The sequence below is a fragment of the Engystomops pustulosus genome, chromosome 1 (genome assembly GCF_040894005.1).
Source record: "Engystomops pustulosus chromosome 1, aEngPut4.maternal, whole genome shotgun sequence".
NCBI lineage: Eukaryota > Metazoa > Chordata > Amphibia > Anura > Leptodactylidae > Engystomops > Engystomops pustulosus.
In genome coordinates, this window is record NC_092411.1 from 250,343,247 (window position 1) to 250,414,627 (window position 71,381).

Here is a 71,381-nt window from a genome sequence, read left to right on the forward strand (position 1 = left end):
TCTATATTAATTTTTCTTCAGTAAAATTGAAAAAATATATAAAAAAATATATAAATAAGATATCACCATAATCATAGTGTTCTATACAATGAAGATAACATTTTTTTTTATGGTATGGTGAACAACCCTATAAATAAAGCAAAATACAGATACCAGAATTTATTATTTTCTTTTCCTTCATAGAATCAAGAGTTAATAAAATCTCATCAATAAGCTAAAGACCAACTAAAATAAAGTATTTTAAAGTGCATGTAATCTTGCAGAAAATAAGCCCTTATATGTCCAAATTGCCAAAAAATAAAGAATTTATTTAATTTAGCCAAAATAATTAAAATTTCGAAATTGCAACCGATTAAAGGGTTAACAAACTTCATAAAAGTTCTTTTACATACATTGAGGGGTGTAGTTTCTATAATGGCGAAACTAATTTACTATTATTTAGGCACTGAAATTGACCTGAAACCTGAGCAGGTCCTTTAAAAAGTCTGATTCTGCGTTTTTTATGAAAATGTAAAAAATCGCACTTAAAGCCTTATAACGTCCTACAAAATCCAGAAAAGACGCATAAAAATCATGTCGACATGAAGAAGAAATGCAGTAATTGTTAATTATCAAGTAATTTTTCTGTTATGAATAATTTTCCAAATTTTCACTAAATATCAGTTTTTTTCATAAATAAACACAAAACATATCCCCAAATTTTTCAAGTAACATGAAGTAAAATGAGTCAGGCCCCTTCTCCACTGGCGTTTTTCACGCGCGAGTTCTGCGCGTGCATTTGACGCTCAGAACTCGCATTGCACTCTGTCCCATTGTATTCAATGGGTCTTTCTCCATTTGCGTGGTTTTCAACGCGCGTGCTTGCGTTCGTTTGCACGCGCGTCAAAATCGCAGCATGCTCTATTTTTGCGAGTCACGCGCAATTTTCACGCCCCATTCAAGTCTATGGAGATGCATCAAGAACGCATTGCACTCGCAATCATTGCAAGTGCAATGCGAGTGCAATGCGTTTTAAACGTAAGGGTTGCTAGGTGACCAGAATAACAGTATTTCCCCTGCTCGCGAACGATCATTTAATTAAAAAAACACAATGAAGAACAGTGAAGAATAGAATAAAACCAGTGAACACAGTGAAAACAGTGACCACAGGATCATTTAAGATAAAAACACAGTGCAGAACACAGTGCAGAATAGATTACAGATGTTCGGCACATCTGCTTACTTGTCTGGAGATACGCGCGGAGCGGTGCGAACAAAATAGCATGTGAAGAACAATATATATGTGTGTAAAGAACACATTGCAGATGTTTCCATACATCTGCAATGTCTTCTTCACACATATATATTGTTCTTCACATGCTATTTTGTTCGCACCGCTCCGCGCGTATCTCCCGACAAGTAAGCAGATGTGCCGAACATCTGTAATCTATTCTGCACTGTGTTCTGCACTGTGTTTTTATCTTAAATGATCCTGTGGTCACTGTTTTCACTGTGTTCACTGGTTTTATTCTATTCTTCACTGTTCTTCACATCTGCTAACTTGTCGGGAGATAATATACGCGCGCGGAACAGTGAAGAATAGATCGCAGATGTTTGCAACTTATCAGAAGACATTATTTTTCAATTAAATAAAACATTTTATTCCCGAACCTTGGTCCCTTTGAAAAAGTCCCATTAACTTAAAAAAACGCGCGTGAAAAACGCACCGAAAACGCAAAAAAACGCGAACAAAAATGAAACAAAAACGCAGCAAAAACGTCAGTTTTTCACGCATTGCACCCTGACGTGAAACGCAACGCTAGTGTGCAAGAGGCCTCAGGAGAAGACAATATCAAAATCACCTGGATATGTAAAAGTGTTTTAAAGTTACAACCACTTATAGTAACACATGTCAGATTTGAACAAATTGGCCGTGTCAGGAAGGTGAAAGTAAGGCCCCTTCCACACTAGCGTTGCATTTCACGTCAGGGTGCAATGCGTGAAAAACTGACATTTTTGGCTGCGTTTTTGTTCCATTTTTCCTTGGAGTAATTAGCGTTTTTGCGTTTTTCACGCGCATGTTGTTAGCGTTTTTTTTTGCGTTTTCGGCGTGTTTTTCACGCGCGAGTCAATGGGAGACTCGAGCATTTTTCAAAGGGACCATGGTTTGGGATTAAAATGTGTTATTTAATTGAAAAATAATGTCTTCTGATAAGTTGCAAACATCTGCGATCTATTCTTCACTGTTCCCCGTGTATATTATCTCCCGACAAGTTAGCAGATGTGAAGAACAGTGAAGAATAGAATAAAAACAGTGAACACAGTGAACACAGGATCATTTAAGAGAAAAACACAGTGCAGAACACAGTGCAGAATAGATTACAGATGTTCGGCACATCTGCTTACTTGTCGGGAGATACGCGCGGAACGGTGCGCCCAAAATAGCATGTGAAGAACAATATATATGTGTGTAAAGAACACATTGCAGATGTTTCCATACATCTGCAATGTCTTCTTCACACATATATATTGTTCTTCACATGCTATTTTGTTCGCACCGCTCCGCGCGTATCTCCCGACAAGTAAGCAGATGTGCCGAACATCTGTAATCTATTCTGCACTGTGTTCTGCACTGTGTTTTTATCTTAAATGATCCTGTGGTCACTGTTTTCACTGTGTTCACTGGTTTTATTCTATTCTTCACTGTTCTTCACATCTGCTAACTTGTCGGGAGATAATATACGCGCGCGGAACAGTGAAGAATAGATCGCAGATGTTTGCAACTTATCAGAAGACATTATTTTTCAATTAAATAAAACATTTTATTCCCGAACCTTGGTCCCTTTGAAAAAGTCCCATTAACTTAAAAAAACGCGCGTGAAAAACGCACCGAAAACGCAAAAAAACGCGAACAAAAATGAAACAAAAACGCAGCAAAAACGTCAGTTTTTCACGCATTGCACCCTGACGTGAAACGCAACGCTAGTGTGCAAGAGGCCTCAGGAGAAGACAATATCAAAATCACCTGGATATGTAAAAGTGTTTTAAAGTTACAACCACTTATAGTAACACATGTCAGATTTGAACAAATTGGCCGTGTCAGGAAGGTGAAAGTAAGGCCCCTTCCACACTAGCGTTGCATTTCACGTCAGGGTGCAATGCGTGAAAAACTGACATTTTTGGCTGCGTTTTTGTTCCATTTTTCCTTGGAGTAATTAGCGTTTTTGCGTTTTTCACGCGCATGTTGTTAGCGTTTTTTTTTGCGTTTTCGGCGTGTTCTTCACGCGCGAGTCAATGGGAGACTCGAGCATTTTTCAAAGGGACCATGGTTTGGGATTAAAATGTGTTATTTAATTGAAAAATAATGTCTTCTGATAAGTTGCAAACATCTGCGATCTATTCTTCACTGTTCCCCGTGTATATTATCTCCCGACAAGTTAGCAGATGTGAAGAACAGTGAAGAATAGAATAAAAACAGTGAACACAGTGAACACAGTGAACACAGGATCATTTAAGAGAAAAACACAGTGCAGAACACAGTGCAGAATAGATTACAGATGTTCGGCACATCTGCTTACTTGTCGGGAGATACGCGCGGAACGGTGCGCCCAAAATAGCATGTGAAGAACAATATATATGTGTGAAGAACACATTGCAGATGTTTAAATACATCTGCAATGTGTTCTTCACACATATATATTGGAAAATTATCATAAATGAACATTCAGAATCCTTCCTCCAAATTTCACCAAATTTGCAGCTAAGAATAAAATATTTCCAAAATATGAGGGTTGTACCCACATTTGTCAGAGACATTTGTACATTTTTGGGCCATCTATGAAATATTATAGGTTTATTCTATTAGAATTCTAGATCATGGGTTCCGGAACTTAATTTGCATATATCATATTATGATGTCATAATGACACTTCTCCTTCACCTAATTTGCATATCCATTATGACATCATCAGACATTTCCTATAAATTGAGAGCGCAGGCAGGGATCTGCATCAGTTCTGTTGTCTTCTCCGTAGGATACAGACCTGTCCTCTGCGACCTGAGCGTCTATTGACACAGGAAGCGATTTTACAAGAGATTTTCTAACTTCTCTGGTTCTTTGTGAATCATGATGTGGACTCTGCTGCTGATAACATCTGTCTTCATTGGCCGTTCCCTCTGCTGTATACCATGTGATCGCAGAGGGAAAGATCTAATGGATGATTATCATACCATCCTGAACAGCCAGGTGGACAATAATGCAGAGGCCTTCGCCACCATGAAGAGCGTTAGTAAAGGTTACGAGCGCGAAGTCCTGGACTACCTGGAAAATGAGGTCCAGCAGCTGGGTGAGTCTTTATTACTATTATTTACCATAACACAATTTCTATATATAGACAGATTATAATAATTGTATCTGTGTTTATATTCCAGATGAATACACCATATCGGAAATAGTATCCGAATATAAACTAGCTGTGGAAGTCATTGAAAAGATTAATGTAAAAGGTAAATACAACTTCAACATTTTGCTTCTAATAAAGGAAATTGCCGGGAACCTTCTGGGGGGCTCAGATTTCTACATGAGGGATTGTATTATCTGACAGTATTCCTTCTCTTTCTATATTCTAGATGCCAACCTTCTTTATACCATTGGACGTGTGTTCAACAAACTGAAAGAAAAGGTCAAAAATATTGTCCAGGATGGAAAACCAAGTAAGTGACATCTTTCTTCATGTTAGGAGAGAAGCGGCCTTGGATTTATATGTGACGGGTAGAAGCAGGTAGTGATAATGGGGAGGTCACCTCTATTACATGTCTACATGCACCTCCACCATTGTCCTGACTACTTCCAGGCATCATGGTTACAACCTCCTAAAGTGATGGATCTCATCTTTAGACCAGGGACCACCTTCTTTGAAATTCCCAAGTTTGATATAAAGGTTTAGCATTATCAATATAGTGGAGATAAATGTGTCATATAACTCTAATAATATTGTACAAGACTGATGATAATATGTATCAGAATGAATAACAAATGGAGCTACTTCACATGTCACTCCTTTACATTTATTGTGCTCCAAGTGTCTTTAAGATTGCCAGATTTAGTTTTTTCATTTCTTTTACTTATTATAGCATAGTAATTGGGAATCGCTTTTTTGCACTTTTTTGCACTTCTATTAGTGCAGGGTTATATATTTATTTTCAATATTGTCCACTAATCAGTCTTTCTGCTTCTATCTCTTTTATCAGGGAGGTGCCCAAATAAACAGGGTAAGTTCTTAAAGATCATTATTTCTTTATAACATGTACAAAACTTACATGTAAGGCTCCATGAACCCGAATATGTCCTATTTACAGGCATCAAACAAGGGGCCTTGGTATTTTGTTTGTGGCCCATCTGACATGTCAATAGAAAAAGATTGCCGGGGCCATAGACCAGGGCAGGAATAGGACCTGCTCTTTCTTTTGCAGCCCCGAGCAGTCGGGTCATACCTAGTAATATAAGGTAATACAAACTAGTAGTTTCTTTATAACCACCAATAGTATCAATACTTCTATATTTCCCTTGCTTTATACACAAGAAAGCCAGAATCAGATTGGCCGCCATGGATGGGTCTCTGTAGCAGAAGCTGCTATGGACTATACAGGCCCGGACCCTATAGGGGCAGCTCAGATAGCATTCGCTGAAATCTCCTACACATCGGCCGGCCACAGATTCTAACGTACACTAATAATAAGTAACATAGAGCTTAGACATTCACCATTTATGCGTCTCTTCTTTATTTCCCATTGTCCAGGTCCAAAGAGCTGTGGTAAGTACATTTTATAGGATATTTTATCTTATTATATCTATAATTTCCTATAACATTATTAGGATATAACACAAATGTTTTTCCTCAGGTTTAATGGTGCAAGAATTTATCAACTGCAAGACCTGCGCCAAGGAGAATGTTATTTGTGCTGGAGGCCCTCCACAAAATCAAGGTAGAGTATAAGATTTCTAGCAGTGTCCATAGGATATCGTATTGTATCATCCCCAGTATTATTATTCTGTGTCTCTGACTATATTCTCCTGACTGGATGAAATTATTTACTGATGTGTCCTCTTTTCACAGAATACTTTGACCGGTGTAGCTGCCTGTGCAATAAACAGAGATGTTTCGGTAAAGTACCACTTCTATTATTATATATAGAAATACAGATATAATATATACACAAATTTAAAAGTTTTGCAAATATAACAGAAATAATATTGCTGTATGTAGAGGCCTGACTGACCCTACTATTTGCCATGGGGGTCTGTCTGTCCTATCCATCACATGATGCATCTGGCACTAGTATTATGTTCTATCATATACTTTGCTCATATTTGATTCTATATTTTTAGACCTAATCACCGGAAAGCAATGCACTGCCTGTAAGGACCACAGGGAACATCTGTCAGAGACTCTGAAATGTGGAGGTGAGGAGATGGATCCAGTTATCATCTAGAAAATGCATAATACATCCAAAACTATGACTAACATTAAAGATATTTTCTGTCATTTTTGTTTTTATCTAGAGCAAAATATCAAAGTTATCGAATATGAGGATGTGTCCCTGGACTGTGCCCTTGACTGGCATGGCCGGCTGGAAGACTCCTCCTACAGAAACACCTTCACTAAGGTAAATACAAGACAAAAGGGGAGTCAGGATTGTTATCATTTAGACTCAGTTCACACCTGCTTCTGGGCTTTCTGTAACACTCTCTGTTTTAGGGTTAGTGTAAAGGCAACTAAAAGTGGGAGGTCTTCTATTCCCCATAGATCTTTATTAATAAGTGAAAGGGGAAACACAAGTGTGAACTCAGCGTTAGTTCTAAAACCTCTCCTATTTTACTCTCATAAAGCCCACGGATAAGATATTTCTTGCCCCTAGAGATAATGACTATGGTAGATTTAATGCTGAATTAGAAGGCTCTAATAATCCTTTATATGTTTTCTCCAGCGTCCGTACTTTAAAGCTAAAGTCACGGAAGAGGCCTATCTACACCTTAAAGCCGTACATCCGGACGACGCCGGCACGTACACTTGTACCACCACAGTGAAGTTTGATTTGCCGGTCAGCAGCATCGTCTATCACGTGACAGGTAAGGATGTCTTGTACTTTAAGTATTGGTAATACTAAAAGGGTTGGACAAGGATTTAAAGTTGGGCCTTTTTAACAGGACCCCCACCAATCACAGGGACAGGGGGTCCTGTTCTCTTGTCGGAATGGAGCAGCAGGCTGTGATGTACAGAGGCAGTTCTGTCACCTGCTTATTGTAGAAGTCCATGGTGGGAACCATGAGTGATATGATTCAGATATATCATATTGTTATTTGATATTTGAGATATATTATAATGCTGTTATTTCTGTCTTGATGATATGAAGTAATAATTATTCTTCTCTTTCTTCAGTTGAAAGCCCATCACTAGGGGAGGAAATCAAATTCACACCTCGCCCCACACTTCCTGATAGGCTTGACCTGGACGGTCCAGAACCTCCGAGCACAATGGCCATAGTAGCAATAACTATGGGTGTCGGTGCTGCCATCGTGATGGTTGCTGGTATAGGGTAAGTAATGCTAATAAAGCTGTTTTCATCCCATATTATGCATCAAGCAGTTCAGGAGCGATGTATACAGATTCTGTTCTCATGGGATCCAAATGAAATTTCACTTCCTAGTAGCTGTCCAGTCGCTATTCATATACTGATATATCTATTGGGATAACTGAGCCATTAGTAGGGTAAAGTCCATATGATATCAGGTCTTCATTGTCCCTTATGGATAGAATATCTCCACAGATATCAATGCCTTGTGCCTACCAGATATTGTACTGTAAGCGACTACCATATCATACCTCACAGGGTTGGGAATTAATGGATCAGCACACGTTCAGTTCAGTCAGTCCACGTTCAGTCTATTGTTGTAGAGCTTAGATCTCACATGTAAAAGGAAGCTAATCAGATAACTTGAACTCCTTTCTTTCAGCATCGCCATCTGGTTCGTCTTAAGGAAAATAAAAAAATCCAAAGAGCCTAAGGAAGAAGAGCCGGTGTAAAGGCGCAAGCCACAACTGTCAGGAGGAACACACCAACATATATATATATATAAAACATGTGACAGGTAAGCATATCTCTCACTAACTAATTAGTAATACTAAAAGAGCTGGACCATGATTTTAAGTTTGCCCTTTTTAACAGGACCCCAACCAATCAAGGGGACAGGGGGTCCTGTTTTCTCGTCTGAATGGAGCAGTAGTCTGCGCATTTACAGAGGCAGTTCTATCGCTGGCTTATTCCAGAAGTCCATGGTGAGAGTCCATGGTGCACAGTCTATTGTTATATTTATTTACTGTGCTCTAATGTGCACCTTGGAAGATCACCAGGTAACAGACATTTACTGTATAATATTGGGAAAGGGGGGGGGGTCTTACATAGGGAATTATTGGGAATATTTTCTTTGTATGACTTTTGAAGGCATTCCCTTCCCCTTTGTCAGCCATGATCAACATGTAATGCCCCATCTTTCTTAGGGAGAGGTTCTGTAGTAGCTTTAGTGTGTATTATATAGATCTGCTCCACAGTCGCTGCAGAGCTTCTTTATTTTACCCTATTTGTGAATTGTGTATTTCTTCTTTCTGCAGTGACCTGAAGCCACACAACTTCCTCCTAGATGACTTTGGACACATATAAATCGCTGACTACAGCTCTGCAGCCATCAATGTGTCTAGGGAGGACACAACAACAGGCTTGGTAGACAAGGCTGGTTATGGTGCCCCAGAGGTAAGGAACATAGAATCCCTATGGAGCCTGTTGTCTAAAGACCGATCCTCATGTAATTGTGTGTGATACCCTTACCAGAATAATCTCTTATCTCATGACTGATGTTCTTCCAGGTGCTTGACGGGAAGCAGTACAACCATCAGGTGGATTCATTTTCCTTTGGCGTCATCCTGTTCATGATGTGCGACCATTCTACAGCAAAGGCTCAGTGGTGGAATATCACCTGTCACTGATGAAGGACGTCCCTGTTTTCAATCCTGGGATGTGCCCTGACACCATGAGCTTCATAGAAGGGGTGAGTAGTAGGAGAAGATGGAGAAGGATAGTAGTGGGATTATGAGAACTGCTCATAGACATTGGATTATAACCTATTGCATTAGTCATATATTATATATCTTATTATCTCTCTTATTTTCCAGCTCCTGAGCAAATCTTCAAGTGAACGACTGCCAATAACATCTTCCACCTGATCCCACCCGTTCTTCATCTCTATTGACTGGGGTTATGTGGAGTCCGGCAAGGCCAAGCCACCATTCCCATGGTTCTCTGTAAGTATAATACACAGAAATATCATAGTGATATTATTACAGTTATAGACATACAGCCCTTACTCCCCCCCCATAGTATATACATTATATATGTGCAGAGATGATACTTAGACGTGTATATTTCTCTCCTTACAGGACTACAGGCACCAGTAACATCCAGGGCCGTTTATTCTGTACCGATTTATGACTTTCTCACCGATTTCCACCACATACCATCCATAATAGATTTGAGCACCTATTATCCAGGGATGTTATCCGATCGCCATATTTGGGGTCAGGAAGGAATTTTTTTCCCTAATATGAGGACAAAACAACTTATAGTCCTCATGGGTTTTTCACCTTCCTCTGGATAAACATAGCAAGTCATTACAAGGTTGACACTGAAGAACTTCTCTCAACCACACTTGCTATGTAACACCTAGAAAGCTCATCTACAACACGGTGACAAATAAAAATCTAAATCTGTATCTACATTTTAAACATACAATGATGTTATTATGTCTTTATTAATTCAATATACAGAACTTATTATGAACTAATATTATGATTAGTTGCAACCAGATATTTTACCTTGGAGGGATCTTGCTAGGGGCTCAGGATTGGGGAATTATAATCTCCATTTATATAGCACAAGATGAGTGGAGAGACCACTACCAAATCCCAGAAGGTCCGCACATCCCAAAATAATTGCCATAGGAAGCACAAAGTAGATGTGTATACAAGACCAAGTTATCATGCAATATCTATTAACAATAAAGTAAACAAAAAAAGCACATATAAGATAAAAACACTTAAAAATGCACAAATACTAATTGTGTGTGCTGTGTCAAGGCATACAAGTCTATGCCCCAAATCCCTCTTAAAATACCTCATAGAAACCAGAAGACAATACATGCACAGTACAGCCTCAATGGAAACTGCCATACAATACCCCAGTGCAAATCAATGCAAAGTATAGGCAGTGAAAATAACAGTGAAAGACGCAGACCCCGCCTTGGTGATTTCCTCAACGGTAAGTGAGCAACTAGGGGCGTGTGCCCTATATATATATGAAAATATAACCCTCATACACAAATACCTTAGATGGATGGAATAAAACCATATGGCGCATTGGCGGTGGTTACAAACGCAGAAGTAAAATTCTGTCTCCAGATCACTTCCGGTATAAACAGGGCGTTTCCATACACACATTGGGGCACATTTACTTACCCGGTCCAGAGGAGTTCCCGAAAGTGCATTGTCCAACGATTCAATAAGATTGTTCGCCTGATTTCCTGAATGTGTCGTTTCCACGCTCAGGTCCGCCGGAGTTCACCATCTTCCTCCCGATGTATGTAAGTGCATGTCTTGCGACACAATTTTAAAGTTAAATCCTACAGTTTGTCCGAATCAGTCGGATTGTCTGACAGCCCGCCCCCCCGATTTGAGGGGGATCATATAAAATAACCATGAGGGGTATCATAAACTTTGGAACAGGAGACTCTTTTAGTTTCTGAATTTTTAATCCCGCCACGTTAGTTCAATGAAAAGGGGCCCACTGAGGCTCTGTCGGCCAGGGACCTACTGAAACCTAGAGCCGACCCTGCTCGATGTTGTAGAAAATCTCTACTGTTATAGGAAATCCCTTTAGGTTCCCCAATAACTTAGCTAGGGAATTCTTGTTCTGACTATTGAAGGGAATTCCTCTGCTTCAATGTCAGCTACTGGGTATTCGCTAGAGGAACCCATCATCTGTCCCTTCAGCAAGGGATCCAGGGACCAAATTTTGTAATTGCCCAACTCCTTGCACAGGCACTGGAGGGAGGCGAGGCCACTTATCTCCTCCTGATTCCACGATCTGGTTTTACAGGAGAGCACTGCAGGTTCTCTTCTGTAGGTGCAGGGGCCTCTCCTCTGCTGCACTCTGACTCTCCTGCGCTTCTTAAAAGCAGAGCAAGGTTTGGCTACAACCACACTAATCCTCCTCCTCCCCGTTTCTTCAGAATTATATCCCCCCCCCCCATAGTAGAGCCTGCTGGGAGGAGGGAGAAGATGCTGTGTGTGGTTTTAACTGGCAGATATGTCAGAAATCATCTTTGTAGGTAGCAGTAGGAAGGTGTTGTCTTGCTATGTGTAGAGCATGTAGGTGTCACTTTGATTTGGAGCCAGCAACTATATAGGTTCACAACAGAGGAACTATTGTCCACATTGTAATAGAGAAGTATTGTTAGACTGAGAGGTAGGAACCTTTTACCCGTTTTACGAACCTTTAAGGCACTTTAGATAAATAACATAAAACCATAACCATATAAATTATTCAGATAATCTTATCGAAAATCAAAATGATGACAAGAGATTTCCTATTGGACAGAAAAATTCACAGCTATTTATTGCTGGTAACTTATCAATCATACAGTATTAAACACATTAAAACCACAGCTGCCCGAAGTGGTTTACTCAGCCAGACTCCCAAGTCAGCACTTCGACTTCCGGGCAAGATTCTCCTCGATCAGAATTTCCGCCACTAGGAGCACGGAGTACTCATACACAGAGCTCTGACCCCCACCCACATCCTTCCTCCGGAAACAGAAGCAGACGAGGGCAGTATCTCCCCAATCCTAAAAGCCCCAAAAAACACAAGTCTAAATGCAAGTGAGAACAATAGGGCCTTGTGGTCGAGCGCAAACCATTGGTCAAGCACTAACCAGGGAACCCAGCAAGGAAAAAGACACGGGTCGACAGGACTCAGCAGATGTCCCTTCATGCTTCCAGCCCTTCAAGATTTGGCAAATTACAAAACTCTTAGTAGCTTCCAGCCATCCCCAGAGCTGAAAATGAAAAGCTCCGGCCTCCCCTCCCCACTGCTTACCTTACCATATTGGCGCCAAAACGACGCGGCTAGAGTTGACCAGACCAAGGACATCAACTGCGAATCAGGTCCCACAGGAACATTGGGCACCGCAGCTCCACCAGGGCCACCAAAGAATGATGGTCCTTGAACTCCTGCCAACAAAAACGGGAGAGAATCAGCCACAACATACATGTAACACGCAACATGCTGGACCCGAAAACAAATGTTTTGCTCCACGCACCTCAAGACCAATTGGCGGAGCAGGGAAAGCATCGGTTAGCCTGTTGATACTGCAACATCCCCCACCGGGGCCTAGCCTTTTCTTGGGGCCTGGAGGCAGCCAGGGCCCAGAATACTAGAGTGGCTGGCGGTTGCTAGGCACGCTAGTGTCACGGTGCTTGGTATGGGGACCAGAGGGCTGTCCTACAGCCTGGCAGGTCTCTAGCAGGTGGTGTATGCAAGAAATGATATGGAGGGAGAGGCTGTTGTACTGATTCTCCCTGGGGCAGCCCTTAGAGTCTGTAGTATGTGCCCCTGGTAGATGGATGGGGCGCCATTGGTGTTACAGCAGGGACCAGCCGGAGGCCATGTTATGCAAAAACAACTTACAGTTCTTTATTTGAACCAACAGCAACAGCAGGCAATGTGCCCAACAATTCCTTACAGAGGTAGGATACAGAGAGTGCTCTTGGAGAGGGAACCACAGGAGTCTGTTCACCAGCCTGGATGCAGCGGCAGGCTGGGATGGAGCTGTGTTCAATGTAGGAAGCTTCAGCTTTTATCCTGGAATGGTTCAGTTTGAGCCCTGAAGGTGGTGTGACACTCTATAGAGCTGCTGAGGCCTAGGAGGCCTGTGGTCAGAGCATGTGATGCTTCTCTGTCAGAAGCTGTATCCTAAGAACGGTCTGCTCTCATCTGCCTCCTGGAACTTTCCTGATCAGGGGTTTTGTTACACCTCCTTGTCAGGTGGTGGCTCACTCTCCAATCACACTCCAGTTAACATTGTCATGTATCAGAACATGTTATTGGATGATCACATTAAATACATTTTAACCCTTACCTATCCAGACAGTATCTACCGCTGCACAATTACCTCTATATGTACTAGGCGCATTGGCAGGGACGTTGCAATACTATAAACAGCTGCCAAATTACCTGTGTAGAAACATATTTGCCGAAGGGGGCCTCATAACTCCACTGAAACTGCTATAGGAAATAACTCCAAAAGAATCAAATTCCTGCACAATCCCTCTTTGCGCAGCTACTAGGCCAATCTGCCGCACACCACACTGACCCCAGAATAGCTCCAAAACCAGAGGATCCTGCCGCATCAGTAAACAGCGACAATTTAGAACTGTAAACCTCAGGAAGAGGCCAACAAGTATGACCATTGTAAGAACTCAGAAAATGCTGGAAAATTTGGATAAAACGTCCAGCACTATCCACTGACCAGTTGGGAATGGAGATAAAATGTTTCTTTATCGAAATTTAAGTCCATCCATGGTAGCAGCAACACGTATCAATGCAGTTAGCAATACTCCTTTAAATGGGAAATAAGAAAATAGATACAATATTGTGTGCACCTTTACATTGTATGCATCATTCAAAATCACAAATTATTAGCAGAGTAACAAAAAAAGGCATTTTGCACAGGTTGATATGGTCCACATTTTAGACTCTACAGATGTCATATTGATAATGATTACATTGATGATATTGCTAAGACAACTTTATGTAATAACTAGCTGTAGCTCCTGGCATTGCACGGGATAGTAAATAACTGCTCTTTGCTGTAACAAAATAGAATGGGTTAACAAAAATTTTTTAAATGTATCTATAAACTGTCTCAGACTGTCTCTGTCACTGACACCGTCTGTCTCTGGCAGTCTATTTCAGTGACTGTCTCTGATATTCTCTTTCAGTGACTATGTCTCGGACACTCCCATACAGTGACTGTGTGTCTCGAGCACTCTCATTTGAGTGACTGTCTGTCTCGCGCACTATCATTCTAGTATCTGTTTGTCTCGGGCACAGTCATTCCACTGACTGCCTGTCTCGGGCACAGTCATTCCACTGACTGCCTGTCTCGGGCACAGTCATTCCAGTGACTGCCTGTCTCGGGCACAGTCATTTTAGTGAATGCCTGTCTCGGGCACAGTCATTCTAGTGACTGCCTGTCTCGGGCAATCTCAATCCAGTGGCTGTCTGTCTTGGACACTCTCATTCCAGTGACTGTCTGTCTCGGGCACTCTCATTCCAATTCCAGTGACTGTCTGTCTCGGGCACTCTCATTCCACTGACTGTCTGTCTCGGCAATCTCATTCTAGTGAGATTCCATTAAGTAGCATGTCTTGGATAGTCCACAATTGTCCTTACAGTAGTAACCAGTTGTGACGTCCTTGCTTCTGTGACTGCTGTTGGACACTGTTGTATCACAGTAGCAATGCAACCACTTACAACGCATCAATCTAACACGTTTTAAGTCACAAAGGACTCTTAATTACAGATCCCTTGTTTTAGTGGGTTGGGGAAATGTCTGTCTCGGGCGCTGTCATTCCTGTGACTGTCTGTCTCGGGCGCTCTCATTCCAGTTACTGTCTATGTCTTGGACACTCTCATTCCAGTGACTGTCTGTCTCAGGCACTCTCGTTCCAGTGACTGTCTGTCTCAGGCCCTCTCATTCCAGTTACTGTCAGTCTCAGGTACTTTCATTCCCTTGACTGGGGGTCTCGAGCACTCTCATTCTAGTGACTGTTGGTCTCGGGCACTCTCATTCCAGTGACTGTCTGTGTCTCTGACACTCTCATTCCAGTGAATGTCTCTGACTGACACTTTGTCTATGGAGAGATTTATCAGAAGTGACTGAGAGCAGAACTGCTCTAGTTGCCCATGGCAACCAAACAGAGCTCAAGTTTCATTTTTGCACAGCTGTTTATAAAATTAAAGTTGAGCTCTGATTGGTTTCCATGGGAAACTGGAACAGTTTTACCTCAGACACTGTGGCATATTATCAGGACCTCTGCACAACGTCCATGCCCTGAAATAATCGCAAATGCTAGCCTATTGCTAGCACTTGCGACTATTTAGCCCTCTCCTCCACCGTCATGCCAGTGGGGTATGAAGGAAGGAGAGGGGGGGAGTGACCAGCCATGCGGAGGATGCGGGTGGCGACGGTTGCGGTTACTTCTACACCAGGCCATGTCTGGCGTAGAATAAATGCTGCACAGCCTCCCTCTCCGAAACATCAAGATACATCAAGCCTCTTGATGTATGCCCCCCATTGTCTATAGTAACAAATCAAATCTCAGAACTCATATTGGTGACATGTGGGAGAACAACAAACAATCACGGTTCAGCTTCCAACTGCCACAGCAGGAGCAGCAGCAGACAATGGCTTCTGTATATGGTGGGTAATAAGTGGAATTTGAAAATCGCAGGGTAAAAATTTCAGCTCAAAACATGGTAGAAGATGTTCCCTGAGTCAAAGGCAACAACTGTGCAAAATTTGGTGATTGTAAATGTGACGGTGCAGATTCCTTTAGCGGACATACCTACACACATATACACACACATACGCTCTGCTTTTTATATAAGATTTTGAGGATCAAAATTGTGCATGAGGTCCTTGATGGCCAATTGAAGTACATACAATGATTATGTTAGCAAAGAGTTTCATACTAGTAATCCTGATTTTTGCCCAGTCAAGCCCTGTTGGGGGATGTTGCACATGTCCTATGTTTTGCTATGCACGGCCATGATGCGGTGAGATGTGTGCTCACCACACGGTAACCGGGTGCCATGGACGTCAATGGGGACCGATATGCAGCCGCAAAGGGTGTGTTCCCATATCAGTTCCCATAACTTTCGTGTAAATGTATCCTTATACATATCAAAGATATAAAATTAGTGCTCTACTCCGTATAATATTTGTCAAACGGCGAGAGCCTCTCACCACCTCTTCATGGACTGGAAATAAAAGATATCCCCAACTCCTTGCATCGCCAATAATCCTCCTGTACACTTGTATATATTGTTCAAAAGGGTTCGTATTGGAGTAAATAAACTCCTCCTCAAACATCTCCATATACAAATTCACGAAACTGGGTGCGAATTTCGCACCCATTGCCGTTCCGGTTGTTTGGTTAAAAAAATTTCCCCCATACCAAAAGTAATTTCTTTTCAAGCAGTAAACAATAGCTTTAATGATAAATTCCTTATGTTCCAATGTTAATTCCTTACCCTTTTCAAAACAATAAACAATAGCTTTAATGATAAATTCCTTATGTTCCAATGTTAATTCCTTATCCTTTTCAAAACAATAAGCAATAGCTTTAATGATAAATTCCTTATGCGCCAAATGTTTCCCGTAGTCAAGCTCCTGTGGCGAGGGCTAGATTTTCAGAAGTCTGGAGGTTCTTTAAAGAAACACCGGATGACCGACGGACTGTGGTGTGCAACCTGTGCCAAACCAGGATCAGCAGGGGTTCCACCACTACTAGCTTAACTACCACCAGTATGCGCAGGCATATGAATGCTAAACACCCCACTCAATGGCACCAAGCCCGTTCACCTCCGGCCGGGCACACCACTGCTCCTTCCCCTGTGTCATCTGCTAGTCAGCCCCCTGCCCAGGACCCCAGCCCAAACACCTCCCGTGCGAAAACCCCATCTTCGCCTCCACGATCCTCCACAGCATCCACCAGCATTCAGCTCTCCATACCCCAGACGCTGGAGCGCAAAAGGAAGTATAGTGCAACCCACCCACACGCCCAAGCCCTCAACATCCACATCTCCAAACTGCTTAGCCTGGAGATGCTGCCCTATAGGCTGGTAGAGACCGAGGCCTTTCGAAACCTCATGGCGGCGGCCGCCCCTTGGTATTCGGTCCCCAGCCGCCACTACTTTTCCCGATGTGCCCTCCCAGCCCTGCACAAGCACGTGTCAGAGAACATCATCCGTGCCCTGACCAACGCCGTTTCTGAAAAGGTCCACCTGACCACGGACACGTTGACGAGTACTGCCGAGCAGGGCCACTATATATCGCTGACGGCACATTGGGTTAACTTGGTGGAGGCTGGGACCGAGTCTGACCCTGGGGCTGGTCATATACTGCCGACGCCGAGGATTGCGGGGCCTACCTCGGCCCAGGTCTCAAAGGCCTACTATGCCTCCTCCTCCGAATTACCATCCGTGGGCATGGCGCCATCAGTTGGTAGCTCTAGGCACAGCAGCAGTGCCATCGCTAAGCGACAGCAGACGGTGCTCAAACTGCTGAGCCTAGGCGATAAAAGGCACACCGCCCCAAGAGCTATTACAGGGCATCACGGCGCAGACTGATCTGTGGCTGGCACCGCTGAACCTGAAGCCAGGGATGGTTGTGTGTGACAACGGCCGTAATCTGGTGGCGGCTCTGCAACTCGGCAGACGGACACATGTGCCATGCCTGCCATGTTAAATCTCATAGTTCAGCATTTCCTCAAGACATACCCCAATCTTTTTGATTTGCTCACAAAGGTGCGCCGCATCTGTGCGCATTTCAGGAAGTCCAGCACAGATGCTGCCACTCTCAGGGCAGCGCAGCGCCGCCTACAACTGCCCGCTCACCGACTGTTGTGCGACGTGCCCACGAGGTGGAATTCAACATTAACCATGTTATCCAGAGTTTACCAGCAGCGCAGAGCGATTGTAGACTGCCAGATGTCAACTTCCACCAGAACTGGTAGTCAGGTCAGTCAGCTTCCTCAAGTCTACAATGAGGAGTGGACGTGGATGTCTGATATCTGTCAGGTGCTGAGTAACTTTGAGGAGTCAACACAGATGGTCAGTGGCGATGCCCCCATCATCAGCCTCACCATCCCGCTGCTTGGCCTGTTGAAAAACTCTCTGGTCAGCATGAAGTCAGAAGATTTGCGCTCGTCACAAGAGACGGGGGAAGAAGATTCCCTTGTTGATAGCCAAAGCACCCTTAGGTCTGTTTCTCAGCGCATATCGGAGGAGGTGGAGGAGGATGAGGAGGAAGAGGAGGAGAATGTTGGCGAGACAGAAGAGGGGACCATTGTTCAGTCCTTCACTGTTCAGCGTGTATGGGCAGAGGAAGAGGAGTTGGAGGAGTTGGAGGAGGAGGAAATGGAGAGTCAGGCCAGTGAGGGGAGTGAATTCTTGTGCGTTTGGGACTCTGGCGCATATGGCAGATTTCATGCTAGGCTTCCTATCCCGTGACCCTCCAGCACCGATTACTGGGTATTCACTCTCCTGGACCCACGGTACAAGCAAAATATTTCCACTCTCATCCCTGGAGAGGAAAGGAGTGTGAGAATGCATGAATACCAGCAGGCCCTGGTGCACAAGCTGAAACAGTATTTCCCTTCTGACAGCGCTAGCGGCAGAGGGCGTACTTCTGCGGGACAAGTAGCGAGGGAGAGTAGGCGAGCAGGCAACTTGTCCAGCCCTGGCAGGGGTACGCTTTACAAGGCCTTTGCCAGTTTTATGTCACCCCAGCAAGACACTGTCACCTGTCCCCAGTCTCGGCAGAGTAGGGCTGATCTTTACAGAAAGATGGTGAGGGAGTACGTAGCTGACCATACCATCGTCCTAAATGATCACACAGCTCCCTACACCTACTGGGTTTCAAAGCTGGACATGTGGCACGAACTGGCGCTGTACGCCTTGGAGGTTCTTGCCTGCCCTGCCGCTAGCGCGTTGTCCGAGCGGGTTTTCAGTGCAGCTGGTGGCATCATCACCGATAAGCGTACACGCCTGTTGACTGACAGCGCTGACAGGCTGACGCTTATCAAGATGAATAAAACCTGGATTTCTCCGGATTTTCATTCTCCACTAGGTGAAAGAAGCTCAACCTGAATAATGTATGCACTCCTCCTCCTCATTGTCCTCCTTCTCCTCCTCTTTGTACACTAAAGCAGAGGAAACTGGCTATTTTTTGCCAGGGCCAACTGGCTCTAGCTATAGTACTCTATGTATTTAATTTTTCTGGAGGGCCACCTACCCGGTCCTCTGTTTTAAACAATTTTTGGGAGTGCCACATACAGGCACTCAATCTATTAAATTTTTCTGGAGGACCACCTACCCGCTCCTCTGGTTTGAAAACTTTTTTGGACTGCCACATACAGGCACTCAATTTATTTAATTTTTCTGGAGGACCACCTACCTGCTCCTCTGGTTTGAAAACTTTTTTGGACTGCCACATACAGGCACTATCCAAATTAAATTGTCTCCATAGCAGCCTCCACATGTCGTCTTTTTAGCTGCCTCCACACGTTGTCTCCATTGCTACCTCCACACGTCATCACCATAGCTGCATCCAAAAGTCGTCCATATAGCTGCCTCCATACATGGTCTCCTTATCAAACGAACTGTGTCAGGCATAATTTTGGGTTGTTTTCATGGCTTCCACATCAAACTTGTTAACTTTGTCGCCACCCTGCTGTGTAATCCACAAAATATACTGGCAAACTTTTATCATTTACCGATATTATTTCAGCGCTTCGTGCGCATCTGTTTACATTCCCCTCACCCGCCATAACCCAAACTTATAAGAACACTACTATACTTGATCTTATACAAAAGGTTCTTAGAAGTGCTGTTTGGGGAGTAGCCTAGAGACAGGGGCTTGGATTGGCGAAAGCTTGCTTGGCAGCGGAGCGCCAGCTCCATCCCAAGATCCAACTAACATAGTTTTAACTGCAGCACCTTTAATCTACTACTAGTTCACTGCTTCCATACATGGTCCCCTTATCAAACGAGCTGTGTCAGGCAGAATTTTGGGTTGTTTTCATGGCTTCCACATCAAACTTGTTAACTTTGTCGCCACCCTGCTGTGTAATCGACAAAATATACTGGCAAACTTTTATCATTTACCGATATTATTTCAGCGCTTCTTACGCATCTGTTTACATTCCCCTCACCCGCCATATCCCAAACTTATAAGAACGCTACTACACTTGATCTTATACAAGAGGCTCTTAGAAGTGCTGTTTGGGGAGTAGCCGAGAGACAGGGGCTTGGATAGGCGAAAGCTCACCTGGCAGCGGAGCGCCAGCTCCATCCCAAGATCCAACTAACATAGTTTTAACTGCAGCACCTTTAATCTACTACTAGTTCACTGCCTCCATACATCGTCCCCTTATCAAACGAGCTGTGTCAGGCAGAATTTTGGGTTGTTTTCATGGCTTCCACATCAAACTTGTTAACTTTGTCGCCACCCTGCTGTGTAATCCACAAAATATACTGGCAAACTTTTATCATTTACCGATATTATTTCAGCGCTTCTTGCGCATCTGTTTACATTCCCCTCAACCGCCATATCCCAAACTTATAAGAACACTACTACACTTGATCTTATACAAAAGGTTCTTAGAAGTGCTGTTTGGGGAGTAGCCGAGAGACAGGGGCTTGGATAGGCGAAAGTACGCCTGGCAGCTGAGCGCCAGCTCCATCCCAAGATCCAACTAACATAGTTTTAACTGCAGCACCTTTAATCTACTACTAGTTCACTGCCTCCATACATCATCCCCTTATCAAACGAGCTGTGTCAGGCAGAATTTTCAGGTGTTTCACCACATACATAGTGGAACTCGGCCCATCTGTCGCCGCCATGCTGGAGACCTGAAGTTGCAATCATAGCAGCGCAATATGGATGCCCCATACTGTCGCTCTTAATCATGGAACCATTTCCGTAAAAACAATTAAAAATAGAACCACTATGCTATTCCATTATTCCTAGGTGAAATATTCAAACGACCCGGCCTGCTCTGAAAATTATAATTTTTTCAAAGTAAACGCTTCTGAACCCCAGGTCCATTTTGGGTGGGGAGGAGCCGAGAGACAGGGGCTTGGACAGGTGAAAGCTCGCCTGGCAGTGGACCGCCAGCTCCATCCCAAGATTAGGCAGCCTCAGAGGCATCCACGCATGCTGCCCCTGCTGTTTCCTGTCCATTTTGCCTCCACGATCCTCCATGATCCTCCACCAATGTCTCATTTCAACTCTCTATACCCCAGACGCTGGAGCACGAGAGGATATGCAGCACATCATCCCCTTATCAAATGAGCTGTGTCAGGCAGAATTTTCAGGTGTTTCACCAGATACATAGTGGAACTCGGCCCATCTGTCGCCGCCATGCTGGAGACCTGAAGTTGCAATCATAGCAGCGCAATGCCCCATACTGTCGCTCTTAATCATGGAAGTCATCTCCATGGCTGCCTCCACATGTCGTCCCCTTATCAAAAGAGCTGTGTCAGGCTCATTTTTCAGGTGTTTCACCAGATACGTTATGGAACTTGGTCACTATGTCGCCACCATGCTGTGTTATCGACTAAATATACCGTCAACCTTTTGTTCACATAGGAGATCATTTCAGCGCTTCTTGCTCACCTCCTTTGGTTCCTCTCTGCCACCCATTGGTTTGAAGCCTGAGTCCATTTAGGGCATGACACTCTCTAGCCTGCCGCTGCTGCCGCTGCCTCTGCATGCCGTCCCCTATAGTGTCAGGGTCAATTATTGCATGTTTTAGATGCTATCTAGCCTCATTCGGTCACTCTGTCATGGCCATGCTGTTGCCCATAATTTTGGCATAATGGTACGATTAAGCAGCCTCAGAGGCATCCATGCATGCTGCCCCTGCTGCTTCCTGTCCATTTCCGTGGTGTTTCCATCCTTTTCTGAGGTTCCCAGGTGTTTGGCCAGCTTCCCTGTGCAGAGCCTTGGTCCCCTTGAAAAATGCTCGAGTCTCCCATTGACTTCAATGGGGCTCGTTATTCGAGACGAGCACTCGAGCATCGGGAAAAGCTTGTCTCGAATAACGAGTACCCGAGCATTTTAGTGCTTGCTCATCTCTAGTATCTAACAACAGACAAAGAATTTTTGAGGAAAAGAAAGATAAAAGTGAAAGCATCTCCTCTAACCCCATCTTTGTTACGAAATACTGCAGGGAGGCACTGGATGTCAAAAAAATAATAGAGAAACATTGGCATCTCATACCAAGTGATCCAGTGATAAGTGAAGTGGTCACCGCTAGACCTAAGACTGTCTTTAAAAGGGCACATAATATTAGGGATCTAGTCAACTCAAGCTTTGTGAGAGAGGGAACCACAAAGGGTCCAGGGATGCAAGGATTCTATAGTTGCAAAAAATGTCAGGGATGCAAGTATAGAAGTCGGGTGGACAAAGGGGTAGTAAAGGAATTCAATATAGACAGGAACTCACCCCCATACAAGATAAAAGATTTTATAAATTGCGATACTTGCACCATTATTTATTTGATCGTTTGCCCATGTGGACTCAAGTATGTTGGGAGGACGGGGAGAAAGCTGAAAATTAGAATCGGCTAGCATGTTAGAAATATAAAAAAGGGTTTAAAGACACACAGTTTGTCTGCCCACTTTCGGGAGAAGCATAACCAGAACCCTAAAGATTTAATTTTTTTTGGTCTGGAAAGGGTTGAGGCACACTGGAGGGGAGAAGACCTGAACAAGAAATTGAATGTCAGGGAAGGTTTTTGGATTTACCACCTGAACACCCTCCAACCATATGGCCTTAATATAGATTTTGAACTAAAAAGTTTTCTTGTATAATCATTTTAGTAATCACCCAAATAATAATACCTTCTATTATAAAAATATATCCCCCTCCTCCATCTACATACACCGGTTTTTTGCAATGATGTTTGTTATAATTTTTGCATCTGTGTTTCTGTTTATGTAGACTGAGGAGAGGTGGGTGAGGGGTGTGTATCGAGCTCAAAAGCTGATTGGACCATGCAGTCCCGGCTTGGTAATAGTTACTACTATCAACCAGTGAGACTGTATAATGATTCAATGCTGATATAGGAATAAAGGAGGCGATCTTAATATGTAAAGCACAAATATTGAACAAACATTTAGTTTTTTAAATTAGTTTTTTTAAATTTGTTTAAGTAAGTAAGCTTTTGTGTATTTTTGTATTTTTATATGCAAATTAACATCGGTTTGTATGGCATGACATCATGTTTATGCGGATGGAAGGTCTTTGTCTCCCTGAGTTAGAGGGGAAGTGGTTTTGTGTCGGTGTATGTGACACCAGAGATGATGCCAAACACAGTGCCCCGGAAGAAGCCTGAATAGGCAAAACCTGGGTCGGGCGAGGTGTTTTAGGCGTCTTATGCTTTTACTATATGCACGCTTTTAAATTGGAATGTGTGAGTATGTACAATAAATACTGTTTCCCCTTTGAACCTGGCAATCTGCACTATCCTTTCACATACCTCCTGATGTAGGATCGGGAACACACCGCGGACATGGTAACGAGACGAGGATTGTGTTTCAACCCACTAAAGGAGGACGATTGGCGATGCAAGGAGTCGGGGATATCTTTTATTTCCAGTCCATGAAGAGGTGGTGAGAGGCTCTCGCCATTTGACAAACAGTATATTAGAGCACTAATTTTATATCTTTGACTCTGTGACTTTGTGGCGTATACGGGAGTATGACGTATTAGTGGCTCCTCCATATTTTGTATGTTACATTTTCCATCTTTCCCGGATATTTTATTATTTATCTCTGTGTACCCTTATACATGTACCGTGACATTTAGTAGCATGCCTTGGATAGTCCACAATTGTCCTTACAGTAGTAACCAGTTGTGACGTCCTTGCTTCTGTGACTGCTGTTGGACACTATTGTATCACAGTAGCAATGCAACCACTTACAACATGTTTTAAGTCATAAAGGACTCTTAATTACAGATCCCTTGTTCTAGTGGGTTGGGGAAATGTTTTAGGATATTGTCAAAAGGGGTTTCATGGTGGGTATGAAGGGGGGGGGTTGTCTTTATCACAGGTCAGTGGGATGAGAAGGGGGTGGGGTGTCTTAGGCGTCATGCTAGGCCATTGAGAAAAAGGGGGACAGGGAGGTGATAAGACGGGTTTTGGGCTCCTGCTGGGTGGTGTCACTGGGAGTAAGGTGGATATAGGTTTATACACTCACCGGCCACTTTATTAGGTACACCTGTCCAACTGCTCATTAACACTTAATTTCTAATCAGCCAATCACATGGCGGCAACTGCATTTAGACATGTAGACAAGACAATCTCCTGCAGTTCAAACCGAGCATCAGTATGGGGAAGAAAGGTGATTTGAGGCCTTTGAACGTGGCATGGTTGTTGGTGCCAGAAGGGCTGGTCTGAGTATTTCAGAAACTGCTGATCTACTGGGATTTTCACGCACAACCATCTCTAGGGTTTACAGAGAATGGTCCGAAAAAGAAAAAACATCCAGTGAGCGGCAGTTCTGTGGGCGGAAATACCTTGTTGATGCCAGAGGTCAGAGGAGAATGGGCAGATTGTTTCGAGCTGATAGAAAGGCAACAGTGACTCAAATCGCCACCCGTTACAACCAAGGTAGGCAGAAGGGCATCTCTGAACGCACAGTACGTCGAACTTTGAGGCAGATGGGCTACAGCAGCAGAAGACCACAGTGGGTGCCACTCCTTTCAGCTAAGAACAGGAAACTGAGGCTACAATTTGCACAAGCTCATCGAAATTGGACAGTAGAAGATTGGAAAAACGTTGCCTGGTCTGATGAGTCTCGATTTCTGCTGCGACATTCGGATGGTAGGGTCAGAATTTGGCAACAACAACATGAAAGCATGGATCCATCCTGCCTTGTATCAACGGTTCAGGCTGGAGAACAAAATGTCCATGCTAGTGCTCATAAACCGCAAGTGGTTTGCCCCAGACGTTACTACCCCTAACACTAGACCAGTGAAAGACTATATAGTCTGTGCCTGCCACAACCTGGGTAAGGTGGGGTAAAAACCCCACAAAAGGTGACACCCTGACGCCCTGTCTCCCTTCCAAAGGGATCCCTTCCAAAGCTTCTAAAACGTAGTACGTAGGAATACGTGCTTGTGTGCATTGATCTCTTTCCAGGGTGGCCAGGAGCTTTTCTCATGACCAAGGCTACTGCAAGAGCTGCATCCAAGAAGTTGGTGAGTGAGATTTTTCTGCAGGTTTCGACTCCCAGAAACACAGAACCCACTTCACTGGACAGATAAAGACCTGAAACCTTGTCCCCCCTGGGTGTAGAACAGGCCCTGCACACCCCTTACCTTTCCCAAGCTAGTGGTGTGATTGAAAGACTAAACGGCACTCTTAAGTTAGAGATCCGAAAGGCCATGGAAGTAACAGGGAAACCAGGACCCGAGTGCCTTCCTGCTACCATCCATTTAGTTAGGACCTCCCTCAACAGAAATATGGGATTGTCCCCTTTGCAGTACTTTTTGGCTCTGCACCCAGACTAGGCCTCTACTTCCCACAGACCCTATAGCTGATGGTAGGAAACCAGGTGCAATATGCCACACAGTTGAGCCAGGCCTTGGAAAAGGTCTGCAAAAGTGTTTCTAAATCCTTTTCAGATACAGACAGAAACCTCAGGACGCATAACCTGAAGCCTGGAGACTATGTTGTGGTAAAGAGACACAAATCAGAGAGAGAGAGAGTCTGGAGCCTCGCTGCGACGGGCCTTTGCAAGTCCTGCTGACCAGCGCCACATCTGTGAAGCTAGAGGGAAGCCAGCATGCTTCCACGCTTTCTATTGCAAACGTACTTATTATTCTTGGTAGCTGGTCTCTTCTGACTGACTGTATGCTCAGGGACACCCCAACCATGAATATCACTGTTTCTATACATTGATTGGGTTAACTGTTTTTATTGTCATCAACAAAGATTTGTGAATTATATCCAAGATGCTTTCCAGAACCGCATGGCTTTGGTCATGATCCTTGCTGAGAAGGGAGTAGTCTGTAAGATGCTGGTAGCGGCTTGTTGCATGTACATCCTGGATGACATCGCCTCCAATGGATCCACCGAAAAGATTGAAGGACTGTCCAGTGAACTCAAGAGAAACCTAGGAGTGGACACTATATCCTTCACTTTGTGGTTGGGGTATTGGAAGGGTTTCCTTTAAGTGGGGGTGATATTGGGGATTGTGATTTTGCTCTTGTCATTTATTGCGTGTTATGTGGTCCCCCTTATCAAGTCCACCAAGTATCATGGGTATCAGTAGTTAGACAAGCCAACGACCCCTTACTCAAGTTACCTAAATTTGCATAATGAAGATATCCCTTTGAGATTTGATTCCCATATGTGAAAGTCCACTAAATGGGGGCACACCCAACAGGGGTATGCTGTCATCCAACTGGTGAAGAGAAGAACGATGCACATATGGGCAGATATGTAGGTCCTTCTAGACTAAGAGTAGCTCAGAGAAATTCCAGGATTTAAAGGGGATTGCTAAGGTAAACCTAGCTGATAGATCATATCCTATCATTTCTACTTTTTCCTGCAAAGAACTGTAATAGAAACAATGAACTCAAGATGGGGCCGAGATCGTAGAATGCACCCAAAACATACATGCTAAAGAATTTCAGGAATCCACTATGGTGAGGTCAATGTGTGACAGCAGGGAAGTTCTCCAATCATTAAACTGTCTGATATTGTTATGCTTTATACCAGTGATGGGCAACCTTTTGAGCTTGGTGTGTCAAAATTCGCCAAAAAACCGAGCATAACTCGGGTGGTGTGTCACCTTGACAAAAAAAACATATTTTTGTGATATTTATAGTTTAAATAACAAATATGTATACTATTTAACTTCTAGGGTACTTTAACCGTGGATTGTCTGATTGATACTGCCATACAATCAGACAGGTGTGAAATTTCTTAGTAACCTGCAAACTTTCAGTCATGAAAGTTCACAGGTTATAGCGAGGGCGCCGCTGTCCGCATTTCCTTCATGCCCTCTTGGCATGGAGAAGGTGTGCGAAGCTAAATAATCGCAATGTCTGGTGATTTGCAAGGCCTTGCGATTATTTCAGGGCTTGTACGTCACAAAACTGACACACAAGTCCTGATGACTGTCTTCTATCTTCTAGTGCACTGAACTTACTCACTGTATGATGGAAGTTGTTGTCCTCCCTCATCCCTGCTCTGGAGCTGGTCAGTGTAGAGGTGGCAGCTGCTGGGACATCACACAAGGCAGCAGCAGCAATGTGACCTCTGACTGTGTTGCCATCCTACCCCCACCACAACTATCAGGAGCTGCAGAGGAGCCTCCTGGGTGTATGGCCGGGTCACCTCTCCTGCTGTGCCCTGTGCTGACTGGAGACACTAGGCACAGCTCACACATGGGGAGTGGCTGGCCCGGGGGAGGAGGAGGAGGGGGGAGTGCTGGAAGCTCAGTGCAATCTCTCAGCCTCCTGGCTACTGCACCTGATCATGTAGGATGAAACGTAACTCTCAGGCAGCCGCGTGTCAGTGAAAATGGCTACGTGTGTCAGCACTGACACGCGTGTCATAGGTTAGCCATCACTGCTTTATACACTCATCCTTTTTCTGTCCCTATCCTATTTTTCTACATAGACTTGTGAAACCAAATAAAGCTTGCGCAGTGCTGATTTTTGCCCAGGGTGACAAGTAGCATTTGCAAGTCTTGCATCAGCAGTTGTCTGAGTCATTTTCTTGAGACAGTGCACAAATGCATTTAGAACTGATTTGAAACACAGCCAACACACACTAGAAGAGGATATCTTAAATCCTACCCAAACACACCTAATCATAATATTAATTCATAATAAGTTCTGTATATTGAAATAATAAAGACATAACATCATTGTATGTTTAAAATGTAGATAGAGATTTAGATTTTTATTTGTCACCGTGTTGTAGATGAGCTTTCTAGGTGTTACATAGCAAGTGTGGTTGAGAGAAGTTCTTCAGTGTCAACCTTGTAATGACTTGCTATGTTTATCCAGAGGAAGGCGAAAAACCCATGAGGACTATAAGTTGTTTTGTCCTCATATTAGGGAAAAAAATTCCTTCCTGACCCCAAATATGGCGATCGGATAACATCCCTGGATAATAGGTGCTCATATGGATGCTATGTGGTGGAAATCGGTGAGAAAGTCATAAATCGGTAGAGAATAAATGGTCCTGGATGTTACTGGTGCCTGTAGTCCTGTAAGGAGAGAAATATACACGTGTAAGTATCACATATATAATGTATAAACTATGGGGGGGGGGATTAAGGGCTGTATGTCTATAACTGCAATAATATCAGTATGATATTTGTGGGTGTTATACTTACAGAGAACCATTGGCCTTTCCGGACTCCACATCACTCCAGTCAATAGAGATGAAGAACGGGTAGGATCTGGTGGAAGATGTTATTATTGGCAGTCGTTCACTTGGAGATTTGCTCAGGAGCTGGAAAATAAGAGAGATAATAAGATATATAATATATGACTAATGCAATAGGTTATAATCAAATGTCTATGAGCAGTTCTCATAATCCCACTACTATCCTTCTCCATCTTCTCCTACTACTCACCCCTTCTATGAAGCTCATGGTGTCAGGGCACATCCCAGGATTGAAAACAGGGACGTCCCTCATCAGTGACAGGTGATATTCCTCCACTGAGCCTTTGCTGTAGAATGGTTGTTCTTCTATGCACATCATGAACAGGATGACGCCAAAGGAAAATGAATCCACCTGATGGTTGTACTGCTTCCCGTCAAGCACCTGGAAGAACATCAGTCATGAGATAAGAGATTATTCTGGTAAGGGTATCACACACAATTACATGAGGATCGGTCTTTAGACAACAGGCTCCATAGGGATTCTATGTTCCTTACCTCTGGGGCACCATAACTAGCCTTGTCTACCAAGCCTGTTGTTGTGTCCTCCCTAGACACATTGATGGCTGCAGAGCTGTAGTCAGCGATTTATATGTGTCCAAAGTCATCTAGGAGGAAGTTGTGTGGCTTCAGGTCACTGCAGAAAGAAGAAATACACAATTCACAAATAGTGTAAAATAAAGAAGCTCTGCAGCGTCTGTGGAACAGATCTATATAATACACACTAAAGCTACTACAGAACCTCTCCCTAAGAAAGATGGGGCATTATATGTTAATCAGTGGCTGACAAAGGAGAAGGAACTTTATGCAAAAGTCATATAAAGAAAATATTCCCAATAATTAACCCCTATGTAAAAGAACCCCCTCCAATGTTATACAGTAAATGTCCAATACCTGGTGATCTTCCAAGGTGCACATTAGAGCTCAGTAAATTAGTACAACAATAGACTGAACATGGACGGACTGTGCACCGATCCTTTCATTCCTAACCCTGTGTGGAATATGTTAGTCACATAAAGGACCTGCTGTCACGTGTACTTTACCCTACTGGGTGCATGGGTGTGTGATTTAAGTAGTGAAATTTTATATCAAATGAGAGCAGAATCTGAATACATCATTCCTGAACTGATTGATGCATAATAAGGGATCAAAACTATCTTATTAGCATTAATTACCATATACCAGCAAACAACATGATGGCGACACATATTGATACAATGGCCTTTGTGCTCAGTGGTGGATTTTCAAGTGCTGGTGTCCCAAGGTCAGGCACATCAGGAAGTGTGGGGCGAGGAGTGTATTAGATTTCTACACCTAGTGATTGGCTATCAACTGAAGAAAAAGAAGTAGAATTCTTACTTCAAGAAGGATCAAGAAGGATCAAGAAGGATGTAACAGCTTCATAATACATCCTAAATAACTAACAATAATATGATATATATGCGAATCATGTCTTTCAGACGAGAGAACAGGAGCCCCTGTCCCTGTGATTGGTTGGGGTCCTGTTCATAAGGCCAAACTTAAAATCATAGTCCAACTCTTTAAGTATTACCATTTAGTAAGGTGTAATATATGCTTACCTGTCACATGTTTTATATATATGTATATGTTGGTGTGTTCCTCCTGACAGTTGTGGCTTGCGCCTTTACACCGGCTCTTCTTCCTTAGGCTCTTTGGATTTTTTTATTTTCCTTAAGACGAACCAGATGGCGATGCTGAAAGAAAGGAGTTCAAGTTACCTGATTAGCTTCATTTTACATGTGAGATCTAAGCTCTACAACAATAGACTGAACGTGGACTGACTGTGTGCTGATCCATTAATTCCTAACCCTGTGAGGTATGATATGGTAGTCCCTTACAATACAATATCTGGTAGGCACAAGGCATTGATATCTGTGGAGATATTCTATCCATAAGGGACAATGAAAACCTGATATCATATGGACTTTACCCTACTAATGGCTCAGTTATCCCAATAGATATATCAGTATATGAATAGCGACTGGACAGCTACTAGGAAGTGAAATTTCATTTGGATCCCATGAGAACAGAATCTGTATACATCACTCCTGAACTGCTTGATGCATAATATGGGATGAAAACAGCTTTATTAGCGTTACTTACCCTATACCAGCAACCATCACGATGGCAGCACCGACACCCATAGTTATTGCTACTATGGCCATTGTGCTCGGAGGTTCTGGACCGTCAAGGTCAAGCCTATCAGGAAGTGTGGGGCGAGGTGTGAATTTGATTTCCTCCCCTAGTGATGGGCTTTCAACTGAAGAAAGAGAAGAAGAATTCTTACTTCATATAATCAAGACAGAAATAACAGCATTATAATATATCTCAAATATGAAATAACAATATGATATATCTGAATCATATCACTCATGGCTCCCACCATGGACTTCTACAATAAGCAGGTGACAGAACTGCCTCTGTACATCACAGCCTGCTGCTCCATTCAGACAAGAGAACAGGACCCCCTGTCCCTGTGATGGGTGGGGGTCCTGTTAAAAAGGGCAAACTTTAAATCTTGGTCCAACCCTTTTAGTATTACCAATACTTAAAGTATAAGACATCCTTACCTGTCACGTGATAGACGATGCTGCTGACCGGCAAATCAAACTTCACTGTGGTGGTACAAGTGTACGTGCCGGCGTCGTCCGGATGTACGGCTTTAAGGTGTAGATAGGCCTCTTCCGTGACTTTAGCTTTAAAGTACGGACGCTGGAGAAAACATATAGAGGATTATTAGAGCCTTGTAGTTCAGCATTATATCTACCATAGTCATTATCATTAAAGGTCTATGGGGAATAGAAGACCTCCCACTTTTAGTTGCCTTTACACTAACCCTAAAACAGAGAGTGTTACAGAAAGCCCAGAAGCAGGTGTGAATGATAACAATCCTGACTTCCCTTTTGTCTTGTACTTACCTTAGTGAAGGTGTTTCTGTAGGAGGAGTCTTCCAGCCGGCCATGCCAGTCAAGGGCACAGTCCAGGGACACATCCTCATATTCGATAACTTTGATATTTTGCTCTAGATAAAAACGAAAATGACAGAAAATATCTTTAATATTAGTCATAGTTTTGGATGTATTATGCATTTTCTAGATGATAACTGGATCCATCTCCTCACCTCCACATTTCAGAGTCTCTGACAGATGTTCCCTGTGGTCCTTACAGGCAGTGCATTGCTTTCCGGTGATTAGGTCTAAAAATATAGAATCAAATATGAGCAAAGTATATGATAGAACATAATACTAGTGTCAGGTGCAGCATGTGATGGATAGGACAGACAGACCCCCATGGCTAATAGTAGGGTCTGTCAGGGCTCTGCATACAGCAATATTATTTCTGTTATATTTACAAAACTTGGCCCAAAACCATGGCCTATAGAAAGTGTTGTGTATATTCAGTATAAAGTGATCATTGTGACTCCTGTGTGATCCTACACTAATATATATATATATATATATATATATATATATATATATATATATGTGTGTGTGTGTGTGTGTATATATTATATCTGTATTTCTATATATAATAATAGAAGTGGTACTTTACCGAAACATCTCTGTTTATTGCACAGGCAGCTACACCGGTCAAAGTATTCTGTGAAAAGAGGACACATCAGTAAATAATTTCATCCAGTTGGGAGAATATGGTCAGAGACACAGAATAATAATACTGGGGATGATACAATACGATATCCTATGGACACTGCTAGAAATCTTATACTCTACCTTGATTTTGTGGAGGGCCTCCAGCACAAATAACATTCTCCTTGGCGCAGGTCTTGCAGTTGATAAATTCTTGCACCATTAAACCTGAGGAAAGACATTTGTGTTATATCCTAATAATGTTATAGGAATTTATAGATATAATAAGATAAAATATCCTATAAAATGTACTTACCACAGCTCTTTGGACCTGGACAATGGGAAATAAAGAAGAGACGCATAAATGGTGAATGTCTAAGCTCTATGTTACTTATTATTATTGTATGTTAATGTCTGTCCCCGGTCAATGTGTAGGAGATTTCAGCAAATGCTATCTGAGCTGCCCCTGTAGGGTCCGGGCCTGTATAGTCCATAGCAGCTTCTGCTACAGAGACACATCCATGGCGGCCAATGTGATTCTGGCTTTCTTGTGTATAAAGCAAGGGAAATATAGAAGTATTGATACTATTGGTGCTTATAAAGAAACTACTAGTTTGTATTACCTTATATTACTAGGTATGACCCGACTGCCCGGGCTGCAAAAGAAAGAGCAGGTCCTATTCCTGCCCTGGTCTATGGCCCCGGAAATCTTTTTCTATTGACATGTCAGATGGGCCACAAACAAAATACCATGGCCCCTTGTTTGATGCCTGTAAATAGGACATGTTCGGGTGCATGGGGCTTACATGTAAGTTTTGTACATGTTATAAAGAAATAATGATCTTTAAGAACTTACCCTGTTTATTTGGGCACCTCCCTGATAAAAGAGAGAGAAGCAGAAAGACTGATTAGTGGACAATATTTCATTGAAAATATATATTTAACCCTGCGCTAATAGAAAAGTGCAGGAAAAGCGATTCCCAATTACTATGCTATAATTAGTAAAAGAAATGAAAAAACTAAATCTGCCAATCTTAAAGACACTTGGAGCACAATAAATGTAAAGGAGTGACATGTGAAGTAGCTCCATTTGTTATTCATTCTGATACATGTTATCATCAGTCTTGTACAATATTATTAGAGTTACATGACACATTTATCTCCACTATATTGATAATGCTAAACCTTTATATCAAACTTGGGAATTGCAAAGAAGGTGGTCCCTGGTCTAAAGATGAGATCCATCACTTTAGGAGGTTGTAACTATTGAAGTGCGGTTAATGCTTGGAAGTAGTCAGGACAATGGTGGAGGTGCATGTAGACATGTAATAGAGGTGACCCCCCCATTATCACTACCTGCTTCTACCCGTCACATATAAATCCAAGGCTGCTTCTCTCCTAACATGAAGAAAGATGTCACTTACTTGGTTTTCCATCCTGGACAATATTTTTGACCTTTTCTTTCAGCTTGTTGAACACACGTCCAATGGTGTAAAGAAGGTTGGCATCTAGAATATAGAAAGAGAAGGAATACTGTCAGATAATACAATCCCTCATGTAGAAATCTGAGCCCCCCAGAAGGTTCCCGGCAATTTCCTTTATTAGAAGCAAAATGTTGAAGTTGTATTTACCTTTTACATTAATCTTTTCAATGACTTCCACAGCTAGTTTATATTCGGATACTATTTCCGATATGGTGTATTCATCTGGAATATAAACACAGATACAATTATTATAATCTGTCTATATATAGAAATTGTGTTATGGTAAATAATAGTAATAAAGACTCACCCAGCTGCTGGACCTCATTTTCCAGGTAGTCCAGGACTTCGCGCTCGTAACCTTTACTAACGCTCTTCATGGTGGCGAAGGCCTCTGCATTATTGTCCACCTGGCTGTTCAGGATGGTATGATAATCATCCATTAGATCTTTCCCTCTGCGATCACATGGTATACAGCAGAGGGAACGGCCAATGAGGACAGATGTTATCAGCAGCAGAGTCCACATCATGATTCACAAAGAACCAGAGAAGTTAGAAAATCTCTTGTAAAATCGCTTCCTGTGTCAATAGACGCTCAGGTCGCAGAGGACAGGTCTGTATCCTACGGAGAAGACAACAGAACTGTTACAGATCCCTGCCTGCGCTCTCAATTTATAGGAAATGTCTGATGATGTCATAATGGATATGCAAATGAGGTGAAGGAGAAGTGCCATTATGACATCATAATATGATATATGCAAATTAAGTTCCGGAACACATGATCTACAATTCTAATAGAATAAACCTATAATATTTCATAGATGGCCCAAAAATTTACAAATGTCTCTGACAAATGTGGGTACAACCCTCATATTTTGGAAATATTTTATTCTTAGTTGCAAATTTGGTGAAATTGAGGAAGGATTCAGAAAAATTTTCCAGGATGATATAAGGAAAAATTTGACTCTTTTAGCTTCCTTGTAAGGCATCCCCTTTAACCCCTTACTTTCACCTTCCTGACACTGCCCATTTGTTCAAATCTGGCATGTGTTACTATAAGTGGTTGTAACTTTAAAACGCTTTTACATATCCAGGTGATTTTGATATTACTGTATCTTCTCGTGACTCATTATACTTCTTGTTAGTTGAAAAATTTGGGGATATGTTTTGTGTTTATTTATGAAAAAAACTTATATTTGGTGAAAATTTGGAAAATTATTCATAACAGACAAATTACTTGATAATTAACAATTACTGCATTTCTGCTTCATGTCAACATGGTTTTTTATGCGTCTTTTCTCGTTTTTGTAGGATGTTATAAGGCTTTAGGTGCAATTTTTTAAATTTTCATAAAAAACACAGAATCAGACTTTTAAAGGACCAGCTCAGCTTTCAGGTCACTTTCAGTGCCTAAATAATAGTAAAACCCCATAAGTTACAACATTATAGAAACTACACCCTTCAATGTATGTAAAATAACTTTTATGAAGTTTGTTAACATTTTTATTGGTTGAATTTTGAAATTTAAATTATTTTGGCTAAATTAAATAAATTCTATAATTTGGACATATAAGGGCTTATTTTCTGCAACATACCGTATATACTCGTGTATAAGCCGAGATTTTCAGCACAAAAAATGTGCTGAAAAACTTCACCTCGGCTTATACACGGGTCAACTAAGGGGCAAACATAAAGGGGCAAAAAAAAAATAATAATACTCACCCTCCGGTGTCCGGATCCTCGGCGGCAGCTCCCGATTCTTGGCAGCGGCTCCGCTCCCCTCTTCTTTCTTCACTGGCGGCTCCCGGTCTCTTTTCTTTCTTCACTAGCCGGCAGTGGCGTCCATGCGATCTGCGGGCGGGCGCACACTATGATGCGGCGCTGTCGCCGCTGATGACGTCATCGGCGGCGACACTGCCGCATCATAGTGTGCGCCCGCTGGCAAGTCGCATGGACGCGACTGCCGGCTAGTGAAAAAGAAAAGAGACCGGGAGCCGCCAGTGAAGAAAGAAGAGGGGAGCTGTCACCGAGGTTCGGAAGCCACCGCCAGGAACGGGAGCCACCGCCGAGGACCGGGAGCCGTGCCGAGCATCAAAGGTGAGTATCGTCGGAGGGTGAGTATTAAGTTTGTTTTTTTTATTCACTTGGCATACTGGGGGCAGGCTGTATACTGCTATTGGGGCAGGCTGTATACTACTATTGGGGCAAGCTGTATACTACTATTGGGGCAGGCTGTATACTACTATTGGGGCAGGCTGTATACTACTATTGGAGCAGGCTGTATACTACTTGGGGGCAGGCTGTGTACTACTTGGGGGCAGGCTGTGTACTACTTGGGGGCAGGCTGTATACTACTTGGGGGCAGGCTGTATACTACTTGGGGCAGGCTGTATGCTACAGGGGGGAGGCTGGCTGTATACTACAGGGGGCTGGCTGGCTGTATACTACACCCTCGGCTTATATTTGAGTCAATAGGTTTTTCCAGTTTTTGGTGGTAAAATTAGGGGTCTCGGCTTATACTCGGGTCGGCTTATACTCGAGTATATACGGTAAATACTTTATTTTAGGCTGTGTTTAGCTTATTGATGAGATTTTATTAACTCTTGAATCTGTGAAGGAAATGAAAATAATCAATTCTGGTTTCTGTTTTTTGCTTTATTTATAGGGTTGTTCACCATACCATGAAAATAATATGTTATCTTCATTGTATAGAACACTATCATTACGGTGATGTCTTATTTATATATTTTTAATATATTTTATCAATTTTATTGAAGAAAAACTAATATAGAGTATTGCCATCTTTTCGGAGACACAACTTTAATATTATTGCTTGTTTTTTGCTTGCAGAGCTGGTTTTATTTTTCACGTGTCAAGTTTTTCTTTACAGTGTTACAATTTTGACGCAGAAATTTTATGAAAAATTAAAAATTTTGGCTAGTTTTTCATGTTTTTTTTTAATGCCGTTCACCAACAGGGTCCAAAAATGTACCCATTTTTTGTACAGCTTGTTACGAACATGGCAATACTGAATATGTGGAGTTTTCTTATTACTTTATTAGATGTGTTGGTGTTTAGGGGACTTTTATTTTATTATTAAATTAAATTATTTTAATTGAAAAGGCTTTATCAAGTGTTTTAAACAGTTTTTTATTTTATTTTCTATGGCCCGTTTCTATGAACCCGCATCACACTCGCAACGCATGCTGCTCGGTTCGCACGACCCAAACACTGCAAACCGGAACAGAACTGACATGCTGAGTTCCATTCCGGTTTGCAGCGTTCGGGCCGGGCAGTGATCCGGCAGCATGCGTTGCGAGTGTGATGCGAGTTCATCGCATCACACTCGCAAGTGTGGATTGGGCCTTATAGGTGAGCTTGAACAAGCAATGCTCTGATCACTTGTCCAAGCTCCTATTCACCTAAAACAGTGCAATACAGATGTATTTTACTGTGTTATCTAACACACTGAGAAGGATCAGGCTCCTGTAAGGAGTTGCGCAGGTCGGGCACTGGCAGACCCCGAGAATTACCCCGGGAAGACCCCAGGGAGGTTACATAAGCCTTTGGGGTGGAAGGTTCTGCTCTCTTTCCCCTGAGGTTTCTCCATGGAGCCCTTGGCTGGCGCTATCAGCAATCAAGTGGTTGACATCCACGATCAGTGCTAGTGTCCAGAGTCTAGGCGCGGCACTATTCAGTTCATGGCCTGTCTAGAGATCAGGCCCACCCAAACATTCACCTTCAGGAGTCTGCCCCATTCTGCTGCTGAAGTAGCCAGCTATCCATCTCCATCCTGAAGCGACCTTTACCATGGAACTATATCCATCCAGTCATCATGACCCAGTTGATATTATTGATGTTGTGGCCTTTGCCGAGTTCAGAATAAACAAACTGTAAGGTAAATGCTTTGAAAACTCTGCCTCTAAGTGATCCCTGTGTAAAGCTGTTACCACCACTGGCGCCCCATTCACCACCACCAGGAATACATTCACATTGGGGTTGCCCCATGGAGAAACCTACATCTTCAGCCTCTCCCCCCCATTTCTTGTGCTATCATTAGGTGGCTGGCAGGTGGAAACATGCCAGAGACCTGTCAAGATGTGGACAAGGCCTCTTTTCCCTAGTACCCAGCACTATGAGTGCAGACGAGCGCTAGGCAGTGCAAAGCCATCCTACATAGGTACGTAGGGCTCTGACTGCTCCCACGCCATTAAAAGGCTAGGCCCCAGTGGGGGATGTTGTACATGTCTCATTCCATCCACCCACGTCATGTTGCATCACAGACCAGGTCCAGGTGTTGGTGGATGATTTGGTCCAGGTCTGGAAGGTGAGTCCTCAGGACACCATCCGCAACCTCATCAGGAGCATACAAGGCATTGTAGGGAGGTCATACAGGTAAGTGGCAGCCACAGAAAAAAACTGAGCTTCAATTTGACTTGTTTTACAGACATATCATCAAAGTTAGAGCAGCCTGTAGTTTTCATTTTGTGGGTGACTCCAAATCCTGGCCTCCATTGGTTGTTTTTTTTGTGATTTTGTGGTCAGCACAATCAACTTTGTACAGAACAAAAGTATTCAATGAAAATATTTCATTTATCCACATTTAGGATGTGTCATTTGAGTGTTTCCTTTTTTTGAGAAGTGTAGTTTACATGAATGGCTTCATTTGATTTTGGAACTACAAAACTTGGAAAATAAAGCACTTTCACAGTATACCTATGGTCTCACAGAGACAGCCGTTATGGGGGCCGTGATTTAGTGACATCATTTGTGACCAGATCACAGGCCCCATAGACTTCTGTATCTCAGGTGACTGTTTGGTGAGCACACCAAATTACAGAGCCACTACTCTGCCTATTGGGGGAAGAGGGGTAAAGAGCACTCGTCCCACCTCTCCTGGCCCTGTGCCCACCCGGGATCTGATCTGGGTGATCACACGGTCGTCTGAATGTGGCCAAAGGCTCGGTTCACACCTAGTTTTTTGCTAAATACGGGACTTCTCTCCAGGACTGCTACTGCTCTTCAGTCACCTGAGCCATTTTGTACAGCCAGGCAGATACAAACGATTAAAAGCCACCACTGCTGGCACCTTTATGCTGGAGTCTATGGGGGAGATCAGTGCTTCTATGCCAGTTTTTCAGTTTTTGTATTGTGAAAAAAATGCGATTATTCTGGCAACTGCATAACCATTATGCCGTGTGGGCATGGAGGTCCATGAAGGTATGCAGTCGGCAGTATGTTCCTGCACTCTGCCTGCACACATTTCACTTCTGAATGTTCGCTGATTTTTTACTCAAAAGTACAGCAGCACTGCTGCCAGATGGTTTATGAGGTCTAAACCTCATGATGAATCCACCATTGCAGCGGTGGGGGGAGACTTTATCACAGGCCATTGCCCAGAGTGCCGGTGTATGATAAATTACCCCCTATGTGTTTAAGTAGTACATGGTAGGAGTACATTATTGAAGTTGGTCCAATTTAAAGGGGTGCTGGAGCCTCTTCCTGGGGGTGCATTTCTGGCACATAAAATCTCCACTAGAGTAAAGCCTCCCCAAAGGGCATGTGCACGCTCTCCCAAAGAGGTGCTTTCTACCAGAGATGTACTTGAACATTATTTGTATTAATGGATATCGCCACCAATAAGAAGAAGAGGACTCAACCGCTTTCCTTTTCCCCTCCCGCAATGTGTGTCTGTCTTTTCTATAAAGCCGAGGACTTGTCACTAGCTAAAACCTCCCCCTCTCTCCCACATCATCACTTGCTGGGAATCTTTTATTTATTCCGACTCTTTAAAAAAAAGACCAGGGAGGTAAGTTTGTTTACAGGTGCACATAAGCTCCGCTAAGTTCAGCTTCCGGTCCGACTCGTCCCCATATATCAACACAGGATACAGTGCTGGGAATAGGGACAGCGGCAGGGCAGGCAAGAACCTCCAAGGCGTACAGCGCCAGTTCGTGCCACATGTCCAGCTTTGAAACCCAGTAGTTGTAGGGAGCTGTGTGATCATTTAGGACGATGGTATGGTCAGCTACGTACTCCCTCACCATCTTTCTGTAAAGATCAGCCCTACTCTGCCGAGACTGGGGACAGGTGACAGTGTCTTGCTGGGGTGACATAAAACTGGCAAAGGCCTTGTAAAGCGTACCCCTGCCAGTGCTGGACAAGCTGCCTACTCGCCTACTTTCCCTTGCTACTTGTCCCGCAGAAGTACGCCCTCTGCCGCTAGCGCTGTCAGAAGGGAAATACTGTTTCAGCTTGTGCACCAGGGCCTGCTGGTATTCATGCATTCTCACACTCCTTTCCTCTCCAGGGATGAGAGTGGAAAGATTTTGCTTGTACCGTGGGTCCAGGAGAGTGAATACCCAGTAATCAGTGCGCGAGGGTCATGGGATAGGCAGCCTAGCATGAAATCTGCCATATGCGCCAGAGTCCCAACGCGCAAGAATTCACTCCCCTCACTGGCCTGACTGCCCATTTCCTCCTCCTCCAACTCCTCCAACTCCTCTTCTTCTGCCCATACACGCTGAACAGTGCAGGACTGAACAATGGTCCCCTCTTCTGTCTCGCCAACATTCTCCTCCTCTTCCTCCTCATCCTCCTCCACCTCCTCCGTTATGCGCTGAGAAACAGACCTAAGGGTGCTTTGGCTATCAACAAGGGAATCTTCTTCCCCCATCTCTTGTGACGAGCGCAAAGCTTCCGACTTCATGCTGACCAGAGAGTTTTTCAACAGGCCAAGCAGCGGGATGGTGAGGCTGATGATGACAGATATCAGACATCCACGTCCACTCCTCATTGTAGACTTGAGGAAGCTGACTGACCTGACTACCAGTTCTAGTGGAAGTTGACATCTGGCAGTCTACAATCGCTCTGCGCTGCTGGTAAACTCTGGATAACATGGTTAATGTTGAATTCCACCTCGTGGGCATGTCGCACAACAGTCGGTGAGCGGGCAGTTGGAGGCGGCGCTGCGCTGCCCTGAGAGTGGCAGCATCTGTGCTGGACTTCCTGAAATGCGCACAGATGCGGCGCACCCTTCGTGAGCAAATCAAACAGATTGGTGTATGTCTTGAGGAAACGCTGAACTATGAGATTTAACACATGGGCCAGGCATGGCACATGTGTCAGTCTGCCAAGTTGCAGAACCGCCACCAGATTACGGCCGTTGTCACACACAACCATGCCTGGCTTCAGGTTCAGCGGTGCCAGCCACAGATCAGTCTGCGCCGTGATGCCCTGTAATAGCTCTTGGGCGGTGTGCCTTTTATCGCCTAGGCTCAGCAGCATCTCCAGGCTAAGCAACTTGGAGATGTGGACGTTGAGGGCTTGGGTGTGTGGGTGGTTTTGCGCTATACTTCCTTTTGCGCTCCAGCGTCTGGGGTATGGAGAGCTGAACGCTGGTGGATGCTGTGGAGGATCGTGGAGGCGAAGATGGGGCTTTCGCACGGGAGGTGTTTGGGCCGGGGTCCTGGGCAGGTGGCTGACTAGCAGATGACACAGGGGAAGGAGCAGTGGTGTGCCCGGCCGGAGGTGAACGGGCTTGGTGCCATTGAGTGGGGTGTTTAGCATTCATATGCCTGCGCATACTGATGGTAGTTAAGCTAGTAGTTGTGGAACCCCTGCTGATCCTGGTTTGGCACAGGTTGCACACCACAGTCCGTCAGTTATCCGGTGTTTCTTTAAAGAACCTCCAGACTTCTGAAAATCTAGCCCTCGCCACGGGAGCTTGACTACGGGAAACATTTGGTGCTGATGCACCAGCTCTGGCCCTGCCTCTCCGTCTGGCCCCACCACTGCCTCTTCCAACCTGTTCTGCTATAGGACTCGCCTCCGTCTCAGAAGCACTGTGTTCACCCGGCCTATCAACCCAGCTTGGGTCTGTCACCTCATCATCCTCCGATCCCTCAGTCTGCTCCCCCCTCGGACTTCCTGCCCTGACAAAAACTTCACCACTGTCTGACAACCGTGTCTCCTCATCGTCCGACACCTCTTTACACACTTCCTCCACTACGTCAATAATGTCATCATCACCCACAGACTGCGACCGGTGGAAAACCTGCTGGGAGGGGGCAGACTGGGGGGAAGGAGGCTGAGGTGGAGGAGCTGGAGGAGTGCTGATTTCGGTGACATGGGTGGACTGCGTGGAAGACTGACTGGTGGACAAATGGCTAGAATCCGCAATCCACGACATCACCTCTTCGCACTGTTCTGGCCTCAACAGTGCTCTACCACAAGTCCCAGTAACTTGAGACATGATGAACCTAGGGAGTGTAGCTCTGCGGCGTTCCCCTGCTCCCTCATCAGCAGGTGGTGTCTCACCCCGCCCAGGACCACGGCCTCTGACCCATGCAGTAGTTGGACGCCCACGTCCACGCGCTCGTCCTCTACCCCTAGCCCTCGGGTTAAACATTTTCCAAATTAAAGTGTAAACTTTAAAATTTTTTTTTTGTGTTTATTTTTTTTTATTTATTTATTTTTTTAAACAAAACGATGCTATCTTATTGCTATGGCTAGTTTCTAACCTACACTGACAGCACACAACTGGATTTTGTGCTGTGCCTGATGACTTTGAGTTATAAAAAGAAATAAACGTAAAAAAAAATAAATCAGCAGACTGATTCAAATCAAACCCCTAATAAATTGTCCCACTTCGGTGTTTGAGGTGGATATGCGTGTCACTAAGAGCTAAACACAACGGTCGCAAGTCTCCCAGCAAATTCCTCACAATATGGTACTAGCTGCACTACTAGTGGCAGCAAGCCCAGCCACAAGCAAACAAAAAAAAAGTAAAATAAAATGTTATTGTAGCCCTAAGAAGGACTGTTGGGTTCTTGTAGAATCACTCCTGCCTAATACTATTCTAATAGAACACCCTAACGCTTTCCCTGACCAGCAGCAGCTCTCTCCGTAGCGGCATCCAGACAGAGAATGACGCGAGCAGCGCGGGCAGGGGCTAGTCTATTCCAGGGTCACCTGATCTGGCCAGCCAACCACTGCTATCGACGTGTAAGGGTACCACGTCATGCTGGGTGGAGTGCAGAGTCTCCTGGCTTGTGATTGGCTCTGTTTCTGGCCGCCAAAAATCACAACGGCGGGAGATGCCATTTTCTCGAGCGGGCAAAGTATTCGTCCGAGCAACGAGCAGTTTCGAGTACGCTAATGCTCGAACGAGCATCAAGCTCGGACGAGTATGTTCGCTCATCTCTAGTTATAACCATATAAAGTGACGCAAGTCAGAATCCGAAAATGGGACTGAGCCTTAAGCTACATAATGGCTGCGTCCTTAAGGGGTTAAATAGCAGCTGTGAGATTCAGAAGGACCCATCCAGTCCATGACACAGGTAAATGAACAGGCCAGGGAGCTGTTTCTAGGTCTGAATATGGTGAATATGAGGCACTGTACACCTAAGCTTTCAGTGCCAGTGACAAGATTGGGCTGTGAAACTGACCATAGGTTCTTTTATTGAGGCTTTAAGTAATTGTAAAATCAATGGGGCTCATTCACTAAGGGTCCGCGGACCGTATTTCGCCGGGTCTCCCGACGATTTCCGATGTGCGTCGCATTTAACAGCGGCGCACGCGATCAGATTTTGGCGCATCGGCGCGTCTTTCAAGTGACACAGAACGGGGGGGGCGGGCCGTTGGACGATCTGACGGATTCGGACAACGCACAGGATTTAACATCGCAAATTGTGTCGCAAGACATGCACTTACATGCACCGGGAAGAAGAAGGTGAACTCCGGCGGACCTGAGTGGGGAAGCAACAGATGCAGGTTCTCGGGCACACGATGTTGATGAATCGAGCCAGAGTTCATCTTCGTTGGACCGTCCGTATCAGGGATCGCAACAGGACCGGGTAAGTAAATGTGCCCCAATATCTGCCCAAAACACATTGGAGCACATATACTAAAAGAAGTGCGCCAGTTTTCTTTCTGACTCTGCACTTTCTTTCTAGACTGCTTGCACAGGTATTTAAGAAGGGTCCACGCCACACAGCCCTTTTATGGCGCGGCTGCACTATTAATTGTGAAACACATATTAGGGAGTGTTTTGGTGCTCCGTCGGACAGTGCCAGATTTAACATGCAAAGTCCAACAGAATTGTGTCCCACGGCTCATGTTAAAGGTGCACCAAAAAAAGTGAACTCTGTCGGGGGAGTGCAAGGGGCTCCAGATTCATGAAGAACGTGCCCCATTGTGTTTTACTAACGCATGTGGTTTTTAAGGAATGCATTTTTTGGATGTTTTTTGAACGCATCCAGAAATTGCCACGCGTGAACACCTCGAGCAAAGGGGGTGAGAGGCATGAAGGGAAGATGCACTGTGCACCCTTTCTGCCTGTCTGTATGTATAGTTCACTGATAACAGTGATCCTGTGGAGTGTTGCCATAAAATCATAGTTTTGCGTGAACTATATATAACAAAAGGGAACACACACATATATTATTTAGTATATTGGTGCCATAGTAAAAAATAAATTGTCAAAAAACCTATTAAAAGTAAAAAAATATCAGGACAAGCTTCTTAGAATAAAAGAAAGTCCAAGGCAGCTCTGTCCAAGCTCCTAATTAGGCGAGTGCAGCACCCACTGGCCTCATGTAGATACCGGAAGGCAGCATGTAGTCCTAAGGGCGCATTCACACGCTGCGCTTTGGTTGCATTTTCATTGCGTTATAAAACGCATTACAACAGCTGAGGAGAGGTGATTTGCCTAATTACATTACTGTTAACATTTGCATTTACAAAATGCATTGTAAACACAATGTTAACACATGTGTTAACATAGTGTTAACTAATGTAAAAAGTAATGTAATTAGGTAAATCACGTCTCCTCAGCTGTTGTAATGCGTTTTAAACGCAATGAAAACGCAACGTGTGAACACGCCCTCAGGAATGCTGCCTGCCTTTCTTCATGTAGATAGAAGATTAGTAGATACCGGCTGCTATGGTAATCATGTTTTTATTGCTGCTAATAGCAAATCTTGGCACAGTTTAAGTTTTTTAACTGCTTTGAAAAAATTATAGCTGAACTGTGAGTGGTTGTTATGGGCAACATAGACAGTTTCACTGTAAAAAACTTTTTTATTAATGAGGCCCATATAAATATATATTTAGGTAAAAGTTATTGGATTTATCAGAAGTGCCTGAGAGCAAAACTGTTCTAATTACTGATGCCAACCAATCGGATCTCAGCTTTCAGTTTCCTCACTTAGTTTGTAAAATAAATCTTGAGCTCTGATTGGTTGCCATGAGCAACTAGAACAGTTTTCTTCTCACACTTGTGATAAATCTCCGCCTTATGGTGACATGGATAAGAAGGGACAGGGGAAAGAGTGTCAGGGCTTTGGCAGAGAACATTCAGCATTTCCATGATATTTACTGTAATCCTGATGTAATGGGGATCAGTAAGCACAGGGACTATTTGAACACAGCAGGGGGAAGAGGACTGCAAGCAGTGTTGTCAAGGTGGGAGATGGCCACAGAGAGAAGAACCTGCAAAGGATTATGGGTAAAGCTGCCTCTTAGTGCTGTGCACATGCCTTCTTGGCCCGGTCCCACATTTGTTTCTGTGAGACACACAATAGAGACCGAACAAGTACCAAGATAACAAATAAAAACATATTTATATTTTTCTGAATATTTAGTGCTTTTGGGGTGATTTTAAAAAGAAAGTTAGGTCATGGCATAACCCCTTTAACCCCTTAACGCTCTGCGCCGTAGCTCTACGGTGCAGAGGTATAAGTGGTGTATGAAGAGGGCTCACGGGCTGAGTCCTCTTCATACAGAGGTGGGGGTTGTTGCATATTGCAGCAAACCCCCACCGCTAATAACCGCTAATAACCGGGGGGGCGGCGATCGGTTGCCATGGTAGCGTCGAGTCTTTGTTTGACCCGAGACTATCTGGCATCTGCAGATTTGTTACAATGAGCCAGTGGCTCATTGTAATGAATGTGCTGCAAAAATGCCATATATTGCAATACAGAAGTATTGCAGTATATGGTAGGAGCGATCTGACTATCTCGGGTTAATGTACCCTAGATGGTCTAAAAAATAGTGAAAACAAAAATAAAAAAAAAGTTTAAAAAATAAAAAAAATTAATAAAATATTAAAAGTTCAAATCACCCCCCTTTCCCTAGAACGGATATAAAACATAATAAACAGTAAATATCACAAACATATTAGGTATCGTCGCGTCCCAAAATGCCCGATCTATCAAAATATAAAAACGGTTACAGGCGGCGGTGACCTCAGAGACGGGAAATGGCGCCCAAATGTCCGAAATGCGACTTTTACACCTTTTTACATAACATAAAAAATGAAATAAAAAATGATCAAAATGTCGTACAGACCTCAAAATGGTAGCAATGAAAACGCCGGCTCATTTCGCAAAAAATGACCCCTCACACATCTCCGTGCGCCAAAGTATGAAAAAGTTATTAGCATCAGAAGATGGCAAAAAATTTTTTTTCTTTTTTGTACACATTCGTTTAATTTTTGAAAATGTATTAAAACACAATAAAACCTATATAAATTTGGTATCACCGCGATCGCACCGAACCAAAGAATAAAGTAGGCATGTTATTTGGAGCGAAGAGTTGGAATTTTTTTCAGCTTCGCAGTACACGGCATGTTAAAATACATAACATTACGGGAAAGTAAAATTTGTTACGCACAAAATAAGCCCTCACACAGGTCTGTACACGTAAAAATGAAAAAGTTATGGATTTTTGAAGTTGGAGAGCGAGAATTGAGCCGAAAAACCCTGCGTCCTTAAGGGGTTAATTTCCTTAATAAGGTAAAGGTAAAATCACCATTTTGATCATTAAAATGTTGCCTTAAACGATAGCTTCCTCAGGTTCCACATACTTATTTTCGTATTTACCTTTTGCGCCACCATGTCCCAGCTAAAATCACCTTTGTTTGACTCCCTGAAAGAGACACCTAAAAAAGTAACGGCATTAGACACAGGAACAGGTATGTCATTTAAAACCATGTCACCTATGTTTAAAATATTGCTTTTATTTAGGTTATTCTTAAAACCAGAGGAGCAGCAGAACCATTCAATTTGTCTGATTGATTTTTGGAGTGAAAGGGTGTCCCTGCAAAAAGTAGCAACGTTATCCATGTACCCCACTGCTTTAGCCTCTATGCTACCCCCTCCTGGGAGGGGGACCCCACGGATTTGCAAATGAAAAAGCAGTGGGGACAAGGGACACTCCTACTTTACCCCTGAATTTAAAATGACCTCCTGTGTCTTGAATCCGTTCGCTAAAATCTTACTGGTGCAGTCCGTGTAAAAAGCTTTCAGGGAGGATAAAAAGCCATCAGGTATATCCTTTCTAAAACCTTAAAAAAGTGGGATACACGGTCAAAAGCTTTTTCAAAATCTATTGATAAAATAGCAAGCTTACTTTTACTATCTTTTACATTGTTAATAATATCTTTTATCAGGTTTAGGTTATCCCATACACTACGTCCTGGCACTCCACACACTTGATTAGAATGAATTATTTTCTCTGCGACTTCTTTTAATCTATTCGTACACATCTTGGCTATGATCTTGTAGTCGCAATTTAGAAGGGTGATTGGCCTCCAGTTTTTAAGTTCGGCCTTGTCTCCCTTTTTATATAGCAGGGAGACCTCACCCTTCCGCCAGGACGTAGGTAAAGCCTTAGAATTAAAAACGTGACTAAAAAGCTCAAACAATTCTTCTCGTAAAATGGGATAAAATTTTACATAAAACTCACTGGGTATACCATCCGGACCAGGGACCTTACCAGCTTTAAAACTCCTAATGGATTCTGACATCTCCTCTTCCTCAATTTCCTTAGATAAAAACTGTTGAGAGACAGAATCTAAAACATTAGTAATCTCTTTCAGTGAGTCATCAATAAAATTAAGATCCAAAGGTTTGGTATTAAAAAGATTGGCATAAAACTCCTGAACCTTATGTAAAATACCCTGTACTGTAGAGTCGCCCTCGATCGACTCAATAATTTATTATTATTTACGTTCTTAAAAAAGTACCTGGAATGGTACAGAACATTGCATTGTGACGTTATCCTTAGATCTGGTTATTGTAACTAGAACATTGCGGCAGCTACTGTTTCTCTTTAAATGAATCCTGACTGAGATTTGATGTATAACAAGACCAGCATTGCATGCATTACCCGCTGTATTGTGTTATGTTTGAAAAATCAAAAAAAAAAACCTGGAAAAGTACCTGCAGCAAGTCTTGTTCTCCTCAAGATGTTGTATTTTAGAGCGAAAAATGATTTCTTTACCTTTTTGCTCCAGGTACTGGGCGATCTCTTTTTTAAGAACAGTAATTTCATCATCAACTTCCATACCGTTTTTCTTAAAAAACTACATGGTTTGTAGGCGGGCATTTAACCCCTTCCCGACGCGCGCCGTACTAGTACGGCGCGCGCCGGGTCCCGGTGCATGCAGAGGGCTCGCGGGCCGAGCCCTCTCCATAGCCGGTAAGTCTTTGCTGCATATTGCAGCAAAGGCTTACCGGTAACACCCGCGATCGGTGCTAGCACCGATCGCGGGTGCTTTCACGGCGATCGCCGCCGGCAATGCTGCCGGAGGCTTCAAAAAGATGGCGCCGCATGGGCGCCGCCATCTTGGCGCGGATCTCCGCTCCCCGATGACGTCACGGGGAGCGGTGATCCGTTGCCATGACAGCATCGGGCCTCACGAAGGCCCGAAGCTGTCTCGTTTTAACCTATTCATTACAATGTGCTATCAGCACATTGTAATGAATGAGGAGTAAAATCCCCATATACTGCCATATTGCAGTATGGCAGTATATGGTAGGATCGATCAGACAACCTAGGGTTAAAGTACCCTAGGGAGTCTGAAAAATAGTTAAAGTAAAAGTAAAAAAAAGTTAAAAAAAAAAAAATTATATTAAAAAAACCTAAAAATTCAAATCACCCCCCTTTCCCTAGAACTGATATTAATATTAATAAACAGTAAAAATCATAAACACATTAGGTATCACCGCGTCCGAAAATGTCCGATCTATCAAAATATTATAACGGTTTTTCACTGCGTTTAACCCCGTAACGGAAAATAGCGTCCAAAGTCAAAAATGACATTTTTTTGCCATTTTGGAAAATATAAAAAAATTAATAAAAAGTGATCAAAAGGTAGCACAGTCCTAACAATGATAGCAATGAAAACGCCATCAAAAGCCGCAAAAAATGACACCACCCACAGCTTCGTACACCAAAGTATGAAAAAGTTATTAGCGCCAGAAGATGGCAAAATAAAAAAAAAATTTTTTGTACAGGAGGTTTTAATTTTTTTAAATGTATGAAAACATTATAAAACCTGTACAAATGTGGTATCCCTGTGATCGTAGCAACCCAAAGAATAAAGTAGACATGTCATTTGGGACGCAGAGTGAAAGCTGTGAAATCCAAGCCCACAAGAAAACGTCGCAAATGTGTTTTTTCACCATTTTCACTGCATTTGGAATTTTTTTCCCGCTTCCCAGTACGCGCCATGGAATATTAAATACCGTCACTACGAAGTGCAATTTGTTACGCAGAAAATAAGCCATAACAGAGCTCTTTATGTGGAAAAATAAAAAAGTTATAGATTTTTGAAGGTGGGGTGTGAAAAATGGAAGTGAAAAAACTAAAAAAGGCCAAGTCGTTAAGGGGTTAAAACCTTAAAATTTTTGTATTTCTCTTTTCTCTATTTTTATGCTCACCTGGATAAAAAAAAAATGTTTTATTTTCTCTTTCATCTTTTTCCACCAGGTGGCGATGGAAGAATAAAAACGTTTGCTCTGTCTACATTATCTGTAAAATTCAGTTAAATCAGCCAAAACCTGTGGATCATCTAAAAGGGAAACATTTATCTTCCAGGACTTTATACAAACAGGGTGAGTAAGATCATGTTTGACATTAAAATATAAAAACTTAAGGTCAGAAATAATATTGGTTAAAACATCACAACTAAAAGGCAGTACATTATTGGAACAGTAAAATCTATCCTGGAACTCCAGACATTGTTGCTCCAGGTAACACCAGCTTCCTCCGGTATATCTTTGTTACAATCTTTATACACATCTTTTAAATTAAAATCAGTGTTCTTTAAAATACTAGAGCTTCTGTCATACATGTGGCTAACAGAGTCAGAGAAGCGGCGCTCACCCTTAATAATGCAGTTAAAATCACCGGATAAAATGAAAGGATCCAACCCATTAATAAGAAGAGGTAAAATCTCTAACATTTTAATCCTTTCTGCTTTATCTGCTGAGCCATAAATGTTTAAAAACTACCATTTAATACCATCAATAAAAGCTTTAACCAACAGAATACGTCCTGGAAGAATTTCCTGTATAAAATCGATAAGAACATTTCCCTTAAAAAGAATGGCAACCCCGGCTGATCTGGACTCGTTAGATCCAGACCAGACTGAAGGACCGATCATTTTTATACTCTTTGTATGATGTACTATGGGGGATGCCGCACTCCTGCAAGAAAAAAACATAGGCTGCCAGGCAGGGTAAAAAGTTAAAAAGAGCAACCCGTCGAACTCTGGATTTGGCGTCTCTCACATTGAGAGAAACTCCCTTAAAACCTGCCATCATAAAAGGATTATGGGAAAAAAAACACTCACCGACTCTCTAATCTTCCGTACTGCCCACCTCCTCTTCAGTCACTGTCCTCATTGAACACTCCGAGGAAGAGCCAAAATCACTTAAACTGCCTATATTGGCCACCTGTCTCAAACTCTCGTAATTGGGTAAGCCGGCTCTGTACAGGCTGACCGGGGTCTCCTGTGGCTGCCCATTAAGGTCTTCCAACGGTGGGTCCCCTGCCATATCACACGCCTCCCCTTTTGCCATTGGGGAGGCCCCTGCCCTCTCCATAGGACCCAAGCAGCCTCAGCAAGTGATAAGACATGGCCAGGTCACAATGTGGAGAGACACGGTATGCCCACCGCACCGTTGCGAGACATATGTATATATAATAGTTCTCATACTGTGGTCCCCTGTCCTCTGTCATACTGTGGCTCTCTCTTCTCTTACTGTAGTCTACAATCCTCTAATACTGTGACCCTCTCTCCTCTCCTATTGTAGCCCCCTCCTCTAATACAGTGTATCCCTGTCCTGGGTATTAAACAAATAAAAGCTTTGTTACTTTGTTACAGGGATATGAAGGCACTGATTTGGAGTACAGGTCTTTGATACACTAGCGTTAGTGTGGGTGAAACAAGAATAAGTCATAGGCTGATGTTTTGTATTCACTTCATTTTTTAAGTGTGGTATGGCATTATAGTTATCATTGCAATAAAGGTTATGTTTTATACACGTGACAAATGGGTGTGGCCTAAATGGGCTGTACTAAATCATTCTTAAATTCTTTGACCCTAGTCACACAATATAGGTCCACTTTTGAATTCATTTTGCCACAAAGATAAGCCGTTTACCGACCAAATGGGGTTTGGTGGATACACAGATGATTGTGTGACTCGCTCAGACAAACGAGGGGCGGTGGTGAGAGATTATCAATACATGGGTAATAATCACTGAGAATTTGGCACCTATTGTGTATATAATATTATGTGCTGCATTATTATTACTACCTTTATTGTTGTGTTACTTGATGCCTTGGCAGAACTAGCACTTTATAATTTATGTTCATGTAAACATGTCTCCCACCACTAATAGGCAGAGTCTCCCTTTTAAGCTCCTCATTCTAGTTTTGATTTTTTTATTCAATTTTAAACATTGTTTCATATTTATGCATAATAAAGATTATTATATGTACTTTGTGATAGAATATTCTGAATTTTTACATGATGTTTCCTTTGGATTTGCGTTTGTAACCACCGTCACTACCACCATTTGGTTTTTCCATCCAGCTGAGTTATTTGTGTATAGGGTGTGTTGATTGATTTGCACTGGGGTATTGTATGGCAGTTTCTATTGAGGCAGTACTGTCCATGTATTGTCTACTGGAATGTAGGCATAGACTTGTTTGCACTGACAGAGCATGCACAATTTGTATTTGTATGCTTTTAAGTGTCTTTTGTGTGCTCTTTTTGTTAATAAATATTACATGATAACTTGGTCTAGTATACGCATATACTTTGTGCTCGGAACTTCTGGAATTTTGTAGTGCCTGTCTCTCCCCTCTTCTTGTGCTATATAAATGAAGAATATTATTCCCCAATCCTGAGCCCCTGACTAGATACCTCCCAGGTTAAATATCTGAGTGCAACTGTTAAGGTACACCTAGCTGATAGATCAAAATCTGTCATTTCTACTTGTCTTAATTTGCTGAAAAGTACTGTAATAGAAACTATGAACTCAAGATGGCGCCGAGATCTTAGAATGCACCCAAAACATCAATGCTAAATAATTTCAGGAATGCACTATGGTGACGGCAATGTGCGATAGCAGGGAAGTTCTCCAATCAAGACACTGTCTGATATTGTTATGCTTTATACGTCCTCCTTTTTCTGTTCCTTTCCTATTTTTCTATATAGACTTGTGAAATCAAAAAAATATTGCACAGTGCTGATTTTTGCCCAGGTAGCTTTTGCAAGTAGCAAGTAGCATTTGCAAGTCTTGCATCAGCAGTAGTCTGAGTCATTTTCTTGCGACCGTGCACAAATGCATTTAGAGCTGATTTGAAACAGCCAACGCAAACTAAAAGAGAATATCTTAAATCCTACCCTAACAGTTAGAGGCACTGCTGAGAGAAGCAGGACCAGGACGCCCCCTCGTTCTGGCACCGCCTGCAGCCTAGGGATCACTGTTCCCTGATTGGGACTGATCAACCCACGATCACGGTAAGTTTCAGGTTACATATGTTAACCTGTTACTTGCCTGTGACTCGGGGGTCGGTGATACTGAGGTTTTAAGCAGCCGGGATTGGAGGGTAAGATATATAAAGCCCCCTGGTGTTTTGCGTGGGGTCTTAATTATTAGACACCTCTGTGTGAGATTGAGTGTGTGGCTGTAGTGTGAGCGTCGCTTGCTGAGCTAGAACAGAAAGGGAGGGGGAGGACGTTCGAAGTTCAGACAAGATACTGAAAGGAGTACAGTGAAGCCGCAGTGAAGATCATACATACGGGCCGTTAGAATAGGAGAATAGGACAGGTGTCTGCATATCAGACATAGGCCGCCAGAATAGGAGAACAGGTAAAGAACGGGTGTCTGGGGTTTTGACCAGAATAAGGAGAAGAGGGAGATCTTTAAGGGGGGGCTAAGTCTCTGTAACCCGTGATCAGTGAGCTTGAAGGTCAGCCCTTAGGCCGGTGAGTAGCTGCACCGGTAAGGGTCTTGGACAATTTATGCTGCAGTTTTGGAAGAGAAAGAAAGTCCACCCAGAGGGAGCCACTTGCGCGCTAGCGATAGTTCAGTGCAGGGAAGGGAAAGATGCATAGACAGAGGGAACATAAGGGCTGGTAGCATTGTGGTGAAAAGAAAAGTAGTAGTGAAAGTTTGAAGGTTTGGGGATGTGTCAGAGGATCTGATGATTGTACAAGTGAGAAAACTTGATCAGATTTGCAAACAGACACTTAGAGCCTCTGGCTTTGACGGACGGACTAGGACAGAGTGACAGGAATCCTTCAGAGTGCCCATTGAAGAAAGAGACAGGCGATAAGGGACATTTCAAAGTTTTTGATGTGGAGAGAATTTGAGAAAAAAAGTGATTTTATTATATTTTCCTCGGGAGGGAAAGATGGTGTCTGGAATGTAGACTCCACCCCTGTATCTGGTGATTAGAGAAGATGACATGCCTTACTATCCTTCAGTGGTGGCAATCTTAGAACAGTTTATTCTTCAGCGGCGGCCATCTAAGGACAGTTTATATTCCCTTAAAGTCCCTGAAGGTTAATTGCCTATGACTCTACTCTGTTGGCAGCCATAAAGGCTGGTTGAGGATAAAAGTTGTAGAAAACAACTGGTTTTTGTTGTAGTTTGACAGGTGTCTAGAATAAACGGTCAGTTCACCAAAATTCCAGATTTCTGCTAAAGATAGTTCCTGGAGTGGGACACTGTTATTTGATCCTGATGTTTGTAGAAAAATTACTAAAAAGTGTTGCAATGTCTCTGTTACGTGCTTTCTGGAGTTTAAAGGGTAAACAAGAAGGAGATCTCGGGGGCTGTTGAGCTGCGTTTTGTTATGCTTAGACCTGACAGGCAAGTGGCCTTAAAGCACACAGAAAACAGAATTTCTCCATATTGAGCTGCTTGGAATGCTGTGTTTTGTTATCCCGTAGCTCACAGGCAGTGGTAATGCAGTTTGCCCTGTATGCCATGTGATTTCCCACTGTGTACTCCACAAACAGAGTTGGGACTAAGCAAGGACAAGCCCCCAACTCTATGACAGAACATATGAAACATATGACTTTTTTTTCCTCTTTTGACTAAACACCAACACTTTATTTAAGAATAACCTGAAAGTGAAGTGTATATCTAGTGCACTTGTCAGCTGCTTTGTAACGTTAACGGACTAGATACATATCTGCTAGACTTGCATAGAGAGGGACTGATAAGACTGTGAAGAACAGAGAGACAAGTTTCACTGACCACGCCAAAGTGAGACTGAGAGAAAGTTCCGGTCTTGTGTGAGCCCGACCCAAATGGGCGTGCTTCAACTTGCGGGGAGGAGACATTACTGAAGGGACTGATGTGAGTCGCCACATTCTAGGAAACGGAGACGCCCTAGAAAAAGGGCGGGACGAGGAGGGGGGTGGTAACGGATGAGGACATCAGCAAGTACACCCCCCCAGACTGAGTTAGCTCCTCTCATTGTAGAAATGAAGTTTGACTCCTCCCCTGCTAGCCCATTGAAGATTCAACTCTTTTCCAGTCAAGAAAAAGACCCAGAAAGAACAGCCGGGTACATGTAGGATGGTCCATGACCTCCAAGCTGCCAATGAGTGGACTGAAGCTATCATCAGTGGTCCCTAACCCACGCACCTCACTGGCAGCCATCCCCGAGAATGCCTTATTATTCACTGTTATTGATTTGGCAGATGTTCCAGTATACCCAATGCAGATTCCCACAAAGGGGGTAAAACTTGCCCAGCCAATACTCCACGGCCCTACAGGGAGTAGATTGACAGAGTAGTCCCTTGCTGGTTGATGTTCTTTTACAGTATGTGGATGACCTACTGTTTCTGTGCCTCTATTTTTCAGATTTGCCAGGATGCATCTGTTGACCTTGTGTGTTTTCTGTTCCAGAAAGGTTGCAAAGTTTCCAGGGACAAGCTGCAGTACTGCCAGGGAAAGGTGGTCTTCCTAGGCCACTGCTTCTCAGCTACAGGCAGGCACTTGACAGAGGAAAGAAAGCTGGCAGTCCAGAATATGCCCCTGTCCCAAGGCCCTAAGCCTCTTCCGGTGTTTCTAGGACTGGCCAGCTACCGCAGGCCTGGGAAAACGTCTGCTGCCTCCAGCCTGATGCTGCCACTTTTTGACTGCATTGCCTCTTCCTCATTTGCCCTTAGTCAGGAGGCAATTGATGTATTCCACAGCCTTAAGCTGGCAAATCCTGTCTCGGTTCTGGGCACACTGGACCAAACCTTTTGTTTTGTTTTGCACTGAGTATCTAGGCCATGCCACAGGTGTCTTAGTCCAGGAACGTGGTGGCCTCCCCAGTGGCCCACTATTAAGTCCGGTTAGACTTGTTTTGATCCCAGATCCTAGATCACTCATTTACTGTGTAAACCCCACTTGACCTGAGCACCTGAGCAAAGGCCAAACAGCTCAGACTTCTGATGCCCTGTCACAGTGACAAGGTGCACAGCCCTGAATCCTGCCGTTCTGTTACCAGTTTTACAGGATTCATAGGGGTGGGGGGAGAGAAGGGTGTTGAGTTTTTTTCCTCATAGATGGCTCCGGGTCTGCAGGAGAAGACAGATGGCTCTGCACAGGATATGCAGTGGTCAGTGGCGCACATGAGGTAGTACAAGCAGAACCACTCCCTCCACACAGGTCAGCGCAAGAGGTGAAGTGACGGCAGTCAGGGAAGCGCTGCAGCTGGCGGAAGTTAAAAGGACAAACATCTATACTCAAGGTGTAGTTTTGGGGTCTAAACACGACTATGAACCCATATGGAATGCTACAGATTTACTCACCTCTGCAGGTGCCCCCTTAAAGCATGGCACGCTGATTAAAGAGCCCATGGATGCTCTCTTACTTCCACAAGAGGTGGGGATGGTAAAAGTAAAAGCACACACAATTTGGTTACTCCACAAGTCAAGGGCAAGTATGCCGTCAATAGGGTGGCGAAGGCAGCTGCACAGATGGAACCCAGAGACTGTCCTGAAGTCTCAACAGTGAATTGTGAGTTGGGAAGTTTTATCCACAGGTGTTCCAGGCCCTGGTGGCCCGAGTGTCATCAGAAGAGAAGGAAGTGTGGAGGAAAGCTGGAGCCCAGATGCCGATGGGGCCTGGATGGTGGGAGAGAGGGTGAGTCTGCCCAAAGCCCTGCACCTGACAGTAAGTCAAGTAGCCCATGGACACACACACACACATCCAAAATGGCCATTCTAGTGCTCATAAACCGCAAGTGGTTTGCCCCAGGCGTTACTACCCCTGTCACTAGACTAGTGAAAGCCTATATAGCAGTGGTGGCGAACCTATGGCACAGGTGCCAGAGGTGGCACTCAGAGCCCTGTCTGTGGGCACCCAGGGCATCACCAAAGAGGATACAAGGTAGCTTCATGGATTCCCAGACAGCTTGTGGTATGATTGAAAGACTAAACGGCACTCTTAAGTTAGAGATCCGGAAGGCCATGGAAGTAACAGGGAAACCATGGCCCGAGTGCCTTCCTGCTGCCGTCTATTTAGTCAGGACCACCCTCAACAGAAATATGGGATTCTCCCCATTTTGAAGTACTTTTTGGCTGTGCACCCTGACTAGGCCTCTTCTTCTCACAGACCCTATAGCTGATGGTAGGAAACCAGGTGCAATATGCCACACAGTTGAGCCAGGCCTTGGAAAAGGTCTGCAGAAGTGTTTCTGATTCCTTTTCAGATACAGACAGAGACCTCAGGACGCATAACCTGAAGCCTGGAGACTATGTGGTGGTAAAGAGACACAAATCAGAGAGAGAGAGTCTGGAGCCTCACTACGACAGTCTTTTCCAATTCCTTCTGACCAGCGCCACATTTGTGAAGCTAGAGGGAAGCCAGCATGCTTCCACGCTTTCTATTGCAAACTTACTTATTCTTCTTGCTAGCTGGTCTCTTCTGACTGACTGTATGCTCAGGGACACCCCAACCATGACTATCACTGTATCTATACATTGATTGGGTTAACTGGTTTTATTGTAATCAACAGAGATTTGTGAATTATATCCAAGATGCTTTCCAGAACCGCATGGCTTTGGTCATGATCCTTGCTGAGAAGGGAGTAGTCTGTAAGATGCTGGTAGCGGCTTGTTGCATGTACATCCTGGATGACATCGCCTCCTAGAGATCCCCCAAAAATATTGAAGGACTGTCCAGGGAACTCAAGAGAAACTCAGGAGTGGACACTATATCCTTCACTTTGTGGTTGGGGGATTGGAAGGGTTTCCTTTAAGTGGGGGTGATATTGGGGATTGTGATTTTGCTCTTGTCATTTATTGCGTGTTATGTGGTCCCCATCATCAAGTCCACCAAGTATCATGGCTATCAGTAGTTAGACATGCCAACGACCCCTTACTCAAGTTACCTAAATTTGCATAATGAAGATATCCCTCTGAGATCAACCACCCCTGAAACATATCAAAGGTAGAGTAGAGATTTGATTCCCATATGTGAAAGTCCACTAAATGGGGGCACACCCAACAGGGGTATGCTGTCATCCAACTGGTGAAGAGAAGAACAATGCACATATGGGCAGATCTGTAGGTCCTTCTAGACTAAGAGTAGTTGAGAGAAATTCCAGGATTTAGGGGGAAGCAGGGAAGTTCTCCAATCATGAGACTGTCTGATATTGTTATGCTTTATACGCTCCTCCTTTTTCTGTCCCTATCCTATTTTTCTATAGAGACTTGTGAAAGCAAATAAAGCTTGCGTAGTGCTGATTTTTGCCCAGGGCGACAAGTAGCATTTGCAAGTCTTGCATCAGCAGTTGTCTGAGTCATTTTCTTGAGACAGTGCACAAATGCATTTAGAACTGATTTGAAACACAGCCAACACACGCTAGAAGAGGATATGTTAAATCCTACCCAAACACACCTAATCATAATATTAGTTCATAATAAGTTCTGTATATTGAAATAATAAAGACATAACATCATTGTATGTTTAAAATGTAGATACAGATTTAGATTTTTATTTGTCACCGTGTTGTAGATGAGCTTTCTAGGTGTTACATAGCAAGTGTGGTTGAGAGAAGTTCTTCAGTGTCAACCTTGTAATGACTTGCTATGTTTATCCAGAGGAAGGCGAAAAACCCATGAGGACTATAAGTTGTTTTGTCCTCATATTAGGGAAAAAAATTCCTTCCTGACCCCAAATATGGCGATCGGATAACATCCCTGGATAATAGGTGCTCAAATCTATATGGATGGTATGTGGTGGAAATCGGTGAGAAAGTCATAAATCGGTAGAGAATAAACGGTCCTGGATGTTACTGGTGCCTGTAGTCCTGTAAGGAGAGAAATATACACGTCTAAGTATCATCTCTGCACATATATAATGTATATACTATGGGGGGGGGGGATTAAGGGTTGTATGTCTATAACTGCAATAATATCACTAGGATATTTGTGGGTGTTATACTTACAGAGAACCATTGGCCTTGCCGGACTCCACATAACTCCAGTCAATAGAGATGAAGAACGGGTGGGATCTGGTGGCAGATGTTATTGGCAGTCGTTCACTTGGAGATTTGCTCAGGAGCTGGAAAATAAGAGAGATAATAAGATATATAATATATGACTAATGCAATAGGTTATAATCCAATGTCTATGAGCAGTTCTCATAATCAAACCACTATCCTTCTCCATCTTCTCCTACTACTCACCCCTTCTATGAAGCTCATGGTTTCAGGGCACATCCCAGGAATGAAAACAGGGACGTCCCTCATCAGTGACAGGTGATATTCCTCCACTGAGCCTTTGCTGTAGAATGGTTGTTCTTCTACGCACATCATGAACAGGATGACGCCAAAGGAAAATGAATCCACCTGATGGTTGTACTGCTTCCCGTCAAGCACCTGGAAGAACATCAGTCATGAGATAAGAGATTATTCTGGTAAGGGTATCACACACAATTACATGAGGATCGGTCTTTAGACAACAGGCTCCATAGGGATTCTATGTTCCTTACCTCTGGGGCACCATAACTAGCCTTGTCTACCAAGCCTGTTGTTGTGTCCTCCCTAGACACATTGATGGCTGCAGAGCTGTAGTAAGCGATTTATATGTGTCCAAAGTCATCTAGGAGGATGTTGTTTGGCTTCAGGTCACTGCAGAAAGAAGAATTACACAATTCACAAATAGTATAAAATAAAGAAGCTCTGCAGCAGCTGTGGAACAGATCTATATACACACTCGACTTACATACGAACCCCAGTTACAAACGGACCTCTGGATATTGGTAATTTATTGTACTTTAGTCCTAGGCTACAATGATCAGCTGTAACAGTTATCACAGGTATCTGCAATGAAGCTTTAGAGTTAATCCTGATTCTTATGACAACCCAACATTTTTAAAATCCAATTGTCACAGAGACCAAAAAAGTTCTGGCTGGGATTACAATGATAAAATATACAGTTCCAACTAAAATACAAACTCAACTTAAGAACAAACCTACAGACCCTATCTTGTATGTAACTCGGGGAGCCTGTAATACACACTAAAGCTACTGCAGAACCTCTCCCTAAGAAAGATGGGGCATTACATGTTAATCAGTGGCTGACAAAGGAGAAGGAACTTCCTGCAAAAGTCATATAAAGAAAATATTCACAATAATTAGCCCCTATGTAACCCCCCCCCCCCCAATATTATACAGTAAATGTCAATTACCTGGTGATCTTCCAAGGTGCACATTAGAGCACAGTAAATAAGTATAACAATAGACTGAACATGGACGGACCGCACACCGATCCTTTCATTCCTAAGCCTGTGTGGAATATGTTAGTCACATAAAGGACCTGCTGTCATGTGGACTTTACCCTACTGTGTGCATGGGTGAGTGATTTAAGAAGTGAAATTTAATTTATATCCAATCAGAGTAGAATCTGAATGCATCATTTCTGAACTGGTTGATGCATAATAAGCGATCAAAACTATCTTATTAGCATTAATTACCATATACCAGCAAACAACATGATGGTGACACTGACAGCCATAAGACGAGAGAACAGGAGCCCCTGTCCCTGTGATTGGTTGGGGTCCTGTTAATATGGCCAAACTTAAAATCATGGTCCAACTATTTAAGTATTACCATTTAGTAAGGTGTAAGATATGCTTACCTGTCACATGTTTTATATATATGTATACGTTGGTGTGTTCCTCCTGACAGTTGTGGCTTGCGCCTTTACACCGGCTCTTCTTCCTTAGGCTCTTTAGATTTTTTTATTTTCCTTAAGACGAACCAGATGGCGATGCTGAAAGAAAGGAGTTCAAGTTATCTGATTAGCTTCCTTTTACATGTGAGATCTAAGCTCTACAACAATAGACTGAACATGGAATGACTGTGTGCTGATCCATTAATTCAGTGGTGGCGAACCTATGGCACGGGTGCCAGAGGTGGCACTCAGAACCCTCTCTTTGGGCACCCAGGCCATCCCCAAAGAGGATTCCCAGACAGCCCAGGACAGTCAAGATAGCGTCCAAAACCAGTGCGATGTCCTTAACACTGCTATTTTACACTACAGGAGGAATGGGAAGGGGTGGGCAGATCTGCATTATCATTGTAGCTCCTGCTCTAGGCCCGAAAATTCTTCCTATTTAGGAGAACCTGATTTTGTCACTCCGTCTTTCTACTGTAAAGCTATGAAAGCTATGATAGAGAAGGGAGAAATAATTTACTGCTTAAATTGCCTTGTTGGTACTTTGGGATAAATAAGTGGGATTTGGTTGTAGTTTGGGCACTCAGTATATAAAAGGTTTGCCATCACTGCATTAAATCCTAACCCTGTGAGGTATGATATGGTAGTCACTTACAGTACAATATCTGGTAGGCACAAGGCATTGATAACTGTGGAGATATTCTATCCATAAGGGACAATGAAGACCTGATATCATATGGACTTTACCCTACTAATGGCTCAGTTATCCCAATAGATATATCAGTATATGAATAGCGACTGGACAGCTACTAGGAAGTGAAATTTCATTTGGATCCCATGAGAACAGAATCTGTATACATCGCTCCTGAACTGCTTGATGCATAATATGGGATAAAAACAGCTTTATTAGCATTACTTACCCTATACCAGCAACCATCACGATGGCAGCACCGACACCCATAGTTATTGCTACTATGGCCATTGTGCTCGGTGGTTCTGGACCGTCCAGGTCAAGCCTATCAGGAAGTGTGGGGCGAGGTGTGAATTTGATTTCCTCCCCTAGTGATGGGCTTTCAACTGAAGGAAGAGAAGAAGAATTATTACTTCATATCATCAAGACAGAAATAACAGCATTATAATATATCTCAAATATGAAATAACAATATGATATATCTGAATCATATCACTCATGGCTCCCACCATGGACTTCTACAATAAGCAGGTGACAGAACTGCCTCTGTACATCACAGTCTGCTGCTCCATTCAGACAAGAGAACAGGACCCCCTGTCCCTGTGATTGGTGGGGGTCCTGTTAAAAAGGGCAAACCTTAAATCTTGGTCCAACCCTTTTAGTATTACCAATACTTAAAGTATAAGACATCCTTACCTGTCACGTGATAGACGATGCGGCTGACCGGCAAATCAAACTTCACTGTGGTGGTACAAGTGTACGTGCCAGCGTCGTCCGGATGTACGGCTTTAAGGTGTAGATAGGCCTCTTCCGTGACTTTAGCTTTAAAGTATGGACGCTGGAGAAAACATATAGAGGATTATTAGAGCCTTGTAGTTCAGCATTATATCTACCATAGTCATTATCTCTAGGGGCAAGAAATATCTTAGCCGTGGGCTTTATGAGAAAAAAATAGGAGAGGTTTTAGAACTTAGGCTGAGTTCACACTTGTGCTTCCACTTTCACTTATTAATAAAGATCTATGGGGAATAGAAGACCTCCCACTTTTAGTTGCCTTTACATTAACCATAAAACAGAGAGTGTTACAGAAAGCCCAGAAGCAGGTGTGAACTGAGTCTAAATGATAACAATCCTGACTCCCCTTTTGTCTTGTACTTACCTTAGTGAAGGTGTTTCTGTAGGAGGAGTCTTCCAGCCGGCCATGCCAGTCAAGGGCACAGTCCAGGGACACATCCTCATATTCGATAACTTTGATTGTTTGCTCTAGATAACAACGAAAATGACAGAAAATATCTTTAATGTTAGTCATAGTTTTGGATGTATTATGCAGTTTCTAGATGATAACTGGATCCATCTCCTCACCTCCACATTTCAGAGTCTCTGACAGATGTTCCCTGTGGTCCTTACAGGCAGTGCATTGCTTTCCGGTGATTAGGTCTAAAAACATAGAATCAAATATGAGCAAAGTATATGATAGAACATAATACTAGTGCCAGATGCATCATGTGATGGATAGGACAGACAGACCCCCATGGCTAATAGTAGGGTCAGTCAGGCCTCTGCATACAGCAATATTATTTCTGTTATATTTACAAAACTTGGCCCAAAACCATGGCCTATAGAAAGTGTTGTGTATATTCAGTATAAAGTGATCATTGTGACTCCTGTGTGATCCTACACTAATATATATATGTGTGTGTGTGTGTGTGTGTGTGTGTGTATATTTTATATCTGTATTTCTATATATAATAATAGAAGTGGTACTTTACCGAAACATCTCTGTTTATTGCACAGGCAGCTACACCGGTCAAAGTATTCTGTGAAAAGAGGACACATCAGTAAATAATTTCATCCAGTCAGGAGAATATAGTCAGAGACACAGAATAATAATACTGGGGATGATACAATACGATATCCTATGGACACTGCTAGAAATCTTATACTCTACCTTGATTTTGTGGAGGGCCTCCAGCACAAATAACATTCTCCTTGGCGCAGGTCTTGCAGTTGATAAATTCTTGCACCATTAAACCTGAGGAAAAACATTTGTGTTATATCCTAATAATGTTATAGGAATTTATAGATAAAATAAGATAAAATATCCTATAAAATGTACTTACCACAGCTCTTTGGACCTGGACAATGGGAAATAAAGAAGAGACGCATAAATGGTGAATGTCTAAGCTCTATGTTACTTATTATTACTGTATGTTAATGTCTGTCCCTGGTCAATGTGTAGGAGATTTCAGTGAATGCTATCTGAGCTGCCCCTGTAGGGTCTGGGCCTGTATAGTCCATAGCAGCTTCTGCTACAGAGACACATCCATGGCGGCCAATGTGATTCTGGCTTTCTTGTGTATAAAGCAAGGGAAATATAGAAGCATTGATACTATTGGTGCTTATAAAGAAACTACTAGTTTGTATTACCTTATATTACTAGACATGACCGAACTGCCTGGGCTGCAAAAGAAAGAGCAGGTCCTATTCCTGCCCTGGTCTATGGCCCCGGCAATCTTTTTCTATTTACATGTCAGATGGGCCACAAACAAAATACCATGGCCCCTTGTTTGATGCCTGTAAATAGGACATGTTCGGGTGCATGGGGCCTTACATGTAAGTTTTGTACATGTTATAAAGAAATAATGATCTTTAAGAACTTACCCTGTTTATTTGGGCACCTCCCTGATAAAAGAGAGAGAAGCAGAAAGACTGATTAGTGGACAATATTTCATTGAAAATATATATTTAACCCTGCGCTAATAGAAAAGTGCAGAAATAGCGATTCCCAATTACTATGCTATAATTAGTAAAAGAAATGAAAAAACTAAATCTGGCAATCTTAAAGACACTTGGAGCACAATAAATGTAAAGGAGTGACATGTGAAGTAGCTCCATTTGTTATTCATTCTGATACATGTTATCATCAGTCTTGTACAATATTATTTGAGTTACATGACACATTTATCTCCACTATATTGATAATGCTAAACCTTTATATCAAACTTGGGAATTTCAAAGAAGGTGGTCCCTGGTCTAAAGATGAGATCCATCACTTTAGGAGGTTGTAACCATGATGCCTGGAAGTAGTCAGGACAATGGTGGAGGTGCATGTAGACATGTAATAGAGGTGACCTCCCCATTATCACTACCTGCTTCTACCCGTCACATATAAATCCAAGGCTGCTTCTCTCCTAACATGAAGAAAGATGTCACTTACTTGGTTTTCCATCCTGGACAATATTTTTGACCTTTTCTTTCAGCTTGTTGAACACACGTCCAATGGTGTAAAGAAGGTTGGCATCTAGAATATAGAAAGAGAAGGAATACTGTCAGATAATACAATCCCTCATGTAGAAATCCGAGCCCCCCAGAATGTTCCCAGCAATTTCCTTTATTAGAAGCAAAATGTTGAAGTTGTATTTACCTTTTACATTAATCTTTTCAATGACTTCCACAGCTAGTTTATATTCGGATACTATTTCCGATATGGTGTATTCATCTGGAATATAAACACAGATACAATTATTATAATCTGTCTATATATAGAAATTGTGTTATTGTAAATAATAGTAATAAAGACTCACCCAGCTGCTGGACCTCATTTTCCAGGTAGTCCAGGACTTCGCGCTCGTAACCTTTACTAACGCTCTTCATGGTGGCGAAGGCCTCTGCATTATTGTCCACCTGGCTGTTCAGGATGGTATGATAATCATCCATTAGATCTTTCCCTCTGCGATCACATGGTATACAGCAGAGGGAACGGCCAATGAGGACAGATGTTATCAGCAGCAGAGTCCACATCATGATTCACAAAGAACCAGAGAAGTTAGAAAATCTCTTGTAAAATCGCTTCCTGTGTCAATAGACGCTCAGGTCGCAGAGGACAGGTCTGTATCCTACGGAGAAGACAACAGAACTGTTACAGATCCCTGCCTGCGCTCTCAATTTATAGGAAATGTCTGATGATGTCATAATGGATATGCAAATGAGGTGAAGGAGAAGTGCCATTATGACATCATAATATGATATATGCAAATTAAGTTCCGGAACACATGATCTACAATTCTAATAGAATAAACCTATAATATTTCATAGATGGCCCAAAAATTTACAGATGTCTCTGACAAATGTGGGTACAACCCTCATATTTTGGAAATATTTTATTCTTAGTTGCAAATTTGGTGAAATTGAGGAAGGATTCAGAAAAATTTTCCAGGATGATATAAGGAAAAATTTGACTCTTTTAGCTTCCTTGTAAGGCATCCCCTTTAACCCCTTACTTTCACCTTCCTGACACTCCCCATTTGTTCAAATCTGGCATGTGTTACTATAAAGGGTTGTAACTTTAAAACGCTTTTACATATCCAGGTGATTTTGATATTATCTTCTCGTGACTCATTATACTTCTTGTTAGTTGAAAAATTTGGGGATATGTTTTGTGTTTATTTATGAAAAAAACTTATATTTGGTGAAAATTTGGAAAATTATTCATAACAGACAAATTACTTGATAATTAACAATTACTGCATTTCTGCTTCATGTCAACATGGTTTTTTATGCGTCTTTTCTCGTTTTTGTAGGATGTTATAAGGCTTTAGGTGCAATTTTTTAAATTTTCATAAAAAACACAGAATCAGACTTTTAAAGGACCAGCTCAGCTTTCAGGTCACTTTCAGTGCCTAAATAATAGTAAAACCCCATAAGTTACAACATTATAGAAACTACACCCTTCAATGTATGTAAAAAACTTTTATGAAGTTTGTTAACCCTTTTATTGGTTGAATTTTGAAATTTAAATTATTTTGGCTAAATTAAATAAATTCTATAATTTGGACATATAAGGGCTTATTTTCTGCAACATACCGTATATATTCGTGTATAAGCCGAGATTTTCAGCACAAAAAATGTGCTGAAAAACTTCACCTCGGCTTATACACGAGTCAACTAAGGGGCAAACATAAAGGGGCAAAAAAAAAATAATAATACTCACCCTCCGGTGTCCGGATCCTCGGCGGCAGCTCCCGATTCTTGGCAGCGGCTCCGCTCCCCTCTTCTTTCTTCACTGGCGGCTCCCGGTCTCTTTTCTTTCTTCACTAGCCGGCAGTGGCTTCCATGCGATCTGCGGGCGGGCGCACACACTATGATGCGGCGCTGTCGCCGCTGATGACGTCATCGGCGGCGACACTGCCGCATCATAGTGTGCACCCGCTGGCAAGTCGCATGGACGCGACTGCCGGCTAGTGAAAAAGAAAAGAGACCGGGAGCCGCCAGTGAAGAAAGAAGAGGGGAGCTGTCACCGAGGTTCGGAAGCCGCCGCCAGGAACGGGAGCCACCGCCGAAGGACCGGGAGCCGTGCCGAGCATCAAAGGTGAGTATCGTCGGAGGGTGAGTATTAAGTTTGTTTTTTTTATTCACTTGGCATACTGGGGGCAGGCTGTATACTACTATTGGGGCAGGCTGTATACTACTAATGGGGCAGGCTATATACTGCTATTGGGGCAGGCTGTATACTACTATTGGGGCAAGCTGTATACTACTATTGGGGCAGGCTGTATACTACTATTGGGCAGGCTGTATACTACTATTGGAGCAGGCTGTATACTACTTGGGGGCAGGCTGTGTACTACTTGGGGGCAGGCTGTGTACTACTTGGGGGCAGGCTGTATACTACTTGGGGGCAGGCTGTATACTACTTGGGGCAGGCTGTATGCTACAGGGGGGAGGCTGGCTGTATACTACAGGGGGCTGGCTGGCTGTATACTACACCCTCGGCTTATATTCGAGTCAATAGGTTTTTCCAGTTTTTGGTGGTAAAATTAGGGGTCTCGGCTTATACTCGGGTCGGCTTATACTCGAGTATATACGGTAAATACTTTATTTTAGGGTGTGTTTAGCTTATTGATGAGATTTTATTAACTCTTGAATCTGTGAAGGAAATGAAAATAATCAATTCTGGTTTCTGTTTTTTGCTTTATTTATAGGGTTGTTCACCATACCATGAAAATAATATGTTATCTTCATTGTATAGAACACTATCATTACGGTGATGTCTTATTTATATATTTTTAATATATTTTATCAATTTTATTGAAGAAAAACTAATATAGAGTATTGCCATCTTTTCGGAGACACAACTTTAATATTATTGCTTGTTTTTTGCTTGCAGAGCTGGTTTTATTTTTCACGTGTCAAGTTTTTCTTTACAGTGTTACAATTTTGACGCAGAAATTTTATGAAAAATTAAAAATTTTGGCTAGTTTTTCATGTTTTTTTTTAATGCCGTTCACCAACAGGGTCCAAAAATGTAACCATTTTTTGTACAGCTTGTTACGAACATGGCAATACTGAATATGTGGAGTTTTCTTATTACTTTATTAGATGTGTTGGTGTTTAGGGGACTTTTATTTTATTATTAAATAAAATTATTTTAATTGAAAAGACTTTATCAAGTGTTTTAAACAGTTTTTTTTTTTATTTTCTATGGCCCGTTTCTATGAACCCGCATCACACTCGCAACGCATGCTGCTCGGTTCGCACGACCCAAACACTGCAAACCGGAACAGAACTGACATGCTGAGTTCCATTCCGGTTTGCAGCGTTCGGGCCGGGCAGTGATCCGGCAGCATGCGTTGCGAGTGTGATGCGAGTTCATCGCATCACACTCGCAAGTGTGGATTGGGCCTTATAGGTGAGCTTGAACAAGCAATGCTCTGATCACTTGTCCAAGCTCCTATTCACCTAAAACAGTGCAATACAGATGTATTTTACTGTGTTATCTAACACACTGAGAAGGCTCAGGCTCCTGTAAGGAGTTGCGCAGGTCGGGCACTGGCAGACGCCGAGAATTACCCCGGGAAGACCCCAGGGAGGTTACATAAGCCTTTGGGGTGGAAGGTTCTGCTCTCTTTCCCCTGAGGTTTCTCCATGGAGCCCTTGGCTGGCGCTATCAGCAATCAAGTGGTTGACATCCACGATCAGTGCTAGTGTCCAGAGTCTAGGCGCGGCACTATTCAGTTCATGGCCTGTCTAGAGATCAGGCCCACCCAAACATTCACCTTCAGGAGTCTGCCCCATTCTGCTGCTGAAGTAGCCAGCTATCCATCTCCATCCTGAAGCGACCTTTACCATGGAACTATATCCATCCAGTCATCATGACCCAGTTGATATTATTGATGTTGTGGCCTTTGCCGAGTTCAGAATAAACAAACTGTAAGGTAAATGCTTTGAAAACTCTGCCTCTAAGTGATCCCTGTGTAAAGCTGTTACCACCACTGGCGCCCCATTCACCACCACCAGGAATACATTCACATTGGGGTTGCCCCATGGAGAAACCTACATCTTCAGCCTCTCCCCCCCATTTCTTGTGCTATCATTAGGTGGCTGGCAGGTGGAAACATGCCAGAGACCTGTCAAGATGTGGACAAGGCCTCTTTTCCCTAGTACCCAGCACTATGAGTGCAGACGAGCGCTAGGCAGTGCAAAGCCATCCTACATAGGTACGTAGGGCTCTGACTGCTCCCACGCTATTAAAAGGCTAGGCCCCAGTGGGGGATGTTGTACATGTCTCATTCCATCCACCCACGTCATGTTGCATCACAGACCAGGTCCAGGTGTTGGTGGATGATTTGGTCCAGGTCTGGAAGGTGAGTCCTCAGGACACCATCCGCAACCTCATCAGGAGCATACAAGGCATTGTAGGGAGGTCATACAGGTAAGTGGCAGCCACAGAAAAAAACTGAGCTTCAATTTGACTTGTTTTACAGACATATCATCAAAGTTAGAGCAGCCTGTAGTTTTCATTTTGTGGGTGACTCCAAATCCTGGCCTCCATTGGTTGTTTTTTTGTGATTTTGTGGTCAGCACAATCAACTTTGTACAGAACAAAAGTATTCAATGAAAATATTTCATTTATCCACATTTAGGATGTGTCATTTGAGTGTTTCCTTTTTTTGAGAAGTGTAGTTTACATGAAAGGCTTCATTTGATTTTGGAACTACAAAACTTGGAAAATAAAGCACTTTCACAGTATACTTATGGTCTCACAGAGACAGCCGTTATGGGGGCCGTGATTTAGCGACATCATTTGTGACCAGATCACAGGCCCCATAGACTTCTGTATCTCAGGTGACTGTTTGGTGAGCACACCAAATTACCGAGCCACTACTCTGCCTATTGGGGGAGGAGGGGTAAAGAGCACTCGTCCCACCTCTCCTGGCCCTGTGCCCACCCGGGATCTGATCTGGGTGATCACACGGTCGTCTGAATGTGGCCAAAGGCTCGGTTCACACCTAGTTTTTTGCTAAATACGGGACTTCTCTCCAGGACTGCTACTGCTCTTCAGTCACCTGAGCCATTTTGTACAGCCAGGCAGATACAAAGGATTAAAAGCCACCACTGCTGGCACCTTTATGCTGGAGTCTATGGGGGAGATCAGTGCTTCTATGCCAGTTTTTCAGTTTTTGTATTGTGAAAAAAATGCGATTATTCTGGCAACTGCATAACCATTATGCCGTGTGGGCATGGAGGTCCATGAAGGTATGCAGTCGGCAGTATGTTCCTGCACTCTGTCTGCACACATTTCACTTCTGAATGTTCGCTGATTTTTTACTCAAAAGTACAGCAGCACTGCTGCCAGATGGTTTATGAGGTCTAAACCTCATGATGAATCCACCATTGCAGCGGTGGGGGGAAACTTTATCACAGGCCATTGCCCAGAGTGCCGGTGTATGATAAATTACCCCCTATGTGTTTAAGTAGTACATGGTAGGAGTACATTATTGAAGTTGGTCCAATTTAAAGGGGTGCTGGAGCCTCTTCCTGGGGGTTCATTTCTGGCACATAAAATCTCCACTAGAGTAAAGCCTCCCCAAAGGGCATGTGCACGCTCTCCCAAAGAGGTGCTTTCTACCAGAGATGTACTTGAACATTATTTGTATTAATGGATATCGCCACCAATAAGAAGAAGAGGACTCAACCGCTTTCCTTTTCCCCTCCCACAATGTGTGTCTGTCTTTTCTATAAAGCCGAGGACTTGTCACTAGCTAAAACCTCCCCCTCTCTCCCACATCATCACTTGCTGGGAATCTTTTATTTATTCCGACTCTTTAAAAAAAAGACCGGGGAGGTAAGTTTGTTTACAGGTGCACATAAGCTCCGCTAAGTTCAGCTTCCGGTCCGACTCGTCCCCATATATAAACACAGGATACAGTGCTGGGAATAGGGACAGGTGGGCATGGACAACGCGCTAGCGGCAGGGCAGGCAAGAACCTCCAAGGCGTACAGCGCCAGTTCGTGCCACATGTCCAGCTTTGAAACCCAGTAGTTGTAGGGAGCTGTGTGATCATTTAGGATGATGGTATGGTCAGCTACGTACTCCCTCACCATCTTTCTGTAAAGATCAGCCCTACTCTGCCGAGACTGGGGACAGGTGACAGTGTCTTGCTGGGGTGACATAAAACTGGCAAAGGCCTTGTAAAGCGTACCCCTGCCAGTGCTGGACAAGCTGCCTACTCGCCTACTTTCCCTCGCTACTTGTCCCGCAGAAGTACGCCCTCTGCCGCTAGCGCTGTCAGAAGGGAAATACTGTTTCAGCTTGTGCACCAGGGCCTGCTGGTATTCATGCATTCTCACACTCCTTTCCTCTCCAGGGATGAGAGTGGAAAGATTTTGCTTGTACCGTGGGTCCAGGAGAGTGAATACCCAGTAATCAGTGCTGGAATAAATTCTTTGAACGCGAGGGTCACGGGATAGGCAGCCTAGCATGAAATCTGCCATATGCGCCAGAGTCCCAACGCGCAAGAATTCACTCCCCTCACTGGCCTGACTGCCCATTTCCTCCTCCTCCAACTCCTCTTCTTCTGCCCATACACGCTGAACAGTGAAGGACTGAACAATGGTCCCCTCTTCTGTCTCGCCAACATTCTCCTCCTCTTCCTCCTCATCCTCCTCCACCTCCTCCGTTATGCGCTGAGAAACAGACCTAAGGGTGCTTTGGCTATCAACAAGGGAATCTTCTTCCCCCGTCTCTTGTGACGAGCGCAAAGCTTCCGACTTCATGCTGACCAGAGAGTTTTTCAACAGGCCAAGCAGCGGGATGGTGAGGCTGATGATGACAGATATCAGACATCCACGTCCACTCCTCATTGTAGACTTGAGGAAGCTGACTGACCTGACTACCAGTTCTGGTGGAAGTTGACATCTGGCAGTCTACAATCGCTCTGCGCTGCTGGTAAACTCTGGATAACATGGTTAATGTTGAATTCCACCTCGTGGGCACGTCGCACAACAGTCGGTGAGCGGGCAGTTGGAGGCGGCGCTGCGCTGCCCTGAGAGTGGCAGCATCTGTGCTGGACTTCCTGAAATGCGCACAGATGCGGCGCACCCTTCGTGAGCAAATCAGACAGATTGGGGTATGTCTTGAGGAAACGCTGAACTATGAGATTTAACACATGGGCCAGGCATGGCACATGTGTCAGTCTGCCGAGTTGCAGAACCGCCACCAGGTTACGGCCGTTGTCACACACAACCATGCCTGGCTTCAGGTTCAGCGGTGCCAGTCACAGATCAGTCTGAGCCGTGATGCCCTGTAATAGCTCTTGGGCGGTGTGCCTTTTATCGCCTAGGCTCAGCAGTTTGAGCACCGCCTGCTGTCGCTTAGCGACAGCACTGCTGCTGTGCCTAGAGCTACCAATGGCGCCATGCCCACGGATGGTAATTCGGAGGAGGAGGTGGAGGAGGGGTGGGAGGAGGAGGAGGCAT

General features: G+C 43.4%; 4 protein-coding genes and 1 long non-coding RNA gene across 5 annotated transcripts; 2 read left to right on the top strand and 3 right to left on the bottom strand.

The window, feature by feature from the left end:
- The first annotated feature begins 4,654 nt into the window (after positions 1-4,654).
- On the top strand, positions 4,655-8,973 carry LOC140109489 (izumo sperm-egg fusion protein 1-like). The gene is made up of 12 exons (XM_072132036.1): positions 4,655-4,692; positions 5,230-5,250; positions 5,778-5,792; positions 5,881-5,964; positions 6,096-6,143; positions 6,368-6,442; positions 6,542-6,645; positions 6,967-7,108; positions 7,419-7,575; positions 7,994-8,128; positions 8,649-8,787; positions 8,901-8,973. Exons 4-10 carry the CDS (start codon positions 5,886-5,888, stop codon positions 8,061-8,063), a joined length of 675 nt encoding a protein of 224 aa, XP_071988137.1. The 5' UTR covers positions 4,655-4,692; positions 5,230-5,250; positions 5,778-5,792; positions 5,881-5,885; the 3' UTR covers positions 8,064-8,128; positions 8,649-8,787; positions 8,901-8,973.
- A 7-nt stretch (positions 8,974-8,980) lies between these two features.
- On the top strand, positions 8,981-9,773 carry LOC140109582 (uncharacterized). The gene is made up of 3 exons (XR_011851388.1): positions 8,981-9,082; positions 9,207-9,335; positions 9,471-9,773. It is a non-coding gene; the product is annotated as an uncharacterized lncRNA (long non-coding RNA).
- An 18,100-nt stretch (positions 9,774-27,873) lies between these two features.
- Positions 27,874-29,267, bottom strand: LOC140125800 (RAC family serine/threonine-protein kinase homolog). The gene is made up of 4 exons (XM_072144702.1): positions 29,244-29,267; positions 28,543-28,734; positions 28,300-28,418; positions 27,874-28,170 (listed from the first exon to the last, which is right to left on the bottom strand). The coding sequence occupies exons 1-4, from the start codon at positions 29,265-29,267 to the stop codon at positions 28,119-28,121; spliced, it is 387 nt and encodes a 128-aa protein (XP_072000803.1). The 3' UTR covers positions 27,874-28,118.
- A 28,459-nt stretch (positions 29,268-57,726) lies between these two features.
- On the bottom strand, positions 57,727-61,431 carry LOC140109666 (RAC family serine/threonine-protein kinase homolog). Its single transcript, XM_072132121.1, has 7 exons — positions 61,320-61,431; positions 60,853-61,009; positions 59,894-60,028; positions 58,746-58,884; positions 58,441-58,632; positions 58,201-58,316; positions 57,727-58,062 (listed from the first exon to the last, which is right to left on the bottom strand). The coding sequence occupies exons 5-7, from the start codon at positions 58,567-58,569 to the stop codon at positions 58,011-58,013; spliced, it is 297 nt and encodes a 98-aa protein (XP_071988222.1). The 5' UTR covers positions 58,570-58,632; positions 58,746-58,884; positions 59,894-60,028; positions 60,853-61,009; positions 61,320-61,431; the 3' UTR covers positions 57,727-58,010.
- On the bottom strand, positions 58,836-64,527 carry LOC140134458 (uncharacterized). The gene is made up of 12 exons (XM_072154928.1): positions 64,208-64,527; positions 64,048-64,122; positions 63,841-63,924; positions 63,285-63,305; positions 62,744-62,758; positions 62,572-62,655; positions 62,393-62,440; positions 61,986-62,060; positions 61,783-61,886; positions 61,320-61,461; positions 60,853-61,009; positions 58,836-58,884 (listed from the first exon to the last, which is right to left on the bottom strand). The coding sequence occupies exons 1-12, from the start codon at positions 64,425-64,427 to the stop codon at positions 58,836-58,838; spliced, it is 1,074 nt and encodes a 357-aa protein (XP_072011029.1). The 5' UTR covers positions 64,428-64,527.
- Between the last annotated feature and the right edge of the window lie 6,854 nt (positions 64,528-71,381).

Excerpts from the sequence above, each read along its gene's own strand:
- LOC140109489 (XM_072132036.1), top strand. The coding sequence starts at position 5,886 with ATGGTGCAAGAATTTATCAACTGCAAGACCTGCGCCAAGGAGAATGTT. Across the intron at positions 6,443-6,541 it reads AGAGACTCTGAAATGTGGAG|AGCAAAATATCAAAGTTATC; the intron begins GTGAGGAGATGG and ends GTTTTTATCTAG. Across the intron at positions 6,646-6,966 it reads ACAGAAACACCTTCACTAAG|CGTCCGTACTTTAAAGCTAA; the intron begins GTAAATACAAGA and ends TGTTTTCTCCAG.
- LOC140125800 (XM_072144702.1), bottom strand. The coding sequence starts at position 29,267 with ATGTGCACCTTGGAAGATCACCAG. Across the intron at positions 28,419-28,542 it reads CCATGAGCTTCATAGAAGGG|CTCCTGAGCAAATCTCCAAG; the intron begins GTGAGTAGTAGG and ends CTTATTTTCCAG. Across the intron at positions 28,171-28,299 it reads GGAAAGGCCAATGGTTCTCT|GACTACAGGCACCAGTAACA; the intron begins GTAAGTATAACA and ends CTCTCCTTACAG.
- LOC140109666 (XM_072132121.1), bottom strand. The coding sequence starts at position 58,569 with ATGATGTGCGTAGAAGAACAACCATTCTACAGCAAAGGCTCAGTGGAG. Across the intron at positions 58,317-58,440 it reads CCATGAGCTTCATAGAAGGG|CTCCTGAGCAAATCTCCAAG; the intron begins GTGAGTAGTAGG and ends CTTATTTTCCAG. Across the intron at positions 58,063-58,200 it reads GGCAAGGCCAATGGTTCTCT|GACTACAGGCACCAGTAACA; the intron begins GTAAGTATAACA and ends CTCTCCTTACAG.
- LOC140134458 (XM_072154928.1), bottom strand. The coding sequence starts at position 64,427 with ATGATGTGGACTCTGCTGCTGATAACATCTGTCCTCATTGGCCGTTCC. Across the intron at positions 62,441-62,571 it reads AGGCCCTCCACAAAATCAAG|AATACTTTGACCGGTGTAGC; the intron begins GTAGAGTATAAG and ends CTCTTTTCACAG. Across the intron at positions 61,462-61,782 it reads ACAGAAACACCTTCACTAAG|CGTCCATACTTTAAAGCTAA; the intron begins GTAAGTACAAGA and ends TGTTTTCTCCAG.